The 72,089-nt window shown below is 47.4% G+C and overlaps 1 protein-coding gene across 1 annotated transcript; it reads left to right on the top strand.

The window, feature by feature from the left end:
• The first annotated feature begins 38,438 nt into the window (after positions 1-38,438).
• Positions 38,439-42,638, top strand: LOC123397635 (transmembrane protein 230-like). Its single transcript, XM_045092169.1, has 3 exons — positions 38,439-38,712; positions 41,527-41,786; positions 42,234-42,638. Exons 1-3 carry the CDS (start codon positions 38,459-38,461, stop codon positions 42,311-42,313), a joined length of 594 nt encoding a protein of 197 aa, XP_044948104.1. The 5' UTR covers positions 38,439-38,458; the 3' UTR covers positions 42,314-42,638.
• The last annotated feature ends 29,451 nt before the right edge of the window (positions 42,639-72,089 follow it).

The raw sequence follows: 72,089 nt of genomic DNA, 5'->3' as shown, positions 1-72,089 counted from the left end.
AAAGAAAGGTAAAAAACCCTCAAGGCTATGCCATTAAATAAAAGCAGCAATTTCGTCGGCTCATAAGGTCGTGACAGGATGAGGCGAGTCAGAAAACTCAAGCATGCACCCTAAATGCAGGTTTCGTCGGCTCATAAGGTCGTGACAGGATGAGGCGAGTCAGAAAACTCAAGCACGCACCCTAAATGCAGGTTTCGTCGGCTCATAAGGTCGCGACAGGATGAGGCGAGTCAGAAAGCTCGTACACACACTCTAAATGCAGGTTTCGTCGGCTCATAAGGTCGCGACAGGATGAGGCGAGCCAGAAAGCTCGTGCACACACCCTAAATGCAGGTTTCGTCGGCTCATAAGGTTGCGACAGGATGAGGCGAGTCAGAAAGCTCGAGCACACACCCTAAATGCAAGTTTCGTCGGCTCATAAGGTCGCGACAAGATGAGGCGAGTCAGAAAGCTCGAGCGCACACCCTAAATCCAGGTTTTGTCGGCTCATAAGGTCGCGACAGGATGAGGCGAGTCAGAAAGCTCGTGCACACACCCTAAATGCAGGTTTCGTCGGCTCATAAGGTCACGACAGGATGAGGCGAGTCAGAAAGCTCGAGCACACACCCTAAATGCAGGTTTCGTCGGCTCATAAGGTCGTGACAGGATGAGGCGAGTCAGAAAGCTCGAGCACACACCCTAAATGCAGGTTTCGTCGGCTCATAAGGTCGCGACGGGATGAGGCGAGTCAGAAAGCTCGAGCACACACCCTAAATGCATGATTCTGTCGGCTCATAAGGTCGCAACAGGATGACACAATTGCTTTTTAATGAAGAAGCCCCCAAGCTAGGGAGTATTTGTAACTTTATTACTTCATAATGAAACTGAAAAACTTACAAAATGTAGAGCTTAAGAGCTCAAGTGTAATAAGGCCGCAGATGGGCAATATTCCAGGGGCGAGTTGACTCAGCCTCCATGGTTGGCCGATTAGGCCGGAGAACCACCAAATAATAAGAGCCATTGCGGAGATTCTTGCTGACGACGAACGGCCCTTCCCAAGGTGTGACAACTTGTGCATGCCTGCACAATCTTGTATCAACCGAAGACCCAAGTCGCCTTCTTGAAAGGTTCGACTTTTAACCCGGCGGCTGTGATAACGCCGCAGATCCTGTTGGTAGATAGCTGAACGGGCTGCAGCCAGGTCACGCGCCTCCTCTAAGGCGTCCAAAAAGTCTTGATGCGCCAGCTCGTTGTCTTGTTCCACATATGCGGCGACTCTAAGCGAGTCATGCCTTATGTCAGTAGGAAGAACAACCTCTGCTCCGTAGACCAGAAAGAAAGGGGTGAAACCCGTGGATCGGTTCGGGGTGGTCCGAATACTCCACAGCACTGAAGGTAGTTCTTCAACCCAACATCCTGGGGTTTTTTCCAGGGGAACCATAAGTCGGGGCTTAATCCCTCGCAAAACTTCCTGATTCGCCCGCTCTGCCTGCCCATTAGATTGTGGGTGAGCGACTGCAGAAACGTCAAGTCGGATATGCTCTCGATGACAAAACTCCTGCATCGCCCCTTGGGACAAGTTAGTACCATTATCAGTAATGATACTGTGCGGATATCCAAACCGGAAAATCAACTTCTTCAAGAATTTGACCGCTGTTTCCGCATCGCAAGCTCCAATAGGTTCCGCCTCAACCCACTTGGTGAATTTATCAACCGCCACCAGCAGGTGGGTCTTCTTATTAGAGGACATTTTAAAAGGGCCGACCATGTCCAGCCCCCAGACTACAAAAGGCCAAGTGATGGGGATCATTCTTAATTCTTGAGCCGGCACATGAGCCTGCCGCCCATAACGCCGGCACCCTTCGCATCGACGAACTATGTCTTCTGCATCTGCATGGGCCGTCAGCCAAAAGAAACCATGACGGAAAGCCTTTGATACCAAAGAACATGACCCGGTGTGATGCCCACAATCTCCGTAATGGATGTCATTTAAGATTATGCATCCTTCTTCAGAGGAAACACATCGCTGAAAAACTCCAGAGGCGCTCCGTTTATATAACTCGCCATTGATGATGACCATGTATTTGCTGCGCCGAACGATTTGACGAGCCAAGACTTCGTCTGCCGGTAACTCGCCCCGAGCGAGATAAGCCAGATAAGGAAGAACCCAATCCGGAGTGACATGAAGAGCCACCACGAGCTGAGACTCGGGATCTGGTATTGCCAATTCCTCCTCCGATGGTAGAATCACGGATGGTTTATGTAAGATATCCAGAAAAACATTAGGAGGAACCGGCTTTCTCTGGGAGCCAAGTCGTGAGAGGGTGTCAGCTGCCTCGTTGAGCCGCCGATCAATATGGTCCACCTGGTAACCATGAAAATGACCCGCCACATCAGACACGGCTCGCCTGTAAGCCGCCATCATGGGGTCCTGAGAATTCCAGGTACCCGAAACTTGTTGTGCCACCAAATCGGAGTCACCAAAACATCTAACTCGTGTTAGGTTCATCTCCTTGGCGAGTCGCAAACCGTGAAGCAAAGCTTCGTATTCCGCCGCATTGTTAGTGCACGGAAACATGAGTCAGAGAACGTAACAGAACTTATCTCCTTGAGGGGATACCAACACCACACCAGCCCCCGAGCCTTCCAGCAGCCTAGATCCATCAAAGTAAATAGTCCAGTAAGTGAGATCAGGCCGGTCTTCCGGAGCCTGTAGCTCTGTCCAGTCGTTGACGAAATCAACTAATGCCTGGGACTTGATGGCTGTGCGGGAATTATATTGTATGTGATGAGGCCCAAGTTCTATTGCCCACTTAGCGATCCGCCCTGTTGCCTCCCGATTCTGGATGATGTCCCCAAGGGGGCAGAGCTAACCACTGTGATAGGGTGTTCTTGGAAATAATGCTTAAGTTTTCAACTCGCCATAAACACCCCATATACCAACTTCTGCCAATGTGGGTACCACTGCTTGGAAAGAGTTAGCACCTCGCTGATAAAATATACTGGCGTTGCACTGGGTATTCCTTCCCTTCTTCCTTTCTCTCAACGACCACTGCCACACTTACTGCTTTGGAATTTGCCGCGATATACAGAAGCATGGGCTCCTTTTTAGTTGGGGCTGCCAGGACCGGCGGGTTAACCAATTGGCGTTTCAGGGCCTCGAGCACCTCGTCTGCCTCATTTGTCCAAACAAATCGATCAGATTTCCTCAATAATTGATAAAGAGGGATCGCCTTCTCCCCCAGGCGACTCACAAAATGACTTAAGGCCGCAATGCGACCCGCCAGTCGTTGAACTTGATTAACGTTCTCCGGCTTTCCGAGGGACGTAACCGCTTCGATCTTGTCCGGGTTAGCTTCGATGCCGCGCTCCGATACCAGGAAACCCAGCAATTTCCCTGCAGGCACACCAAAAACACACTTGGTAGGATTTAGTTTCATTTGATATACCCGTAGATTATCGAACGTTTCCTTGAGATCCTCCAGTAACGTCTCCCCCTGGCGGGTCTTGATCACAATATCGTCGACATAGGCATGGACGTTGCGACCAATTTGGTTACGGAGGCAATTCTGGATGCAACGTTGATAAGTCGCCCCCGCACTCTTGAGTCCAAAGGGCATGGACACATAACAAAAGGCCCCAAAGGGGGTTATGAAGGCCGTCTTCTCCTGATCTTCCATGGCCATCTTGATTTGGTGATATCCTGAATAGGCGTCCAGAAAGCACAATCGTTCGCATCCCGCCACCGAGTCAATGACTTGGTCGATGCGGGGAAGAGCGAAGGGGTATTTTGGACAAGCTCTGTTGAGGTCTGTGTAGTCAATACACATACGAAAAGTACCATTCTTCTTGAGTACCAAAACCGGGTTAGCCAGCCATTTGGGGTGAAAAACTTCCACGATGAACCCAGCGGCTAGCAGACGGGCGACTTCTTCCCCAATCGCTTTGCGCCGCTCCTCATTAAATATGCGAAGGTACTGCTGAATGAGTTTGCACTTTGGGTCAACATTAAGATGGTGCTCAGCGAATTCTCTCGGCACACCAGGCATGTCAGAAGGTTTCCATGCAAAGATGTCCCGATTCTCACGGATGAATTCGATGAGCGCGCTTTCCTATTTGGGGTCCAGACCCGTCCCAATGGTGAACTGCTTGGATGAATCGCCAGGCACGAAATCGACTGTCTTAGTGTCATCCGTCAGTTTGAACTTGAGGGGCGACTCAGAGTCTGTAGTTGGTTTCTTCAGGGGTGACATATCCGCCGGGTCAACATTGGCCCGATGGTGTTTGAGCTCTTTCACAGCGCAGGCGACTTCCGCATAAGCCGCGTCCCCTTCTTCACATTCCTTTGCGATCCTTCTATCTCCATCAACCGTGATGGGTCCTTTGGGACCAGGCATTTTGAGGTTGAGGTAGACATAGCACGGGCGAGCCATGAAGCGGGCGTAAGCCGGCCGCCCAAACAGCGCATGGTAGGGGCTTTTCAATTTGACCACTCAAAGATTAGCGACTCCGACCTATAATTCTGCGCAGTTCCAAACGCCACAGTGAGCCTGACCTGGCCTATGGGATAAGCCGACTTGCCTGGGACAATTTCATGGAAAACCGTGGTTGAAGGCATCAGGTCTTTCTCTAATAGATTCATCCTTTGGAAAGTGTCAAAGTATAGGATATTGATGCTGCTGCCACCATCCATTAGTACTTTTGATAGGGTGTAACCCACAACTTGGGGAGCCACAACCAACGCCAGATCACCCGGGTTATCAACTCTCGGCGGGTGGTCCTCCCTGCTCCACGTTATGGTCTGTTCAGACCAATGGAGGTATCTGGGAACCGCCGGTTCAGATATACTGTACGCCCGGTGACTCACCTTCTTATCACGCCTGCAAGCATTAGTGGTGAAAACATGATACTACCCATTACTTAGCTGTTTGGGGTTGCTGCGGAAGCCCCCATTATCGTCCTGACCCTGCGGAGCCCCCTGTGGGGCTGGCTGATGGAAAGCTCCTGGCGGGTTATACCGCCGCTGGTGGTGCATCGGGTATTGGCCGCCGCCTTGCTGCGGGCCTCCCTGAGCCCCCTTTTCGGGAAAGCCGCCGAAGGGGTTCTGTCTTTGGTTGGGTGCGGCGAATTGCTCCTGGCGCTGGTCCGGGTCATCGCTTTGACTCTTCTTGATCGCCTCCGCCCGAAACTCTCGCATCACGAAGCAATTTTCCCAAGAGCGAGTCGTCAGGCCGTCTGTCGTGGCGTGGTGCGGGCAAGGGCCTTTGAGTAGCTCTTCGTAGTTACGCGGCCTCTTCCCGCTGAACCCCCGATTCTTCTTCTTGTCGTTGTTGGCGTTGGTATTGGCAACTAAGTCCGAGGGCTCCTCCCGTGGTCTCCGCTTGCCATTGGTCCCTTGATTGTGACGGTTACGCCCCTGGAACCGGGTATGATTTTTGGATGACTCGCCCTTCTTAGGCGAATTAGCCTTACCATCCTCGCCAGGATCTTTGGTATCATCGGCCTCAGCATATCTAGTGAGGGTGTCCATCAGCTCGCCCATGTCTTGGACCTTTCGTTTGAGTCGCCCCAATTTTTGCACCAAGGGTTCGTAATGGCAATTGTGCTCCAGGATGAGCACAGCTTGAGCCACCGTAATACCATCTGACGAATGAATAATTTCTGCAACCCGCCGTGACCAATGGTGGGCCGACTCATCCGGGTGCTGAACACAGTGCTGTAGATCGACGATCGTCATCGGACGTTTGCAAGTTCCTCGGAAGTTTTTGATGAAACGCTCTTTTAACTCGGCCCAGGACTGGATGGAATTGGGAGGCAAGTTTTTCAACCAAGTGCGTGCTGACCCCTCGAGCATCATCATGAAGTATCTCGCGCAAACCGCCTCGTTTACGTCGAGCATGTCCATGGCGATTTCATAACTCGCGATCCACGACGCCGGCTCGAGGTCCGGTGTATAATTAGGCACTTTCCTTGGTCCCTTGAAGTCTTTGGGCATCTTTTTGTTCCGAAGGGCCGGGGACAAGCATGGTACCCCAACTCGCCCTCCGCCCCCGACGAGGGGGGGCGGGGCGTCTTGGATGTTCGGGAGATCCCGGCCCGGTGGGTTCCGTTCAGGCGGGTTGTCCTGTGGGACGTCTCGCGGCCCGCTGTTTACGGCGGGCTGGTCCTCTGGCCTGCTCCTGGTATAACTTTCCTGAGGGGTGGAATGCAACCTCTCGAGGCTATGTGAGAACTGGGCGTTTTGAACCACCGCCGTCTTCAACATCTCGATGGCGTTCCTAGCTTCTATCTCGGCTGGGGTGTTGCCGTGAATCGGAAGAGACTCCAGATGGCGAGTTGCGGCAAGCACGTTATCTACCGGGTTGGAAAAGTGGCCTTGAGGTGTCCGGAACCGGGGAATGTGATCCTCAACCGGCTGAGCCGGCGGGTTAGGTGGGCGGCCCGGTCCTCCTGCCGGGGCGGCTCCCGTCCCAGGGGTTCGTGGAGTATCGAACAGGCGGGTCGGATTGAGGTCATGGGGCAGGCGACCCTGGTGTCTCCGCTGATGGACGGCGTCGGACGCGCGCTGCTGTCTCTCGAGCCGCCAGTTGTCAGTGTTTAAACGCATCCTTTCGGCCGTAATTTGAGCTTGCCGAGTCTCGATCCTGGCGGACTCCATCTCGGCATCCCGATGAGCCTTTGCCACCGCCTCTCTGAGTTTCGCCAGCTCCGTGTTTATCTCCTCTTGGTTCTCTGGTGTGAGGGGAGTCACCATTAGCCTTGTGATCTCCACCGCTAAATCCACCAGGACTGCGGCCGGGCTCCTGGACGTCTCGTCGGTTCCATCGCCTCCATTGGGTTTTGTGTGGGTTGAGTCGCCCCAGCCATGTAGATGGCGATCTGGCGGCGGGTTCGGTCAAGGATTTCTGGGTCCATGGCCAGCGATAAGCCCCCGAGACAATCCACATGAAGAGACCGGATTGAATCTGAGTCGCCCATGGATGATTCGTCATCAGAGTTGACCGGTGTAGTTTCCTGAGTCGCCGAGCGCTCTGGCTCCTCCGATCCCTGTGTGAACCCCACAAAGATCGGGCGAGTCAGGTTTTGCGTTATGACTTGGCGGACGTACCTGGCCGGCTCGACAATGTCGGTGGAGGTGTCCGGCTCAGGCATGGATGATCCGATCATGCCGATGAAGATGTTGATCTTGCCGAAGGGGACCCTGTACCCAGATTCAATCGAATCCGCTTCAGGTCCCCATTGCCGGTTGACGATGTAGGTTATCCCGCGGCGGCTCCGAGTCATGAGCGTCGTCGTGTAACTCCCAAACCCTGGTAGGGCTCCCTTTGAGAACTCAACTCCATCGTGCGGCAACCCCACGGTGGGCGCCAACTGTCGTGGTTTTGTCACGGCAGATGTCCTCGTGAAAGGACTAAGTACTGGAGCCATCGCACCTTGGTGGTGACTTAAAGGGGTTAAGCGGGAGAGACACGGCGATTTACCCAGGTTCGGCCCCTCGTGAGGAGGTAAAAGCCTACGTCCTGCTTTGGTGTGTATTGATATGGTTTCGATTACAAGGAGGGCGTAACTCGCCGAACCTAGCACTCGATGATTTCTAACCCGCCCTTTCGTCCCCTGAGACTCGCCTTTATATACAGGTCGAACCCCTAGGGTTTACAAGGATACTTTCCTTCCTACAAATCGTGACCCCTGTGGTCTCTAAGTCGCCATCTTCCGAAGCTTGGAGACCTTCCAGGAGTTATAAACCGTCATACGACCTTGATTCGGCCAAGACAAGGCCCAAATAATTGTTTGGGTGAATCGCCTAATGAATAACCCGGCCCAATTAGGGCAGGTCATTCACACGTAATATCCCCAACATATACGCCCGAGGGTTTTGATCTCCGTATCGCGCAGTTTTCCTCTGTTTTCGTTTCGAGCCTGTTGTGTGCCGCAGATTTAGAGCAATGATGTCTCAGGAATCTGTTGGGGAGAATAATCTCCCTCAAGTTCATGAAGAAGTAGATGCTGATCTGAAAATAGTAGAAGTCACGTAAGCCAGGGACAAAGCTAAGGAGAAAACCCAAGCTAGGGAGGAAGTTCAACCAATGTTCAACATTGAAGGCGTTGAAGGAGTGGATTTTCTCCAACCCTTCCTCCACATGTTGTCTCCATCCTTGATTGTACTCTTGAGGTTTTGTGAAACAACTCGTTCTCGCAATATTTCCCTTTCTCGTGAAGTTATTTTGCTGGAGAATCATGTCGTAGATCTCCAAGGTATAAATCAAAGATTGATAGCTCTCTTGGAATCAAAGGCAAAGACTCCACCACCATCACCACCAAAGGAAGACAACTGAGCATTGGTATGGGCAATCCCCTTGGCTTTTGCCAAGCTTGGGGGAGTTGTCCTGGTATCGTATCACCTTTATATCTTTTGCTTTTACCTTTGTTTTAGTTCTTTCCTTTTCAGTTTTCATTTCTTCTGTTAGTGGGATAAGTCTTTAGTGTTTAGTTTGAGTCTTTTGCCTTGTGTCTCCCCCGATGTATTCGAGCTTGCGAGCTATATAACAAAGAGTATCTTAGTCAAGGGCTTTGTTTCGTGCCATGATCAAAAGTATGAAAAGAACGATAGCATGAAAAATCATCACATGATCTTATGGACTGTGATAGCTTCACATATAACAAGTATGATGATTGAAACTTGTTGAGAATAGACCAACATAGACCCGAGTGATTGTTGCAATTAATAAGAAGTAATAAGGAAAGAGAGGTTCACATATAAATATATCATCTTAGACACTTTTTACAATTGTGAGCACTCACCAAACTATTACATGCTTAGAAGTAGATGTTGGACAAGGAAGACAACATAATGAATTGTGTTTGCTTGATTCCAAACAAGGTTATATGTCTAGAGATCCCTTAGCATGTGACGATTGCTTCCACCTCATATTAGCCAAAACTTCCGTACTAAGTAGAAATACTACTTGTGCATCCATAAACCTTCAACCCAGTTTTGCCATGAGAGTCCACCATACCTACCTATGGATTGCGTAAGATCCTTCAAGTAAGTTGTCATCGGTGCAAGCCATAAAAAGTTGCTACCTAAAGTATGTATGATTTATTAGTGTGTGGAAAATAAGCTTTGTACGAACCTGTGATGAGGAAGACATAAAAGCGACAGACTGTATAATAAAGTTCTTTATCACAGGGGGCAATATAAAGTGACGTTCCTTTATACTAAGAGGTCGTATATCCAAACCTTAAAAGCGCATGACAACCTCTGCTTCCCTCTGCGAAGGGCCTATCTTGTACCTTTACTTTTGTCCTTGTGAAAGTCAAGGTGATCAACACCAATTCCCTATTCTGTCTTCATCTTGGTGAATGTCATATGCTAGGGAAAGATCTATATTCATATATCAACATGGAGATGAGTATTTATGCTTTATTATTGTTGACTTTACCCTTGAGGTAAATGGTTGGGAGGCAAAATTATAAGCCCCTATCTTTCTCTGTGTCCAACTGAAACTTTGATACCATGAGTACCACGTGAGTTGTAACAATTGTGGAAAACAAAAGAGATGATTGAGTATGTGGATTTGCTTTACAAGCTCTTATTTGACTCTTTCTGATGTTATGATAAATTGCAATTGCTTCAATGACTATGGACTGTTGTTGGCTACTTCTCGGTAAGGTTTTTGATTCATACTTTGCTTTGTGAAGGAATTGTTACTTTCCCATAAGAATCTTTATGATGTATTGTTGTTCTATGTGTGATCATGATGCCCTCATGTCAGTATTATGTTTTATCGACACCTTCATCCCTAAACATGTGGACATGTTTATGGATCTTGGTTTTCGCTTGAGGACAAGCGAGGTCTAAGCTTGGGGGAGTTGATACGTCCATTTTGCATCATGCTTTCATGTTGATATTTATCGCTTTATGGACTGTTATTATACTTTGTGGTACCTTACTTATGCCTTTTCTCTCTTATTTTGCAAGGTTTATTTGAAGAGGGAGAATACCGGCAGCTGGAATTCTGGACTGGAAAAGGAGCAAGTCTGAGTCCTCTATTCTGCGCAGCTCCAAATGCCCTGAAAATCAACGTGGAATTTTTTGGGAATATATAAAAAATACTCGGCGAAAGAAGTGCCAGAGGGGAGCTGCCAGGGGCCCACAAGCCTGGTAGCCGCGGCCTGCCCCCCTGGTCGCGGCTACAGGGCTTGTGGGCACCCTGGTGGCCCACTGGCCCCCCTCTTCTGCTATATGAAGGGTTTCATACGGAAAAAAAATCAGGGCGGAGCTTTTTCGAGGAGGCGCGGCCGCCGCGAAGCGGAACTTGAGCAGAACCAATCTAGAGCTCCGACAGGACGATCCTGCCGGAGAAACTTCCCTCCCGGAGGGGGAAATCGTCGCCATCGTCATCACGAACACTCCTCTCGTCGGAGGGGAATCATCTCCATCAACATCTTCATGAGCACCATCTCCTATCCAAACCCTAGTCTATCTCTTGTAACCAATCGCCGTCTCGCGACGTCGATTGGTACCCGTAAGGTTGCTAGTAGTGTTGATTACTCTTTGTAGTTGATGCTAATTGGTTTACTTGGTGGAATATTATATGTTCAGATCCATTATGATATTCATTACTTCTCTGGTCATGAATATATCCATGCTTTGTGAGTAGTTACTTTTGTTCCTGAGGACATGGGATAAGTCTTGCTATTAATAGTCATGTGAATTTGGTATTCGTTTGGTATTTTGATATGTTGTATGTTGTCTTTTCCTCTAGTGGTGTTATGTGAACGTCGACTACATAACACTTCACCATATTTGGGCCTAGAGGAAGGCATTGGGGAGTAGTAAGTAGATTATGGGTTACTAGAGTGACAGAAGCTTAAACCCCAGTCTATGCGTTGCTTCATAAGGGGCTGATTTGGATCCACTAGTTTAATGCTATGGTTAGACGTTGTCTTAATTCTTCTTTTGTAGTTGTGGATGCTTGCGAGAGGGGTTAATCATAAGAGGGATTCTTGTCCAAGTAAGGGCATTACCCATGTGCCGGTCCACCCACATATCAAACTATCAAAGTAACGAACGCGAACCATGTGAACATGATGACAATTAGCTTGACAGATTTCCCATGTGTCCTCGGGAGCGCTTTACTTCCTATAAGACTTTGTTCAGGCTTGTCCCTTGCGATAAAAGGGATTGGGCCACTTTGCTGCACCGTTGCTATTACTTGTTACTTGTTACTTTTCACCTGCTACGTTTCACCTCACTACACCATCACTTGTTACCGCTACTTTCAGTGCTTGCAGTTATTACCTTGCTGAAAACCGTTTATCAGAGCCTTTTGCTCCTCGTTGGGTTCGACACTCTTACTTATCAAAAGGACTATGATTGATCCCCTATACTTGTGGGTCATCAGGGTACGTGTGTGTTCGTCTCAGAACGGTTGATCCATTTCCCCCAACTCCGAGCACCACCGCCGTCTCTATCGCCGGCGACAGTCGCCGCGGCTCTGCCCAACCTTGGTCTCTTCTCTCTCCCTTTGTCTTAAACTGAGCCGGCCCCACCTAACAGCGGCTCAGCCCCACGCGCTCGAATCGGTAAGTGGAGATGCCCCTCCACTTTACACCTTCGACGTGGCCTGCTGTGGATTTTCCTGTATTTAGTTAAATTCAATTTCAAAACATGTTTGACGAGTAACTTTTACCACTCCTAACTTTTTATTTATAGGTCTAATTCAGTTGATTATTTTTGCATTGAGTTCGTACTGAGCCCCTTTATTTTCTAAAAAACTTTGGTATTTTTCCAATATTCACAGAATTTATGGTTAACAAAAACGCATTATGTGAAATTTCCTCTTTGCAATTCAAAAATATTTTCAAAAGGGAACTTGGGTGATTCTGAAGACGAGGAGTGTTTGAACAACCCAACAGAGCAAGGCAAGCCATGATACCCATGTTATGTAGTATTTTCATAGAATTGCATACTTTCATATATTATACCTATTTATTTGCTATAGGATAATTCATAGTAAATTATTTAAAATACTTAGTTGCTCATTGTTATGAACCACTATATTTGAAATAACTTAGTGGTTGATCTAGAGTCACCTATGTGGGCTTAACCGTGCAACCACATTTGCCGGTATGGGACGACCGTGACTTGGTCTGATCGCGTGCTCTTTCACTGGTACCTCCAAAGAGGGAGGGTTATGCACGCGCGCTACCCTGATCAGGTTGGCTGTGATAACCGTGTGAGCCTAGTGAGTTGTTTTGTGCGCACATCCCCGTTTGGGACGGTTTAGTTTGGCCACGACGGTGGCATGTGTCATGAGGACACAGGGCCACCCAGGGCAGGACTCCAGGGGAGGATGAATGTCGGTGGTACGATGGGAGAGTCATGGGTCACGCGGGTTTCGTTGGAGCAATGCTGGTCCACCCGAATGGGATCACGAGGCCAAGTACTCCATGGTGTGGGTAAAGTGCGCAACCTCTGCAGAGTGAAAAATCTATTCGAATAGCCGCGTCCATGATATTGGACACCCCGTCCAGACCTTAGTAGATGGTCAACCATATCAACGTTAGTAATGATGGAACAACTCTTCGCATGATCGGAGATGCTCGATGAGTATTCTGGGTGTTGTGGGACAACCCAGATGAGAGTAAGTTGGTAACTGGTACAGTTAGTAAGTTGCTTTAGTAATTAACATATTGATTGCCGTGCTGTTGTTTACTACACTACTTGGTTGTCGTGAGCTTGTGAGTACATTCAAAGTACTCACCTCGCGTGTCATGGCCGATGCAGGACAAGCCGAGGACGGAGTTCCTGATGGTTCATACTAGGATGTGTCCACAGAAGTGTCCCTGTGGATGGAGTTGCCGCTATGTTCCGCTACGCCGTAGAAGTACTTAGTAGTTTCGAGGCCCCACTATGTTTCATAAATAATGTAGATACTGTCGCAACACCAAGGGTGCCTTTGGCCTCGCTATCATTGTAAAATATGAGCTTGTACCCGAAAGCTATCAATAAAGGCAGTTCAGTTCTTTTCCAAGTTGTTGTGTGTTTCCTGATGACATGATCTCTAGGCTGGACACACTGGTAATCCGGTTCTCTGAGCCGAGGTGCCACAACGCTTGGTATTAGAGCCACGCTGACTGTAGGACACCCTAGTTAACCCGTGTTAGCAGCACGAGTAGTATAGGGCCTTGAGTGTGCATTTGGTTGCTACATTTTGTTGCTGCATTTGATTACTGCATGGTATGCATCATGATTCATTGTTTTACTAACCCTTGGCATTGTGAGTGTAGATGGCACCAGTTCCATACCACTTCCATTTCGAGCGTGCACCATCCACCTTTCCAGTACTGCTCCGGAACGTCTGGCTTCGACTGTACCCTCACGACCAAGATCTAGTGTACCAAGTGTTTCGGGAGCAGTTTGCTGAGTCCGTGTACGAGTACCATGTAGAGGCTTACCTAGCTGCAAGCTCGAACCTTGGTAGCTATTCTCGCTCTGCTAAAGGCGGAACGGCTTCTATGGCAATCCAGTTTGCCGCGATAGAGGCTCTCGCTGACTTGCGCTTCCACGAGGTCGAGATGCAGACTCATCCAGGTTTCTTCCACTATCCCATCGTGTCGCCTACGACAGGGCGAGTCATTTTTGCTCCTGTCAACCCGACATGTGATCGTGTGACTGCTGTGCTGTCTCGCTATCTGAACGCCAGCTATTGTACGATTGTATCCCTAGCTGAGGAGTTGTATCGTGTCCAGGCGGCACTTGCTGCCGTGACTTCAGTGCCACCTTCACCTTGGCCTATCTTTCCACCTATATATCCACCACCAGTTCCACCTCCACCCAGGTTTGATGTTCCTTCTAGTTATACGGTGCCACGAGGCTCTTCGTCTGGCAGCCGCTGTGAGACTCCCACAGAGTGGGCCTCACTCCTAGACACTCCAGCTGCTCCGATGCTGAGGCATCATGCTCCTTCTTCCCTGGAAGGAGAACCGCCCCAGCAGCATCATCGTGTTTCCTTTGATCCGGAGGATGAGATCCATATCATCAGTTCCGACTCTGACTCAGGATCAGGTGACGAGGAGACTTCAGTCTACCAGTGTTCGTGCCATCCGCGCCACTAGAGTAAAGGCTGGAGTTGTTGAGCATGCATCTTTGCATATGTCAACTGCCGTATGAGCAGTCTAGTCATGATATTCCCCCCTACTAGCTTGCCATGAGTAATGTTGGGTTATCTTCTATAATTATGTTGTTTGCTTATCCGCTTTTCTCGCGTACTCTCTTTTGGTGTTTTATTAATATGCTTCCCTTATGGATTTTGCTCATAGATTCGGTATTTTGCAATGGGAACAAATTTAGGATGAAGAGAAGTTGTAGCCAAGGTGGCGATGGAACCCCCCGTCCGTCGATCCGCCAGACAGGCAGGACAACAACCAGAACATTTACCACCTCCACCACCCCAAGTACCGACCACTGATCAGATTATGAGGATGTTTGAGGAAAAGAGGAACCAGGATCTTATGGAATTCCTAAAAAGCATGCAGGCTATGGTGGATCAGAATCACAGCCATGATGGGACACATTCCAAGTTGTCTGACTTCCAGCACACTAAGCCACCCAACTTTGGTCAAGTTGTGGATCCTATAGAAGCTAACGACTGGCTGAGGACCATTGAAATGAAGCTAGACATAGCCTGTTGCGAAGAATCAGATAAGGTTCCTTTTGCCACTCACTACTTATAAGGGCCAGCAGCCATATGGTGGGATAACAGAAAGGAAACATGGCCCTCTGGAGAAGATATTTCCTGGGAAAAGTTCAAGGAGGCATTCCGCAAATATCATATCCCTACAGGTATAATGAAGGTGAAACAAAGGGAGTTCCTTGCTCTTACACAAGGAAATATATCTGTGGCAGAATATCTGAACAAATTCAACAATCTGGCACGGTACTCTACCCACGACGTATCCACTGAGGAAAGGAAGATAGATCGGTTCCTAGGAGGACTGAGTCACACTCTTCGTCGTCAGCTCTGTATGCTGGATTTTCCGGACTTGCAGACTCTAGTGGACAAGGCTTTCATAGCCGAAGGGGAGCATAAGACCGGATACGATGACTGCAAGCGGAAGTTTGAACCCAAGAAGGACAACAGGGAACAAATTGCGTAGAAGCCACATACATGGCAGTTAGGCCCATCTTAATACAAGCCTACCTGGAGCAATGGCAACAACAACAACAAGACAGTGAATCAGAACAAGACCTTCGACAAACAGCCATTGCTAGAGGATTGTCGTCGCAACAACACTTGCTTCACTTGCGGCCAAAGTGGACACTACTCCAAGCAGTGCCCTGCCAACAACGGGAAGCCATCCTCTGACGTCAAGTCGCAGGTCAACACCATTGGACGACACCCTAACCATAACTTCAGCCATGGACGCGTCCATCATATGTCCGCCGAGGAAGCCTGCGAAGCTCCAAAAGTTGTCCTCGGTATGTTCTCTTTTAGCGACATACCCACAGTAATTTTATTTGATTCTAGGGCTTCCCACTCATTTATTTCGCAGAGTTTTGCCACCTTGCACAAGTTTTCTCCTTCGATTTTGGACAAGATCATGGTGGTACAATCCCATGGCTCCCTGCTTAGAACAAATCTCATATACAGAGATTTGGAAATTTTGATACATGGAGTTAAGTTTCCAGCTGCACTCATTGTTATTGACTCTTCAGGATTGGATGTAATACTGGGGATGGACTGGTTGACACCCCATTAGGTGTGCATCAACTGTGCCACCAGAATAGTGACGCTGGTTAACCCGATAGGATAAACAGTCCAATTTCTAGCCAGTAAGATGATGTCAAGGAAAGGAATGGCATACCAGGCTAATGGCACGAACATGAACTTGATTCCGGTAGTATGCGAATTTCCGGATGTATTTCCCAAGGAATTACCAGGAATGCCACCCGACCGGGAATTAGAGTTTGCAATCGAAGTAGTCCCCTGTACCGCTCCAATTTACAAGAAATACTACCGTATGCCAGGTCCAGAGTTGGCCGAACTAAAGAAGCAGTTGGACAAATTCTTGCAAAAAGGGTATATTCGCCCAAGCATATCGCCATGGGGATCACCCGTACTATTTGTCAAGAAGAAGGATGGAAGTCTGCGAATGTGCATAGACTATCGCCAGCTCAATGAGGTCACTATCAAAAATAAGTACCCGCTCCCTCGCATTGACGACTTGTTCGACTAGTTAAATGGAGAACGGGTATTCTCCAATATTGACCTCAGAACTAGGTATCATCAGCTGAAAATCAGAAAGGAAGATATACCCAAGACAACTTTCACCACCCGACATGGCCTGTATGAGTTTATGGTCATGTCATTCGGACTGACAAATGCTCCATCCTATTTCATGAGCATGATGAACAAGGTTTTCATGGATTTCCTGGACAAATTTGTGGTGGTGTTCATTGATGATATCCTGATATATTCCAAGAATGAAGAAGAGGACAAGCAACACCTTTGTGCTGTCTAAGAACCCATCGGTTGTACGCCAAGTTCAGTAAGTGTGAATTTTGGCTAAAAGAGGTGGGATTTCTGGGGCACATCCTGTCCGAACAAGGTGTAGCAATCGACCCGAGCAAGGTAACAATAGTATTTAAACTGGAAGACATCAGTCTCGGTGACCGAAGTTCGTAGCTTCCTAGGATTGGCAGGCTACTACCATTGTTTCATAGAAGGCTTATCCAAAATAGCTAAGCCGCTGACGAAATTGCTCAAGAAAAATCAAAGATTTGTCTGGACGACAGAGTGTGACAACAGTTTTCTGGAACTGAAGACAAGGCTAACGACAACACATCTCCTAGTCCTTCCAGACATCCACAAGAACTTTGATATTTACTGTGATGCCTCTAGACGAGCTAATGTAGGAAGGAAGGGTTGTAGTGTATGCATCCCGATAGCTACGACCTCATGAAGAGAACTACCTCATGCATGACATGGAATTAGCAGTTGTAGTTCATGCCTTGAAGATTTGCAGGCATTACCTTATCGGACAACGTTGCGAAATATACACGGACCATAAAAGTCTCAAGTATATTTTTACCCAACCTGACCTGAATCTCATGCAACGAAGATGGCTTGAACTAGTCAAGTACTATGCCATTGGGATTAACTATCATCTGGGTAAAGCTAATGTGGTCGTGGATGCTCTCAACAGAAAGCTAGGCACTGTGAATGCACTGATGGGAAGCATGCATCTAAGGCTACAAGAGGAATTCGCTGACCTCAACATGGTGCTATGCGGCCCAACTACCCCGAATACGTTGGAAATTACCCCCACCCCTATGGAAGAAATCAAGAAGGCCCAAGAGCCACATGAAGGGATCAAAAAGATCAAGGAGTTGATTCCTAAAGGGAAGGCTAAGGCCTTCCGCGTAGATGACCAAGGCATCTTATGGTTTGAGAAACGGATATGTGTGCCCGACCAGAATAACCTGAGGCAGCAAATACTCAGGGAAGCCCATGATTCTGCATACTCGATCCACCCGGGAGGCACAAAGATGTACCAGGATCTGAGAGAGACATTTTGGTGGTCAGGAATGCGAAGGGATATAGCATACTATGTCGCGTTCTATGACATCTGCAACAAGGTCAAAGTGGAACACCAGAAACCCACTGGGCTATTACAACCTTTACCGGTTCCCCAGTGGAAGTGGGATGACATATGCATGGACTTCATTGTTGGACTACCCAAGTCAACAAGAGGCAATGATACTATCCGGGTCGTTGTGGATACACTCATGAAAGTAGCCCACTTTATCTCGGTAAAGACCACTTTCAACGCAAATCAGCTGGCACAGCTTTACATGTCCCGGATAGTCAGCCTTCATGGAGTACCCAAGTCCATCACCTCAGATAGAGGATCCCTATTCACCTCAACATTCTGGCTATGACTACATCAAGCTTTGGGAACCATGCTAAAGCATAGCACAGCATACCATCCACAGACCGATGGACAGACAGAGAGAGTGAACCAGATACTGGAGGATATGTTTCGGTCATGTGCTCTCATCAATGGACCCAAATGGGAAGATAGCCTACCCTATGCAGAATTCTCCTACAACAACAGCTATGAGACGAGTTTGAAGATGTCACCGTTTGAGGCATTATACGGGCAAAATTGCCGCACCCCATTGAACTGGTCTCAGACAGGAGATAGTCGTATCTTTGGCATGGACTTGATGCTGGAGGCTGAGAGACAGGTCAAGGACATTCAGGAGTGCCTTCGGGCAGCCAAGTCCCGTCAGAAGAGCTACTATGACCCAAAGCACCGGGAAGTGACTTTTGAGTCCGGAGAATATGCGTATCTCTGAGTAACCCCCATGAAAGGAGTAAAGAGGTTTCATACGTAGGGAAAGCTTGCACCAAGATATATCGGTCCCTTTCCAGTGATCGCTAGAAGAGGCATAGTGGCATATCAGTTAGAATTACCATCAAAGTTATCAGATGTGCACGATGTCTTCCACATCTCTCAGTTAAGGAAGTGCATTGCACCACCAATTAAGCAGGCAAATATGAATGACCTAGAACTAGCTAAGGATCTGACCTATGAAGAGAAACGTGTCAGGATCTTGGATGAGATGGAAAGGACTACTAGGATTAAGTTACTCAAGTTTTATAAGGTACTATGGGAGCACCATACCTAGGAAGAGGCTACCTGGGAAAGAAAAGATTTCTTGAGATCCGCATATCCATACATGTTCCCTGAGCAACCAAATCTCGAGGACGAGATTCATCCTAAGGGGGGCAGGTTTGTGACACCCTGATTTTTTGCAACTTTTTCTTTCCAAAACCTTTTGGGTTTTACCTGCAAACCTCGTTGATTTTCAAATCTTTTCAACTGATTCGGATTTGTGAATCTTTGAATCTTTTCCCAAGTAACCCAAAACCCTCATCATCTTCCCAAAACCTTTCCACACCTCTCTTGGATCAATTTCCAATATTTAATCCTTTCCAATAATTCTTTTCTTTATTTGGGGAATTATGGCATCACTATGGGTTGTGAAGCAACCTATAGTCTGGATGATCAATAAACTCCCAAAAAAATTCCACATCTTCTTATCATCATATGATTCCAAAATCTCCAAAAATATTCCATTGCCCAATGCAAAATTTTGGCCAGAATAATTATTTCTTCTCTGGCCAAAATTGCCCCATTGTGAAGCAACCCCCATTTTCCTATCTCAGAAAATTCCCAAAAAATTCCCGAAGCTCCTAGGGATCCTATCTAGCCACAATAACCGAAAAACATCATCTGGTCCAGTACAAATTTTGAGCAGTAGGACCGTGTCAAGTTTCTGCTGATTTTGAACCTTTGTGAAGGAAGTACCAGCTAGGGGTGCACAATTGATCTACAATTTTTATGGCATGTGTGCACTACCAAATAACTTCCCTCCACCAAGTTTCATCCTTAGCAGAGCATTCATGTGAGTACCTCAAGCTCATTTCGATTCTGGACCAGAATGGTGGTTTCCAAAGGAGCTATGTTCAAATCTCCTTCAAATCTCTCCAAACTTTGACAGTTTGTAGTCCTTCAAAGATAGATAACCCTAGGCATCTCCACCAGCTCCATCTCTATCTCGTTTCCACTCCAGAACCTCCTCAAGATTGCTGGCAGAAGCTGTAGCTGAGGCTACACTTCACAGAAGGGTGAATCTAGTCGAGCCATTGGACTAGGGTGGCTAAGTGGACGAGAGTCGACGCTATGGACAAGGTGTGTCAGGCGTGCGCGGCCTCCTAGTGGCCGCACCCATGGTGAGCACGGGGCTGGCATGCCAGAGCGCGCGCTCTACGTGGCGCCCGCATCACATCTGCTCGCCTAATCCGTCTTTCGCTCCCCCTTGTACCTTGGTGCCGACATCGCTCCAGCCAGCCACGTGGCGTCTCTCGAACCCTCCTGGTCGCCGGAAAGGCCGCCGTCGCTCCCAGCCAAGCTCCGCCATGAGTAGAATAGTCGGCTTCGGCCACTGTGGTCGTCCGCAAGCTCTTAATGGGTCCGGACCAGTCCCATCGCTTCCCCTGCCCTCCTCCATCACCTCAGTTCGCACCGCGATGGCCAACTCATCGTCCTAGCTCCAGTGGCTGGACCGAGCCTTGCCACTTCGTGAGGGATCGACAGAGCTCGCCGCTGGCCTATAAAATGGCCTACACAGCCTCTCCGAGCTCATCACCTCTGCCCCTCCACCTCCAATCAGCCTCCCGAGGAGCGAGCCACGGCCGAGAGGCCCTCTGGCCTCGAGTCTCACCGGAGCTCCGCCACGTGTAGCCACTCCATCGCCAGCATCCCTACTCCACCCCGAGCCCAACCGACCTCATCCTCGAGCTCAAGGCATTCCCCTGGTGCTCCTCGACCCCTCGCCCAAGCCAAGCATCGTCGGAATCATCTTCTCCGACGACCACCCGAACGCCGCCGCCGCCGGAGAGGAAGGGGACGACGTCGTCCGACCATCTCCCATCACGCTACGGGTATGTGTGTGCTCGTCTCAGAATGGCCGATCTATTTCCCCCAACTCCGAGCACCGCCGTTGTCTCTATCGCCGGCGACCGTCGTCGGAGCTCCGCCTAGCCTCGGTCTCCTCTCTCTCCCTCTGTTTTAAACCGAGCCGCCCCCACCTAACAGCAGCTCAGCCACGCGCACTCGAAGCGGTAAGTGGAGACACCCCTCCACTTTACGCCTTCGATGTGGCCCGCTGTGGATTTTTCTGTATTTAGTTAAATTCAATTTCAAAAAAGGTTTGACCAGTAACTTTTACCACTCCTAACTTTTTATATATATGTCCTATTAAGTTGATTCTTTTTGCATTTAGTTGGTACTGAGCCCCTTTATTTTCTGACAAACTTTGGTATTTTTTCAATATTCAAAGAATTTATGGTTAACAAAAATGCATTATGTGACATTTTCTCTTTGCAATTCAAAAATATTTTCACAAGGGAACTTGGGTGATTTTGAAGACCAGGAGTGTTTGAACAACCCAACAGAGCAAGGCAAGCCATGATACCCATGTTATGTAGTATTTTCGTAGCATTTCATATTTTCATACATTATACCTATTTATTTGCTATAGGATAATTCATAGTAATTTTAAAAAAATACTTAGTTGCTCATTGTTATGAACCACTATATTTGAAATAACTTAGTGGTTGATCTAGATTCAAATGTCCGAGCTTAACCGTGCAACCACATTTGCCGGTATGAGACGACCGTGACTTGGTTTGATTGCGTGCTCTTTCACCGGTACCTCCAAAGAGGGAGGGTTATGCACGCACGCTACCCTGATCAGGTAGGCGGTGATAACCCTGTGAGCCCGGTGAGTTGTTTTGTGCGCACGTCCCCGTTTCGGATAGTTTAGTTTGGCCATGACGGTGGCAGGTGTCATGAGGACACAGGGCCACCCAGGGCAGGACTCCGGGGGAGGATGAATGCCGGTGGTATGATGGGAGAGTCACGGGTCAGGCAGGTTTCGTTGGAGCAACGTTGGTCCACCCGAATGGGATCACGAGGCCAAGTACTTCATGGTGTGGGTAAAGTGCGCAACCTTTGTAGAGTGAAAAATACATTCGAATAGCTACGTCCACAGTATTGGACAACCCGTCTAGACCTGAGTAGATGGTCAACCATATCAATGTTAGTAATGATGGAAGAACTCTTCGCATGATCGGAGATGTTCGACGTGTATTTCGGGTGTTGTGGGACAACCCTAATGAGAGTAAGTTGGTAACTGGTACAATTAGTAAGTTGCTTTAGTAATTGTCGTGGGTATAAGTATGACAGTAGATGTGTAGGGTATCAAAGGATAGGCAGAGCCTTAGCTACGGCAAGGTTGTATGAGTTCAGGCCCCTCTGCGGTGGAGGTAATAGCCCTACGTCTCAGTGCTCTAGGAGCTTGTTGTCGAGTGGAATATAGAATATAGTGAATTCCTAACCCCTGCACCAATGGGGGAGGGTGGCTTATATAGAGTACGTTGCCCTCCACAACGGTACGGTGTACAGGGGTGGAGTAGTGGCGATTAAATGCCTACGTTACAGGTAACATACGTCTTAAATTCTAATAAAGGCACATGGAAATGTATGACCGTTTCCCTCCAGGGGGGTTACGATGCACAGAGTGGAATCCAGTCGGTTAGTTTGATATACTCCGAATGCTAGTCTCCGACTGGATGATCGAGGATTGGTACCGACTGGATGATGGGAACTCCTTAGTTCAGTCGGAACTGACTAAGGGCCTTGTCCCTTATGAGGGGTAGTCCTTGGGTAGGACCTTCGGGGCAGGCCTATGACCCTACCCTAGGACTATAACCCCATCATTAGTCCCCAAATGGATTGGGGTTGGAACGACGAAGCGATGCTTGAAGTTCGGATCCGACTGGTACGGATGTGACTTCGGCGTTGCTTGCCCGGATCCATTTTACCTTTTCTGACCAACGATCCGAGTGGAAGTATTCGTGAAACAAACTGTCGGAAACTGAGTGCTTCCGTGGTATCTTCTGACGTGACCAGTCAACTGACAGCGGCGGATTTTCCGGGATCCTCAAATTTCGGTTACCGCGCGCTCAGAGGGGATGACGACATCGCGCTCGAGTAGCGCCTGACGCCTCGATTCCCGCGCCTTCATCTTCTCCACTGATATCGCCGCGGTCGGTCGATGGATAAGATTTCGGGGCCACTTGCCAGTGACCCAGTCGGAACCTTACTTAAATCCCAATGGCGAGGGTTTTTCGTTACGCTCGCCAGACATCTTGCCTTTGCTCCGCTTCCTTCGCCGTCCTCTACGCGCCCCAAGCTTCTTCCTTCTCCATCTCCCTCGCGAATCCGCAGCTCCCGCCATGACAAAGGGGCAGACCAGCAAGCTAGAGGCGAGGAAGAAGGGGGGGAAGGCGGCGGTTCCTGCGCGGAAGAAACGAACGCTACCGACGGGGTGGATCCAGGGGGACTTCCTCCCCTCAACGGTGACATAGGAGGATCTACTGGAGCTGGTGGAGCACGGGATGATCGCGCACAAGTCATGGAGGTTGCCCGCGGAGGGCGAGACTGAGCCGGCGCCCCGGGAGGGGGAGCGCGTCCTGCTGCTCAGCCACGTGCATCGAGGTTTCTCCCTGCCCCCGCACCCTTTCTTCAAAGGCATAATGAACCACTTTGGGGCGCAGCTCCACCACTTTCCCCCGAATGCCATTGCCCATCTCTCTGCTTTCGTAGTCTTGTGCGAGTGCTTCATCGGTTGTCCTCCCCATTGGGGGCTTTTCAAACATATCTTCTCTGCTAGGTCCCAAACTATGAAACGACTTAATCAGTCGGATGATAAGACTCACCTTCTCCAGCTCTGTGGGGGTCTAGGCTTCCAAAAGAAGAGCAAGAGTAGTTATCCCGCTCTTCAGCTGAGTGAATCGGTTAGGAACTGGCAGTCGACATGGTTCTACTGCCAGGACGTCGCTTGCCCGAATGCCACGACAGGGCTACCTCCTTTTAGCTTAGATCGACCAGCTCCGCCTAAGCAGCTCGCGCTCACGAAGGCGGAGAAGATCCATATCCAGCCCCTGGTCGACGCACTCGTAGATGTCGTCAGAAAGGGAGTCACTGGCATAGATTTGCTGGAGGTTTTCCTCGATCGGCGCATCCAACCACTACAGGCCCGAGACCACGCCATGTGGTTTTACACGGGACCCGAAGACTCCACTCGGACCAACGTCGAGTGCGTGACCGGGGAGATGGTGGCGTCGTGGGTGCTCCAGATCACAGGCGCCCGCGAGAACCCCAGAGGGTCCCGGCGAGTGAAGGCTTTCCGCGCGGACAACCCTCCTCCGAACGAGGTGAGTACAACTTGTCGAGTGCACATAACTGTCTTAGATTTATCGCTGTCTTGAATCACCGTCTGACGTCTGATGTCACCGACTGTATTTTATGCAGAAGTGGAGCAACTGGTTCTCTCCCGTCTCGAACGGGGACCCGGCCGAGGAGGAGGAGGAGGGTAGCCAGGAGGGCAGTGTGGAAAGCGTCAAGTACGTCTCCGACGGTGGAGAGACGGAGGAGGAGTCCGGTGAAGAGAAGGAGGAAGACGAAGAGCAGAACTCGCCACCCCTGTCGCCGGAGCATCGAACCAAGCGCCGACATGAACCTGCAGCTCCTTCGGCCCCTCCGGCATGCTCGAGCGCCCCGCCGACTGTTCCCGTGGTCCCGAGTGCTCGGAGCACCAAAAGGACCAGGGACGCTGCTGCTGAGCCTGCGGGTCAGCCTTCCAAGGTGGCCAAACCAAGCGGATCTAAACCTCGGAAGGCTTTGCCGCGGATGAGGGTCATCGTTCCCGTCACCTCAACGTAAGTGCATTGTTCTTCTAACTTCTTCTGATATTCGATTGAACTCCTGTTTGATGGTCAAAAGAATTTCATTTGACAGGGTTGCCACCTCTGCCACCTCTCCGGCGCGCCAGGGGGATGATCCCATGGACACGGACAATGTTGTCTCGTCCCAACCAGGTGCGTCATAGCGATTCCGAGAGTTTACATTATTGCATCACGAATTCTGTCTTCGGCCTTGCCTTTTTTCTGTGATCTCACGTCGTTCGGTCGGGTTTCTCTCAGGGGCGATTTATGTGGATGAGGGTGACCAGGGAAGGTCTGAGCAAGCTGCGGTGCCTGTCCTTGAGGCTGTTCCGCCAGTTACTGCTCTTGCCGCGGACGTGCCGCTGACTGAGGCGATGCCGTCGACTGAAACGGCGCTGGTTGCTGCTGAATCGACTGGAGCGGGCCTTGGGATGCCTAAGGAGCCTCCAACGATGCCAGGCCCGTCGAACGTCGAGTACAACGTCCAGCGCCTCCCGGAAGACCAGGTGGGAGCGGCTAAGGGGGCCATGGTGCAGGTGGAGCTAATGGCGGGAGAAGCCAAGAAGGCGTACGACTCCATCGCGTCCCTGTACCAGCGAAGCTTGGAACTGTGGGACGATATCCGAGTAAGTGGGCTAGTAAGTATTTACTTTTCTCTTGTAACCCACTGGGTGTGCTCGGATATCGTATGATTTTTGCAATGGGTTCACTCTTAGTGAACCCAGTGGGTGTAGTCCCCGAGACTTCTGTCGAGTGCTTGCACCGGCTGTTGTCTTTATACACATTGACTTTGACTTGATCAGATCACAAATTAATCTGTTCGAATGCTAACAGTTGGGGCACTCGGAGTGTACCTACTGGATGAGTCCCCGAGAGTAATTTTACTCAGGTCGGGTAGTAGTAGCCTCATAGGCTTAGGTGTTGTCATGTAGCTCAATAGGGCGGACCTGTTTGAGTTGCATGCCAGTGGGGTCACTCTCAGTGAACCCACTGGGTGTAGTCCTCGAGACCGCTGTCGACTGCTTGCATCGGCAGGGGTCTGAAGAACTTAGACTTGTTATTGTTAGATTTGTCTGATCTTCTCTTGGCGCTGGCTGGTAGAAAACTTGCGAGATGGGGACGGCGTACGAGACTCTCAGGGCATAAAAGATTCAGTTTGCTGGTGAGTTGGATGCGGCACTGGTTGCAATGGCTGGTATGAAGGATGTTCTGGCGGAACAAGAGAGGTCCTTGGAGCAGGCCCGTGAAGCGAACAAGGCGTTGACTGCTGAATTGGAGAGAATGAAGGCGCATAGGTCCGAGCTGATGGGACAAATGAATGTGCTGAACAAGCGGTGTATAGCACAGGAAAAATATGTCAGTGACTGGGCCCGGCAGATGATAACGCTTCTGGGTGGTAAGTCCTGTTTTTCTGAGTTCCTGTGGTATGAGCATTTCACTCGGCGCTTATTGTTTGCTCGTCCTGTGTCTGCAGATTTTTGCATGGACGCTGAGGCTGAAGCAGCTGACGTGGAGCGGTCGATTCGTGAGAACATTCCGCTCGGTGAGGACGCCAATCGAGATCTGCTCCGAGCGCACATTCGCCTGTGCAAGGTTGGGCCTTTCATCGGTCGACTGAGAGAAGTCGTCGGCCGGATTGACAAGGAGCTTTGGCCTGAGGACGAGTCTCGACATGAGATGGAAGGCTTGATGACTCGGCTGGAGGAGGTCCCAAACCGAGTGCAGTCATGGAAGAAGTCTGCGGCTCGCTGTGGCGCGGACGTTGCTCTGTCTCTTGTCCGAGTGCATTGCAAGGAGGTGCGGGAAGAGAAGCTGAAAGCGTTGCAGGTCGCCAACACGAAGAAACTTCGGTTCAAAGACTTCACGGAAACCTTCCTTGAGAGCGCCACTCGCATCGCCGACGGGATCGACCTGGACACATTCGTAGAGCCTCCCAGTCCCGGCGCCAGTCCTGACGTTGTTTGAGAAAACTTTATCCTCGGTATGCCGAGTGTTGATTTGTAAGAAACTTTGGCCACTGCTGTTGGTCGTCACATTCTTGGTTCGGTGTGGGTAAGCTTGATCCACACCGAGCCAACTATCTTTATGTGAACTTTGAATTTGAATCGAATCTTTTGCTCTTCTTTTGCCAAAGAGTTGTTGAGACGATTTTGGCTCGTGTTTTTGTTTGGCGTTTCTTGGTGAAGCCAAAGTCAAACATGCGGAGCATGTCAGTTGTCTTGACATCTGCATGAGCCTCACCGAGGGTCTGTAGAATCTCCGAGTGGATCTGTAGGATCACCGAGTGGATTTGTAGGACACACTCAAAGGTCATAGATTACTTGTGCGATACGGGATCGCAACTAAGTTGTCGAGTGCGACTATCAGGTCGCACTCGGGGCGAGTTATTACTCATGTAGTTGTCAGTTGTTTTGACATCCACATGAGCCTCAATGAGGTTCTTCTACTCATGTAATTGTCAGTTGTTTTGACATCCACATGAGTCTCAATGAGGTTCTGTTGAGTCCCTGAGTGTATCTGTAGGATACAGACGAAGGCATCTGAGTACTTAGGCAATTCGTTATCGCGGCTAAGTCTTCGAGTACGACTGTGAAGCCATACTCGGAGCGAGTTGTTACTCATGTAGTTGTCAGTTGTTTTGACATCCACATGAGCCTCAGTGAGGTTCTGCTACTCATGTAATTGTCAGTGGTCTTGACATCCACATGAGTCTCAATGAGGTTCTGTTGAGTCCCCGAGTGTATCTGTAGGATACAGTCGAAGGCATCTGAGTACTTAGGCGATTCGCTATCGCGGCTAAGTCTCCGAGTGTGACGTTAAGTGCACACTCGGAGAAAGTTAATACTTAGGCAATTCTGGATCGCAACTAAGTCCCCGAGTGTGACGTTAAGTGCACACTCGGAGAAAGTTAATACTTAGGCGATTCTGGATCGCAGCTAAGTCGCCGTGTGTGACGTTAAGTGCACACTCGGAGAAAGTTAATACTTAGGCGATTCTCGATCGTAGCTAAGTCCCCGAGTGTGACGTTAAGTGCACACTCAAAGAAAGTTAATACTTAGGCGATTCTGGATCGCAGCTAAGTCCCCGAGTGTGACGTTAAGTGCACACTCGGAGAAAGTTAATACTTAGGCGATTCTGGATCGCAGCTAAGTCCCCGAGTGTGACGTTAAGTGCACACTCGAAGAAAGTTAATACTTAGGCGATTCTGGATCGCAGCTAAGTCCCCGAGTGTGACGTTAAGTGCACACTCAAAGAAAGTTAATACTTAGGCGATTCTGGATCGCAGCTAAGTCCCCGAGTGTGACGTTAAGTGCACACTCGGAGAAAGTTAATGCTTAGGCGATTCTGGATCACAGCTAAGTTTTTTTTTGAGACCGGAGTCTGCGACCGCGGAAGAACTTTGAATCTGCAAAAACTCAATCTGCTTTATATTATTTCACCAATACTTGTTCTTTACATTGCTTCAGTCGACGGTCACGTGTAGAAGTGCTTCAGGAGATCTCCGTTCCATGCTCGCGGCTCGTCTGTCTCCCTGTCGACATTGTAGAGTTTGTATGCTCCGTTGTTCAGCACCTTGGAGATGATGAAGGGTCCTTCCCAGGCAGGAGCCAACTTGTGAGGTCTTTGCTGATCCACTCGGAGCACCAGGTCGCCTGCTTGGAACGTACGACTCCTAACGTGTCGTGCGTGAAAACGCCGCAGATCTTGTTGATAAATGGTTGAGCGAGTCAGTGCCATCTCGCGCTCCTCCTCTAGAAGGTCCACTCCGTCTTTCCTTGCTTGTTCTGCTTCAGCTTCGGAGAAGAGTTCGACTCGTGGAGCATTGTGGAGCAAGTCACTCGGAAGGACTGCTTCTGCTCCGTAAACGAGGAAGAACGGTGATCGCCCTGTAGATCTATTTGGGGTTGTGCGGAGACCCCAAAGCACCGAAGGTAGCTCGGTGACCCATGCACCAGCAGCATGTCCCACCTCTCGTAGGAGTTGAGGCTTCAAACCTTGCAGAATAAGTCCATTCGCCTGCTCTGCTTGCCCGTTTGTTTGGGGATGTGCCACAGATGCAAAATCCACTCGGATACCCTGGCCTGTACAGAAACCTTTGAATCTGTCCGAGTCTAAGTTTGTTCCGTTGTCAGTGATTATGCTGTGAGGCACTCCGAATCTGGAGATGATGTCCCTGACAAACTTGATAGCCGTTAGAGCGTCGAGCTTCTTGATGGGCTTGGATTCGATCCACTTTGTGAACTTGTCGACTGCCACCAACAGATGTGTGTATCCCCCTTGGCCTGTCCTGAATGGACCGACTGTATCTAATCCCCATAGTGCGAACGACCAAACAAGAGGGATTGTCTTCAACACAGATGTTGACTTGTGAGACTTGTTGGAGTAGAACTGACAGCCTTCACATCGATCAACCATATCTTTAGCCATTTCGTTCGCCTGTAGCCAGAAGAAGCCAGCTCTGAATGCTTTGGCGACAATTGCTCTTGAAGAGGCATGATGACCACAGGTTCCCGAGTGAATTTCTTCCCGGATCAACTGTCCCTCCTCAGGGGAGATGCATCGTTGAAGGACGCCTGAAATGCTTTCCTTGTACAACTGGCCATCAATGACAGTGAAGGACTTTGACCTGCGGACGATCTATCTGGCTTGGACTTCGTCTTCTGATAGTTCCTGCCTCAGGATGTATGCAATGAATGGCACAGTCCACTCGGGGATGATAGCAAAAACTTCCATGATCAATTCAACCACAGCAGGGACTTCGACTTCAGTCGGATCTCTAGAGCTCTTTGGTTGTACTGGTTCCTCTGTGAAGGGATCTTCTTTAACTGAGGGAAGGTGGAGGTGCTCGAGGCAGACGTCACTCGGGACTGGTCTCCGAGTGGATCCGAGTTTTGCCAACTCATCAGCTGCTTGGTTTTTCAGTCGCGGAACATGATGGAGTTCCAAACCTTCAAACTTTTTCTCGAGCTTCCTCACCGCATTGCAGTATGTAGTCATGGTGGGGTTCCTGACGTCCCACTCCTTCATCACTTGATTGACCACCAAATCCGAATCGCCGTAGACCATCAGGCGACGGACGTCGAGTGAGATGGCCATGTGCAATCCGTAGAGGAGAGCTTCATACTCTGCCTCGTTGTTGGAGGAATCAAAGTGTATCTGCAGCACATACTTGAGTTTGTCGCCCTTTGGCGATATGATCACAACGCCAGCGCCGGAGCCATTCAACATCTTGGACCCATCGAAGAACATTGTCCAATGAGCCGAGTAGATGTGGGTCGGTTGCTGTTGTTCTACCCATTCTGCTATGAAGTCAGCCAGAGCTTGAGACTTAATAGCTTTCTTGGCCTCGAACTTGATATCGCAGTACAACATCTCCATTGCCCACTTCGCCACTCGGCCTAATGCGTCCCGATTGTGGAGGATTTCCGACAACAAGGCATCAGAAACGACAGACACCGAGTGGTCTTGGAAATAATGGGCCACCTTCTTCGCAATCATGTAAATCCCGTATATAAGTTTTTGATAGTGGGGATACCTCTGCTTGGAAGGAGTCGGGACTTCGGAGACGTAATACACTGGCCGCTGAACTTTGTATGCTTTGCTTTCTTCTTCTCGTTCGACTGTAAGAACAGTGCTGACGACTTGATTTGTAGCCGCGATATACAGAAGAGGGGGCTCTTTACTGAGCGGAGCAGTAAGAACCGGCTGGGTGGAAAGTAGGACTTTGAGGTCGTCGAATGCGACTTGGCTTCATTTGTCCACTCGAAAGTATCTGATTTCTTCATGAGTCGGTACAGAGGAAGTGCTTTCTCGCCGAGTCGACTGATAAACCTGCTCAAAGCCGCTAGGCAACCTGTGAGCCGTTGAACATCGTGTATTCTGACCGGCCTCTCCATTCGGACGATGGTCCCAATCTTTTCGGGGTTGACATCGATCCCTCGTTCGGAAACGAAGAAACCGAGTAACTTTCCGCTGGGAACGCCGAATGAACACTTGGCGGGGTTGAGCTTGATATCGTACCTACGAAGGTTGGCGAATGTTTCTGCCAAGTCAGTCAGCAGGTCGGAACCTTTGCGTGACTTGACTACGATATCATCCATATACGCCTCCACATTCTAACCGATCTGGTCGAGGAGGCATTTTTGGATCATGCGCATGAAGGTAGCTCCTGCATTCTTCAAACCGAATGGCATAGTGATGTAGGAGAAGCACCCGAATGGGGTGATGAAGGCTGTTTTTAATTCATCGGGGCCATACAGACGGATCTGATGATAGCCCGAGTAGGCATCAAGAAATGACAAACGCTCACAACCCGCAGTCGAATCGACAATTTGATTGATGCAGGGGAGCGGAAAATGGTCTTTCGGGCAGACCTTATTGAGATGCTTGAAGTCGATGCACATCCGGAGCGACTTGTCTTTCTTGGGCACCATGACAACATTGGCGAGCCACTCAGAGTGTTGTACCTCGCGAATGAAGTTGGCTGCCAAAAGCTTGGCCACTTCCTCTCCGATTGCCTTCCTTTTGTGCGCGGCGGACCAACGCAGGCGTTCTCGGACGGGCCGAGCGGTGGGATCCACATGCAGTCGGTGCTCAGCCAACTCCCTGGGTACACCTGGCATGTTAGAGCGCTTCCATGCGAAGATGTCCCAGTTCTCACGGAGGAATTGGGTGAGCTCGGCTTCCTATTTAGGATCGAGGGTGGTGGAGATGTTCGTCGGGGCAGCAGTGTCGTTCGTCGGGTGGATGCTGACCTTCTTTGTCTCACCCGCCGACTGGAATGCAGACTCCGAAGCTGGCTTCTTCGCACACATCAAATCAGCGGGGTCGACTGTTTTCTTGTACTCGTCAAGCTCGAGGACGGCCATCTGCTGGTCGGCGATTCTTGATCCCTGCTGCAAACACTCTTCGGCCCGCTGTCGATTGCCTGTGATGGTGATCACACCTTTCGGGCCTGGCATCTTCAGCTTCAGGTATACGTAACATGGTCGGGCCATGAAACGCGCATACGCCGGGCGGCCCAGAATTGCGTGGTAAGCGCTCTGGAAGTCCACCACTTCGAACGTCAGCTTTTCCTTGCGGAAGTTCTTGTCGGAGCCGAAAATGACGTCCAACGCGATCTGGCTGAGTGACTTGGCCTTCCGTCCAGGGACGACTCCATGGAACTGCATGCTGCTCTCGCTGAGTTTGGACATCGGAATGCCCATCCCCTTGAGAGTGTCGGCGTACATGATGTTCAAGCCACTGCCACCGTCCATGAGGACTTTGCGCAGTCGGACTCCTTCCACCACCGGGTCGACGACCAGAGCCTGTCTCCCTGGGGTAGGTACGTGTGCCGGATGATCTGACTGGTCAAAGGTGATCGCAGTCTGAGACCATTTGAGGAACTTGGGGTTGGTAGGGGTGGCCATGTTCACCTCCCTGTTCACCAGCTTCAGTCGACTCTTGCTCTCAACGTCAGCAAAAATCATCAGTGTTGCATGGACTTGGGGGGAACGGATCCTCCTTATCCTCCTTATCCTGTTCATTGTCCTTTTCACTCGGTTGCCCTTTGCCGAACCCCTGGATCAGGAGGCGACACTGTCGAGTGGTATGCTTCGGATATATGGGGTTGCCCTCTTCATCCATCTTCGTATGAATCGGACATGGCTGGTCCAGGATGGGGTTATTGAACTGCTTCTTCTTGGGGGTGAACTGAGCCTTCCCTTTGCCCTTGAACTTGGCATTGGTTACAGCTGCAACTTCTACCTGCGGAGTGGTCGGAGCTTTCTGCTTCTGCTTCCGAGTGTTACTCCCATCTCCATCGGCGACTGTTTTGTGCTTGCCGCTTCGGATGCGGTCCTCTTCTTCGCCATTTGCATAGCGTGCCGCTATCTCCATCATCTTGCTCATGGAGATGTCGCCTGTTCGGCCGAACTTCAGGTACAGATCCCTGTACCGCACGCCTGCCTTGAAAGCGCAGACTGCTTGATGCTCTGTGACGTTCTCCACCGTGTGGTAGAGGGTTGTCCAACGCTGAATGAAATCACGTAGGGACTCATTCTGCTTCTGGACGCAATGCTGGAGCTCCACGAGGCCAACAGGGCGCTTGCACGTCCCTTCGAAGGTCCTGATGAACACTTGGGCAAGGTCTGCCCAGCTGTAGATGCTTGAGGGGGCCAACTGGTTCAGCCATGCTCGCGCCGAACCGTCGAGCATCAGAGGGAGGTGCTTCATGGCGACATGGTCGTCTCCTCCTCCGATCTGGACTGCCACTCGGTAATCATCCATCCACGTTTCCGGCTTGGACTCTCCTGTAAATTTGCTGATTCCCGTCGCCAATCGGAAGTTGGGAGGGATGTCAGCTAAACGGATGGCTCGACTTAAACACTCGAGACCAGAGACGATGGTCCTGCTTCCACTAGGACGGTCAATATCGTAACCATCACGGTGGGCTCGGCCCCTGTCGACCCTTCGCTGGGCGATATGCCCTCTCGCGTCGGGCCTTGGGTCGTAAGTGTCACCGGCTGAACGCCGATCATCATGATGTCGGGGCCCGTAGGGCCCACCCCGCGGAGGGGTGCATGAACGGCGACGATCTTCTTGATTCATGGAACGGCTGCCTCCCCTGTGTCGCTGATGAGAACCAGGGCTATGAACTGACCGATGTGTGTTCGCATGAACATAACTATCGTGGATCCTGTTGTGCGACTGGGAGACCGCTGAATTTTTCTGCTGTGCGTGTGCAACAAGGCGCGGATTTGCTCGATCCCCCTGCCAGCCTCTGAATCAGTCGGCTGAAGGGAATCGGCTATCTTGGCAGCCGCAGCTAAGTTGAGGATGGGTGTGCGGAACAACTCCACGTTGCTCCGCCGAGTGTGCCGACTGGCGGAACGGCGAGGCGGACGACGCGCGCCGGACGCTTCGCCGATCTCGTGCTCGCTCCGGCCAGCTTGACGGGGATCTTCATGGGAGTTGGCCATGTGTACTTCTGCTGCAGGCCCGCGACCCGCGTACTCGGAAGGAAACTCAGTCGGAACTGAGTCCGAGTGCTGGGACGGCGGGGCAACCACAACCGACTCTAGGACCGCCACTTGCGAAGATGCGTTCTCGCGCGCCTGGGCGTGTTGCACCCAACGCTGGAGCCGCGGACGGCGGGACCGCTTGTTGCGGCGCGTAACGGCGGTGTAGGTCTGCACCGGAGCCGACTGTTGGAGAAGAAGAATGCCGCGGGCGCCGGCACAGAAGTGCGTAGCCCCGCGGCGGGGAAGCGCCTCGATGTCGAGAGGAGCGTCCCGAAGCCATGCCGAATCGTCGACGATGAAGGAGAGAGCGCCGAAGAGGATCTCGTGATCCGTGCTCGAATCTCCATCGAAAGACATGACGAAACGATGTAGTCGCAAACTCGCCGGAAGTCGCTTAGACGCCTGCCCCACGGTGGGCGCCAACTGTCGTGGGTATAAGTCTGACAGTAGATGTGTAGGGTACGAAAGGATGGGCAGAGCCTTAGCTACGGCGAGGTTGTATGAGTTCAGGCCCCTCTGCGGTGGAGGTAATAGCCCTACGTCTCAGTGCTCTGGGAGCTTGTTGTCGAGTGGAATATAGAATACAGTGAATTGCTAACCCCTGCACCAGTGGGGTAGGGTGGCTTATATAGAGTGCGCTACCCTCCACAACGGTCCGGTGTACAGGGGTGGAGTAGTGGCGATTAAATGCCTACGTTACAAGTAACGTACGTCTTAAATGCTAATAAAGGCACATGGAAACGTATGACCGTTTCCCTCCAGGGGGGTTACGATGCACAGAGTGGAATCCAGTCGGTTAGTTTGATATACTCCGAATGCTAGTCTCTGACTGGATGATCGAGGATCGGTACCGACTGGATGATGGGAACTCCTTAGTTCAGTCGGAACTGACTAAGGGCCTTGTCCCTTATGAGGGGTAGTCCTTGGGTAGGACCTTCGGGGCAGGCCTATGACCCTACCCTAGGACTATGTAGGAGCCAATATGGGCATCCAGGTCCAGCTATTGGTTATTGACCGGAGAATGTCTCGGTCATGTCTGCATAGTTCTCGAACCCGTAGGGTCTGCACACTTAAGGTTCGATGACGTTTCAGTATTATTGAGTTATGTATGTTGGTGACCGAAAGTTTTTCGGAGTCCCGGATGAGATATCGGATGTCACGAGAAGCTTCGGAGTGGTCCGGAGGTAAAGATTGATATATAGGGAAGTTGTATTTGGCTTCCGGGAAGATTTTGGGCATTACCGGTAAAGTACCGGGAGTGACAAATGGGTTCCGGGGTTTTAACGGGAGGGGCCACCCACCCAGAGGGGGACCAAATAGGCCTAAAGGTGGCGCATCAGCCCCTGGTGGGCTGGGCGGCCAACCCAATAGGCCTATTCGGCCAAGTACAAGGAGGGACAGGGAATCCCACTGAGGAAGGGGAATCCCACTAGGAAGGGGAGTCCTCCTCCACCAAACCGAATTGGAGGAGGACTCCTCCCCCTGGGTTCAACCGAACCTCTTCTCCTTGGAGGAGAGGGCAAGGCAGCCCACCTCCCTCTTCCTCCTATATATACTAGAGGGGAGAGAGGGAAGCCAACACAATACTCTAAGGCACACCCCTCTCCCTTCCTCTAGATCTTTCTTCCTCTAGATTGGTTCGACAGTGCATGGCGTAGCCCTGCCGGATCAGCTCCACCACCATCACCGCCACACTGTTAGGTTGTCAGAGAACTCAGCTACCACTCCGCTCCCTCTTGCTGGATCAAGAAGGCGGAGATTGTCATCGAGATGTACGTGTACTGAACGCGGAGGTGCTGTTCGTTTGGCACTAGATCGGGATGGATCGTGATGAGATCGCGGGACGGATCGTGATGAGATCGCGGGATGGATCGTGATGGGATCGCGGGACGAATTGCGATTTGAATCACGAAGATGTTCGACTACATCAACCGCGTTATTTACGCTTCCGCTTAGCGATCTATAAGGGTATGTAGATGCACTCTCCCCTCTCGTAAATGGTCGTCACCATGGATAGATCTTGTGTGCGCTTAGGAATTTTTTTGTTTTCCATGCGACGTTCCCCAACACTATGTTCATATTTGACTTTGCCATGTGACCAAATAACTACAATATCAACAATGTTGAGTGAACCCATTGAATTAACTGTTGATCAGAAAGAACCATGTGAATCAGAGAATAAATCAAATTTGCATCAAATATTTTAAAAAAATTGTACCAATGTTTAATCATTTTGATATGACCTCTAATCTTGGTGATGATTCTATGTCAAATGACTTGTTGCATGTTTGTTTATTTAAGCATGTTGTAGCATGTAAATTTGAAACAATGAAAGTGTATTCACCAATGTTAGGATGGTTTAATGATGAACATTGTCAATCTTTCGATATGAATAAGGACTTCACTTATATGTGCAAACTAAGTTGCAATATTTTCATGCTTTCTACTTCTTGTGATAATATTTTGGCTTTATATTTCATAACATATGAAAGTTACTCATGTATACCTATGTCATATGTGCAAAAAATAAGGGAAGTAAAAATGGATGACATATACATATACAACATGTATGCTTTGTCTCTTTTGTTGGCCATATTTCAAATTAAGCAACGCCGAGGACGACTTTGTTTTCAAGAAGGGGAGGATGATTAGAACATGGGTACCTTGGGTATGACCAAAAATATTTCATATTTGCATATTTTTGAGGTGATTTCTTATAATTTATGCAATAATTTATTTATGTTATCCGGAACAAAAATACTTCACCTATTTTTACTCCATGCCTAAATACAGAATTGTCGAATGCTTGCACGAACCACGTGTGAAGATAAAGGAAAAGGAAATGATTAGGTGTTATTCAATAAGTCCTATCACATCAAAGGAAATGATTATGTGTTGTCAAAGAAGTTTTCTCACGTCACTTTTAGCCCAAGAGAAGATAAAGTCCAAGTCTCTCACGTTTTGGACTCAGATTCAGACTGCATAGACATACTTGTCTCAAAACATCAACAACTTTTTCATACGTACTCCTAATTGGGTGATTCTTTTTTTGGCTGAAAAGTAGATTTTATGTAAGTTTCAGCCCAATTGGAATCACCTTAAAATTCGTTCAGAGCGTGGAGATATCGACGAAACAATCTGACATTGCACCAGAATCTGAGTCAAACTACAAGTCCAAAGGTGTTGCATCACCTTCACTTGGGCCCATAGGCCTTGTAAGATCTAGGGTTAGTTTTAGGTTGTCTTGGTACGTCCTCCCACCTCCTTGGTCGCTACCCCTTCCTCCTATATAAGTAGATCAACCTAGTAGCTTTTTGCTTGGGATTTGTTTAGTTAAAAGTTAGCCATTGCAACTTCGCGTACTTTGTTTGTGTCCAACGACCAGACCAAAATCTCTTTCAGATCCTCCCCTTATCAATACTTCAAATATATTCTCAATATTCAGATTGCTTTTATCATATTCTTGCTTGTTCTTCGATTGTTTGCAGGAAGAGACCTTCACGGTCAGGTTGATCGTGCTCCGGCGTGGTCAATAACCTCTTGGAGTTGGTTTAGTGATTGCTAAGGCGCGACGTCGTGCACATTTGTAGTCAGATCGTCAAAGTCGTATCCACCCAATCGATAGTTATCATCTCATCGAAAGATCGGGACCCTCGCCTCTATCACCAACTCTCTCCTCCTCTATGCAGCGGTGTACCACCTCTCTTCCCCGCTGTAATCTCTACTTAAACATGATGCTTAATGCTTTATATTATTATCCAATGATGTATGGCTATCCTATGAGGTTTGAGTAGATATCTTTTGTCCTACGGGTTAATTGTAGCGATGTTTTTTATATGAGTTGTATGTTGATATCGTGTTGTTCTAAGATGCCCTCCGTAAGGTGCACACGTGAAGGATTCACGCTGGAGGGTTTACAATATGTTCATGATTCATTTATAGTGGGCGGCTATAGTGAGAGAAGCTTGCACCCGAGTAAGAGAGTTGTTTGCGTATGGGAGTAAATATGACTTAATGTTTAATGCTATGTTTGGGTTTACCTTAATGATTTCTAGTAATTGCGGATGTTTGCTAGAGGTCCAATCATAAGTTCATATCATCCAAGTATGGAAAGTGTGTTAGAGTATGCCTCTTCCGGTCTTCCTCATTGCATATGATAAGTATCTATCATGTTATATTCAATTACCTATGGACAATCTTCTCTTGCGTTACAAAAGGTTTTCTACTAAACAACTAACTAAATTGATATTTGTCTAAAACAATAACTAACTTTTATTTTCGTGTTCTTTATTATCCTGCAAAACTACCTATTACACCTACTAAATAGTTCTAGTTTCCTTCCCGCAAAGTAGTTTCATACTTGTTCTAGGTAAAGTAAACGTTAGCGTGCGTAGAGTGGAATCGGTGGTCGACAGAACTTGAAAGAATATTAATTCTATCTTTAGCTCCTCGTTGGGTTCGACACTCTTACTTATCAAAAAAGGCTACAAACGTCCCCCTACACTTTTGGGTTATCACTCGTCACGGCCATGGCAGCGACTGAGAGAATTGCTGCCGGTGGTCGTGCCAACCCTAGCCCGAGGAGGGCGTGCGTCTTGAAGACGAGGGATTCCTTTTCCTTGACGCCGGTAAGATGCTGCGGTTGACGTCGCACGACGACCTCGACGACGTAGGTCGCAGACGCCTTCATCTCCTTCGCCTTTGTCCGTCAGGCCCTCCTCTTTGCCGCTTTGGCGTCGAGTCTGGCGAACTCCTCCGGCGTGCACTCGGATCGAGGCTTCCTGTGACCATGTGACCCTTCTTCTTCACCGCGGGTTGCGCGGCCGCGGCCGCATCGTCGGGGTTCCTCGGGGTCGCCGTCCATGGAGGAGGGAGGGAAGGGGGCATGCGGGGAGGTTTGGATGAAATGGAGTGAAAAATGGGATGAAGGGAGAGAAGGACAAGTGCGCGCGTCCCGGTTGTCCGCGCGCTGTCGGTTTGACCGCAAACGCGACCAAACTTAAGACGGAAATGGATCGAAAGCGGACTGAAAACGGACATTTGTTCGTTTGATTCCGTACATTGTGCTGGGGTTTGTGTCAGTTTGCCCTCGAACGAAAGCTGATGGACGATAGTTGGTCTTATTTCATGATTTGTATGCAAGCATACTTCCTCGAAAACAAGAAAAGAAAGGGAAGAAGAAAAGAAAGGAAAGAATGCCCAGCTACTCTTCTGCTCCTCATCTCTGATCGTTCCCCTCACCTCGCTGGCTCTCTCGTACCAGACCTCCTTAACCACGCACCAGCCGGCAAGGGCGCGCCCTCCGGCGGCCGGCGACCGGCGACCGGCGACCTACTTCAAAGGAGCACGGATATCAGGTAAGCCCCCATCTCGCCTCTCCTTCCCGTCTCCTCTTCTTCTCCTATACCCCAGAACAGTAATGGCCGTCTCTCTCAATTCCGGCCGAGCCTCGTCCATGTCCCTCCACCGCCCAACTGCAGGGATTGATTCCCCCATATGTTTCGCTCTATGGTGACCCTTGCGCGGCCACCTCTCTTCTATTTCCCGTGCCGCCACCGCACGTTCGTCCCCGCGTGGAGTTCCCGCCGCCGCCGCCTGACCTTCATCAGCTAGCGCCCCCTCGCCGCAACCCCATCTCCGTCTCCGTGTACTGGATCTCCGCCTCTGCGTGGCAAGCAGCAGGTCCTACGCGTGGGGCCATCTGCTCGAGCTTCTCATACTACCTCCCTGGCACCTCGTCACCGCCAGATCCTCCTCTCCCGAGTACTCCCTCACGACCGCATCACCTCTCGGAAGCAGGTGGCAGGCAGGACCGTTGAAGGAGTCCGCATCCTCCATCCCATGGATTCAACTTGTGTATTTGCTTGTGAATTTAAAGTTAAACCACTTGCTTTGTATTTCCCATAGATTAAACATATTTGCCATTGATAGAAATCCTGTGTATCTCCATACTAAGTTTCGTATCAGAGGTTCAACAAAATCTCTCACAAAAAAAATCAATGCCATGGGATCCTTGTCTAAGGCTAGAGTTGACACATATATTGACGTGACCAACTTGTTAAACATGTTCCCTATTATATGAGCAGTGTTGTTTTTGTCGATGAGTTTGCTTGCTTGGTAGTAGTAGTACATAATACATTAATATTGATGAAATGGGTTATACTAGCAATTAGTGAAAGTGCAATGCTGCAATGGTTTAATTTTTTATTTTATTTTGGAACCAAAGACTGGGGGAAATCCCCCATATGAAATGGTTCTATTGGGCATTGCACATGGCCTCATCGATAATAAGATGCTATTAGTGTTCTTTTTGTAGTAGTTTCCTGCTTTCTCAGTCTTGCAATCAGAAGTCAGATTTACAGCAGAACAGGCTTGAACTAAGTTGTTGAATGGTATGTGTGAACACAGATCGATATATGTAGTAGGAAATATAGATGATGCTGGGGTTTTGAAACCTTAGATGCACACTTAGGGTTGTTTCAAGTTATCGCCACTGTGAGAATAGTGCTATTTCCTTGCAAAAGTAAAATTTGTGCGTTGCTGTGATACACTTAGTGGGAAAAACCTATATCTAATATGTTGTACCACTCCCACTGCTTGCTTTAAAATATTAAGTTTTTACTTGTGTTCCAGCATATAAGGTTTGCATGTGGTTATGATGTTAATTTCTCTCCTATCTTTCTCTTATTTCATTCGTCTTTCATTACTTTCCTGAACATTTATGCATCACCACCTAAGAAAACATCCATCTTTCCAAGACACTTAAGTAAGAACACATGCAGTTATAGCTTTCATCTTTCCAAAACACTTAACAATGGTTCATATAGCATTCCCTTTAGCAATTCCATGGTTTCCTGGAGATCAGAACATTCTTACACACCATGCCTGTTAAAGTATCCCATCTAAAAGGACCACACAAAATTCTATGGAACTGGAGGTCTAAGTGAACATAACTCAGCATAGAAATGCAGGTTTTAAGCATTTTCTTTCATACTATATATGATGCCTATTGCTTTCATACAACAATGAGTTATTTTAATGCAAACCATGGTACTTCGTCCACTCATGAAAGAACTACATCCTAGCATCGACGAAGTCAAGTCTATCCAGCTTTGACCAAATGTACCATCATCAGATTTTGGATTACATATATGAAAAGGAAATGTCATGCATATATTTGCGATTTAAGTTCTTCAAGTCACAAGTTAATTATTTTACAACTTATGTAGAAGTATTGCATAACTTTATTGATTGAAGCTGTGTCTTCTTGACTTTGAAATGTAAGAAGTACTATTCTTTTGTTTTCTACAAGTTGTGTACAAGAGATTTTGAACTAAAATAATAAGCAAAATAATTGAATTGAATGTTCAAAGTTGTTATGAGAATCCCAAATCTTTTAACTGGACGTACTTTGGGTTATAAGTATTATGTCATTGATTTATCTGTTCTACATGTTCATTCAATTGGTTCCAAACTACATGTAGGAAGGAACTCCTGATGAGCTTCACTGAAAAATCTTGTTAAACGCTGTTCTGGTCACATAATGGAGAAATATCTTGATAAATGTTTGCTTGGTCATATAATGAAATTTGAACTCTTCCCCGAGGCTGATAGCATATGCAATGTCTAATGTACACTATGAAGCATTACCATAGCATATTTTAGATAGCCTCCTATCTGGATAACTCCAATTTTGTGACCCATGGCATTGTCTTAACTGTTTAAGTGCTTTATGCAGCCAATATATTGGCAAAAGGCTGCCTCTCAGTTTCTTTCTGAGTACTAGTAAATGCTGCAATGCACGTTAATATTAAGCAGTATATTAATTGCATGTGGATATTAGGTATGATATTATTTTTGTGTTAATTATGTGTTAGTGCTATATTTGATATGATATTAATTGCGCGCTACACACATTGAGTGCTCGCCATTGGAGCAGTCTAGGTGTTGGATTGACCTGGTTTGATGGCCGAGATCAGTTGAATCTGCGCCCTTGGGTCTTTTTATATTGGTATAGATATGGAATTGCTCTGCTTCCTTCATCCGTTGGTGGTGATTTCATTTTGTGATTTCATATTAGCGTTCCTCAACTCTTATGTCTTATCTTGTATTACTTTGGCCATTTTTTGTACTTCTACTCATAGTATGTGTTTCCAATGCTGTTACTGCAGTATGGCGGCCAGACGGAACATTCCTTATTCTGTTCTACCTACGGAGGACAGGGATGAAGACAATGTTGACCGCCGGTTCACATACACTCCAAAATCCTTGAGGAGAATCCCGTGGAAGTCAATTGCCCTAGCATTGTTCCTCCTCCTCCTGGGAAGCTCTCTTCTGTTCCTTTCATATTTTATATCCACAGGTCACATGGAGGGTGATAGCTCTCAGGTGTATGGTCTATTGTTCCTGGGTATCCTTGCCTTTCTTCCTGGTACGTCAATGTTTATTACTTCAGTTTCTATATTAAGATTGATAGGCAACTGTTTCATCTTCTGGTATGAATATTGTCTTCCTCAAATTGTTCCATGAGTATTCCTGTAACAACAGTGGGTGCTTGCATATACTTCCTGTACATACAGTGGCCATTTACATCACTGGAGTAATTGATCATGGTGTAGTTTTTTTCTTCTTCTTTTCATACATATGTATATACTTCTTGTAAGAAGAATGCCCAGTTGTATGACTGGAGTATGCGAGACAAGGTACACTGTCGTTATACTGAAAAAAGAACTTTTCCTACTCTTTTGCATCTTAACTATTACGCTGAAAACAAATATTGTCTTGGTCTTTAGCATCTCATATATAGAACTGTTCCACTTTTCAAACGAGTACTATATAGTTTTAACGTGTACATACATATTTTACACGGTCTATGCAGGATTTTACGAGACGCGTGTTGCATACTATTCATGGAGAGGAGCACCGGGGTTCACCTTTGCGGCCATTCCAGATTATTAGGCCTCGATTTTAACTCATCTACTGGCTGTAAAGATATTGAACCGCAAGAGCAAAAATGCGAAACTTCATCGAGAATGAAATGAACACTTATTGTTATGTTTGTACTACAAATAACTAACATGTAGGCGAAGTCACACTTTCTGTTGATTCTATGTCAAGCAACAGCTTTGTTTCGTCAGGCAAGCTACATGTGCTGCAGAGCTAAAGCTGCTCTTGCGCTTTGCTTGCTTGTGCATTGCTATGTAGATTGATGTTCTGGAGTCACCTGAGATATTAGGTTTATGCCTCAAGTATGTTATAATCTACAAATATATTTTCAGGGCTTTGTTCTGGAGTCACCTGAGATATTAGTCTCAGGGGTTTGTTTATCTAGCATGCTAAGGTTTGCCATTCTGGATCCTAAATGCCAGAGCGATTATGTCACACATCAGTTTCAGGGTTTGTTTGCACTCCCATGAGAAAGTACTACCTGGCAAAAGTATAAGTTTCACCTTATGGTTTACAGGCATTTTTACATGCAAGTCTCATGTACTATTACATGAGATTTGAAACTTGGGGTTACAGCTGTATATAATCGTTCAATCGGATTCTGTTCCGGTAGTTGATGTTATGACGAATGATGGGTCCTCGGCGACTTTAGTGGCCGAGGCCAATTCCAGCGCATGATCCTAAACTTTAGTGGCCGAGGCCAATTCCAGCGCATGATCCTAAACGGACGTCCGTTTTTGCATGCTTTTGTCCGTTTGAGACGGTAATGGAGTAGCCCATGTCCGGATCGGGCTCCGGGTCGGTGTGACTAACGCACGGCCGTAGTACATGTCTTGGACAGATGACATGTGGAGCCGACCGTGCGTGTATAGTTAATTTGAACGGTGGAAGGTAGGTGACCATCTGTCATGAGGTCTTGATGCGAACGAGAGACGCGTTCGTTCGCTTTTGGTTTCTGCTTTTCGCTTGAAACCAAACCGTAAGCAATGTTGCGCTGGAAATGAAACGGATTGGATACAAAACAATCAAGATGGGTTCTGGCCATCGCGCGTTGAGTCGTGGAATTTGTTTGTTTTGCTCCAAACAAATAGGGCACAGGATGGAGCCGTGCGTTCGAGTTGGCCTTATATTTGATGATTGTGTAGTCATGACGCTGGAATTTGCACAAGTTTAGTACGACTATTGCCCAAGAGAAGCTGACCAAATTGTTCACGGAGTTTGCAAAATTGGTGTTCACGGATAATGTTTCATGTGATTGGGGCGTTAGGGGGTGATGACCCTTGTATGAGACCTTACGGTCCCTTGTAGTCGATGTAACATTTTTTTGAGGATGATTAAGCTAGCCAAGTGGTTTTACCTTAAAAAAAGTTCAATTCGAGATGACGAGTTAACGGAAGGAAGAACCACAAGCGCAAGAACGTCCATTGTTTTTTGATTGGGAAATGTGTAACATCAACTGTGAGAAAACAATGTCGTGTAACAAGGAGCAACATGCTGCTCGCCATGGGCACACCGGCCACCGGCGCAGCGCTGCCGCCAGTGATGCACGCAGCAAGAATATCGAAGGCGGGCGCCACTCGTCACCTGTGCTCCAACAAAGCATACATGAGGGAGGTTCGGCTCCTCGCCGCCGTTGTTGCAAGGCAGCATGAAAGCCGGAGGCGAGCGCCGGTCGCCACCGGTACTGCAACGTTGCATGTACGCAGGAGGTGCTGCGTTGGAGCTTTTTTCGCGCCGTCGAGGTTGCATTGGAGCCTCGTCGAGGTCCGGTCGTTGGAGCTGTGATGGGGTTGGAACGGACTCCGTCGGGCTGCAGTGAAACTTTGTCGGAGCTGTAATGAAGCTTTTGTCGGAGCTGCTAAGGCTGCAATGAAGCTTTGCCGGAGACGTCGCGCTAGGTGTTTCCATGGAGCAGCCCTCCGGTGGCTCCCGGTGCTGCGTTGCAGCGGCCGCGGGCGGCTCTGAGAGCTGCCATGCAGTGCTCGCCAGCGGCTCCAGTGCTGAGATGTCGCAGGCGCACGTATCACAGTGAGGTGTTGTGTTGCTTTGCAATGTCGCCTTCTTCACAGAAGACGTGGGTGCTGAACTGCATCGTGTGGTGAATGGGTTCAGAGGAAGGAAGACTTCAGGCTGCCTTGTCGAGACCGACGGTCACCAGTGCCATATCGGATGGCTAATTAGGCGGATGATTTTCTAATTTGTAGCATCCGCCTTTCTGATTCGAGTACGCAGCGGAATACAACTTCGAATACTTTTACACGCATAGATCCAGATGCTGCTGAAAGGTTGTGATATCAGGTTCATCTGTGCCTGGGCTTCGATTATAATTTTCGCTAGAAAAAATACAACTCTAAATAAAAACACCCTATGGACGGCTGAATCTTGCTATCGGTTGGTTCCTCCCTTAATAAGGACTCTAAAAACTAACTCCAATGTTTATTTTGAATACATGGGCCCCTCACAAAAGTGAGGTGGCACATCACTTATAGGAGAGTAAATAGCATACAACCATCACAATTCGGGTTAGGGTTCCAAAAAATTAGAAGAATTATTTATCCCCGATAACTACCAACTCATGGGTCGACTGTTTAAAAGAATACTAACACCCATTGTTTAAAAATTAAACATGATATGACAAGAAGGGCCCGCACCTAAATGATCCGTCTATTTGACCGTTAACTCACATGTACGGCCCACATGTCACCATCTAAAAAAGCAATCAGATCCGAGGAAGTTTTCTAAAAAAGCAATCAAGTCCCTATGAGTTTTCATTCAGGACCCTACAATATTTTTGCAAAAAGCAATTAGGTCCCTCCTCCAGATCCCGAGAAGTCGTGCTCGCGACACTGTGCCCGGAACTGCGACGCCGCCTCCTCCGGGCGGCAAGTCGCGCCTGCAGTGGCTTGGTCGACGCCGTGCGTCGCCTGTGGACGGCGAGCCGCAGCCGAATCCACGTTGTTCCTCGCTTGCGGCTGCCGCCATGCCTGCCTCGCGTGCGTCGGCCACCATGCCCTGCCTCTCATGCTGCCACTGACATGCCCTGCCTCCCCCGCCTCTCCTGCGTCGGCCACCATGCCCTGCCTTCCTTGCCTCTCCTATGGACGAAGATTTGCGGTCAGATCCACGCGTTCCTCACGTGCGGCCGTTGCCATGCCCAACCTCCCCAGCGACCGTTGCCATGCCCTGCCCTTCCCTGCCTATCATGCGGCCAAAAATGTCATGCGACCCGTGCCTCGAGTTCCTCAAGCTCGACGCAGACGGCGTGCTCTGCTGCTGGAGTACGCACCTCCCGTCGCCGTGGTCGAGGCCGGCCTCTGGAATGCCTCCTTGTCGCCAACTCCACCACCATGAGTTCCGGCGAGAACCTCCTACGACCATGGGGAGGCTGGGAAGGGGAGGAAGGGACATCGACGACTCAGGAGGGGAGGCGTGTTGGAAATATGCCCTAGAGGCAATAATAAATTGGTTATTATCATATTTCCTTGTTCATGATAATCGTCTATTGTTCATGCTATAATTGTATTAACAGGAAACAATAATACATGTGTGAATAAATAGATCACAATGTGTCCCTAGCAAGCCTCTAGTTGGCTAGCTCGTTGATCAATAGATGATCATGGTTTCCTGATCATGGACATTAGATGTTATTGATTACGGGATCACATCATTGGGAGAATGATGTGATGGACAAGACCCAATCCTAAGCATAGCACTAGATCGTGTTGTTCGTATGCTAAAGCTTTTCTAATGTCAAGTGTCTTTTCCTTCGACCGTGAGATTGTGCAACTCCCGGATACCGTAGGAGTGCTTTGGGTGTATCAAACGTCACAACGTAACTGGGTGACTATAAAGGTGCACTACGGGTACCTCCGAAAGTGTCTGTTGGGTTGGTACGAATCGAGATCGGGATTTGTCACTCCGTGTGACGGATAGATATCTCTGGGCCCACTCGGTAGAACATCATCATGAGGTCAATGTGACTAAGGAGTTAGTCACAGGATGACATGCTATGGAACGAGTAAAGAGACTTACCGGTAAGGAGATTGAACAAGGTATAGGTATACCGACGATCGAATCTCGGGCAAGTTCTATACCGACAGACAAAGGGAATTGTATACGAGATTGATTGAATCCTTGACATCGTGGTTCATCCGATGAGATCACCCTGGAACAAGTGGGAGCCACCATGGGTATACAGATCCCGCTGATGGTTATTGGCCGGAGAGTGTCTCGGTCATGTCTGCATGATTCCCGAACCCGTAGGGTCTACACGCTTAAGGTTTGATGACGCTAGGGTTATAGGGAATTGTTATACGAGGTTACCGAAGGATGTTCGGAGTCCCGGATGAGATCTCGGACGTCACGAGGAGCTCCGGAACGGTCTGGAGGTAAATATTGATATATAGGCTGGATGGGTTTGGACGCCGGAAATGTTTCGGGCACCACCGGCAAAGTGTCGGGACCACCGGAAGGGTTCCGGAGGCCCATCGGGAGGGGCCACAAGCCCTGGAAGGCTACATGGGCCAAGTGCGGGAGGGAACCAGCCCCTAGGTGGGCTGGTGCGCCCCCCCACACTCAGCCCAGGCGCACCAGAGAGGGAGGGAGGGGAAACCCTAGGCGCTGGTGGGCCTAAGGCCCACCTAAGGGTGTGTCACCCCTTCTCCTCCCTGACCGCCGCCCCCTCCCATCTAGGGCTGCCCCCCCGAAGGGGGAAACCCTAAAGGGGGCGCTACCCCTCCCTTCCCCCTATATATAGTGGGGGTTTTGGCCTTTAGAGATACGGTTCTCCATCTCTCTCTCAGCGCAACCCTGCTCTTCTTCTTCCTCATCTCCCACGGTGCTTGGCGAATCCCTGCCGGAAGACCTCGTCTCTCCATCGACACCACGCCGTCGTGCTGCCGGAGATCTTCCCGACCTCTCCCTCCTCCTTGTTGGATCAAGGTGCAGGAGATGTCACCGGGCTGCACGTGTGTTGAACGCGGAGGTGTCGTGGTTCGACACTAGATCGGAATCACACCGTGATCTGAATCGCCGCGAGTACGACTCCATCAACCTCGTTCTAGCAACGCTTCCGCTTAGCGATCTTCAAAGGTATGAAGATGCACTCACCCCTATCTCGTTGCTGGTCTTTCCATAGGAAGATCTGAATATGGCGTAGGAAAATTTTGAATTTATGCTACGTTACCCAACAGTGGTATCAGAGCTAGGTTTTCTATGCGTAGATTCTATGCACGAGTAGAACACAAAAGGTTGTGGGCGCTGATTTGTCAATTGCTTGCCGCTACTAGTCTTATTATTTTCCGGCGGTATTGTGGGATGAAGCGGCCCGGGCCGACCTTACACGTACGCTTACGTGAGACATGTTCCACCGACAGACATGCACACCGTGCATAAAGGTGGCTAGCGGGTGTCTGTCTCTCCCACTCTAGTCGGATTGGATTTGATGAAAAGGGTCCTAACGAAGGGTAAATAGCTTTGGCATATCATCGTTGTGGTTGTCACGTAGGTAAGAAGGTGTTCTTGCTAGAAACCCAAATCAGTCACGTAAAACTTGCAACAACAATTAGAGGACGTCTAACTTGTTTTTGCAGGGTTTGACATGTGATGTGATATGGCCTAAGTTGTGATGTTACATGTGTGATGTATGAGATGATCATGTTATTGTAATAGGATTCACGACTTGCATGTCGATGAGTATGACAACCGACAGGAGCCATAGGAGTTGTCTAATTTATTGTATGAGATGCAACTCCATGTGTTTACTACTTTTACTTCACTGCTAACGGTTAGCTATAGTAGTAGTAGTAGTAGTAGTAGTAGTAGTAGTTGGCGTGACGACTTCACGGAGACACGATGATGGAGATCATGGTGTCACGCCGGTGACAATGATGATCATGCGATGCCCGAAGATGGAGATCGAAAGAGCAAAGATGATAATGGCCATATCATGTCACTATATGATTGCATGTGATGTTTATCATGTTTTTCATCTTATTGCTTAGAACGACAGTAGCATAATGAGATGATCCCTCTTAAAAAAATCGAGAATGTATTCCCCTAAGTGTGCACCGTTGCGAAGGATCGTTGTCTCGAAGCACCACGTGATGATCGGGTGTGATAGATTCTAACGTTCGCATACAACGGGTGTAAGCTAGATTTACACATGCGAACCACTTAGGTTGACTCGACGAGCTTAGCATGTACAGACATGACATCGAATACAAGAGACCGAAAGGTCGAACATGAGTCGTATGGTTGAATACGATCAGCATGAAGTTGCTCACCATGATGACTAGTCCGTCTCACGTGATGATCAGACACGGGTTAGTCGACATGGATCATGTATCACTTAGATGACTAGAGGGATGTCGATTTAAGTGGGAGTTCATACTTAATTTGATTAAATGAACTTAATTGTCATGAACTTAGTCTAAAGGTTGTCTTTATAAATATTGTAGATGGCCAACGTCAACCTCAATTTCAACGCATTCCCAGAGAAAAACAAGCTGAAAGATGATGGTAGCAACTATGCGGACTGGGTCCGCAACTTGAAGCTCATCCTCAAAGCAACTAAAAAGGCTTATGTCCTTGATGTGCCGCTAGGTGACCCTCCTGCTCCCGCAGCAGCCCAGGACATTCTGAACGTCTGGCAAACGTGGGGTGATGACTACTCTTTGGTTAGGTGTGGCATGTTATACAGTTTGGAAACGGGGCTCCAAAGGCGTTTTGAGCAACACGGTGCATATGAGATGTTCCAAGAGCTAAAACTAGTTTTTCAAGCTCATGCCCGTGTCGAGAGATATGAAGTCTCCAACAATTTTTAGCTGTAAGATGGAGGAGAACAGTTCTGTCAGTGAGTATATACTCAAAATGTTTGGGTTACACGGCCGTCTGACTTCACTTTGAGTCGAACTTCCGGATGACGCTATAATTGACAGAATCCTCCAGTCTCTCCCACCAAGCTACAAGGTTTTTGTGCTGAACTACAACATGCAAGGCATGGAAAAGCCCATTCCTGAGTTGTACTCGATGCTGAAATCTGCAGAAGTAGAAATCAAGAAAGAGCATCAAGTGTTGATGGTCAATAAGACCACCAGTTTTAAGAAGGGCAAGGGTAAGAAGAACTTCAAGAAAGACGGCAAAGACATTGCCGCGCCCGGTAAGCCAGATACCGGGAAGAAGAAAAAGAATGGACCCAAGCCTGAGACTGAGTGCTTCTATTGCAAGGGAAAAGGTCACTGGAAGCGGAACTGCCCCAAGTACTCAGCGGACAAGAAGGCTGGCAACGTTAAAGGTATATAATATATACATGTTATTGATGTGTACCTTACCATCGCTCGTAGTAGATCCTCGGTATTTGATACCGGTGTTGTTGCTCACATTTGCAACTCAAAGCAGGAACTTCGGAATAAGCGGAGACTGGCCAAGGTCGAGGTGACGATGCGCGTCGGGAATGGCTCCAAGGTCGATGTAATCGCCGTCGGCACGCTGCCTCTACATCTATCGTCGGGATTAGTTTTAAACCTTAATAATTGTTATTTAGTACCAACTTTGAGCATGAATATTGTATCATGGTCTTGCTTAATGCGAGACAACTACTCATTTAAGTCAGAGAATAATGGTTGTTCTATTTATATGAGTGATATGTTTTATGGTCATGCTTCGCTAGTGAATGGTTTATTCTTGATGAATCTCGATCGTGATGTTACACATATTCATAGTGTGAGTACCAAAAGATGTAAAGTTGATAATGATAGTCCCACATACTTGTGGCACTGCCGCCTTGGTCATATCAGTGTTAAGCGCATGAAGAAGCTCCATACTGATGGACTATTAGAGTCTCTTGACTTAGAATCATTTGACACATGCGAACCGTGCCTCATGGGCAAGATGACTAAGACTCCATTCTCAGGAATAATGGAGAGAGCGACCGACTTATTGGAAATAATACATACTGATGTGTGTGGTCTAATGAACGTTGAAGCTCGCGGTGGCTACCGTTATGTTCTCACTCTCACCGATGATTTGAGTAGATATGGGTATATCTACTTGATGAAGCACAAATCTGAGACGTTTGAAAAGTTCAAGGAATTTCAGAGTGAGGTTGAGAATCAACGTGACAGAAAAATTAAGTGTCCACGATCTGATCATGGAGGAGAATATTTGAGTCACGAGTTTGGCACACACCTAAGGAAGTGTGGAATTGTTTCACAACTGACGCCGCCTCGCACACCGCAACGCAATTGAGTGTCTGAACGTCGTAATCGCACTATATTAGATATGGTACGATCTATGATGTCTCTGCTATCATTTTGGGGATACACATTAGAAACTGCAGCATTCACTTTAAATAAGGCACCGTCTAAATCCGTTGAGACGACACCGTATGAACTATGGTTTGGCAAGAAACCTAAGCCGTCGTTTCTAAAAGTTTGGCGTTGCGATGCTTATGTGAAGAAACTTCAACCAGAAAAGCTCGAACCCAAAGCGGAGAAATGCGTATTCATAGGATACCATAAGGAAACTATTGGGTATACCTTCTATCTTAGATCCGAAGGTAAAACCTTTGTTGCCAAGAACGGATCCTTTCTAGAGAAAGAGTTTCTCTCGAAAGAAGTAAGTGGGAGGAAAGTAAAACTTGATGAGGTAATTACACCCCTCTCGAACCAGAGAGTAGCGCAGCGCGGGAAATTGTTCCTGTGGCGCCTACGCCAACTGAAGAGGAAGTTAATGATGATGATCATGAAGCTTCGGATCAAGTTGCTACTGAACCGCGAAGGTCCACAAGGGTACGCTCCGCACCGGAGTGGTTCGGCAACCCTGTGATGGAAATCATGTTGTTAGACAACGGTGAACCTTCGAACTATGAAGAAGCAATGGCGGGCCCGGATTCCAACAAATGGCTTGAGGCTATGAGATCCGAGATAGGATCCATGTATCAGAACAAAGTATGGGCTTTGGTGGACTTGCCCGATGATCGGCGAGCCATAGAAAATAAATGGATCTTCAAGAAGAAGACTGACGTAATCGGTAATGTGACCGTTTACAAAGCTCGACTTGTTGCAAAGGGTTTTCGACAAATTCAAGGAGTTGACTACGACGATACTTTCTCTCCCGTAGCAAAGCTGAAGTCAGTCTGAATCATGTTAGCAATTGCCGCTTTTCATGATTATGAAATTTGGCAAATGGACGTCAAAACAACATTCCTTAACGGGTATCTTAAGGAAGAGTTGTATATGATGCAACCAGAAGCTTTTGTTGATCCTATGAGTGCTAACAAGGTATGCAAGCTCCAGCGCTCCATCTATGGGCTGGTGCAAGCATCTCGAAGTTGGAACATTCGCTTTAATGAGGTGATTAATGCGTTTGGGTTCATACAGGTTTATGGAGAAGCCTGTGTGTACAAGAAAGTGAGTGGGAGCTCTGTAGCTTTCCTCATACTATATGTGGATGACATATTATTGATGGGGAATAATATAGAGTTGTTGGAGAGCATAAAGGCCTATTTGAACAAGAGTTTTTCAATGAAGGACCTTGGAGAAGCTGCATACATATTAGGCATCAAGATCTATAGAGATAGATCGAGACGCCTCATAGGTCTTTCGCAAAGTACATACCTTGACAAGATATTGAAGAAGTTCAATATGGAAAACTCAAATAAGGGGTTCTTGATAGTTTTGCAAGGTATGAGATTGAGTAAGACTCAGTCACCGACCACGGCAGCAGATAGAGAGAAGATGAGTACTGTCCCCTACGCTTCAGCCGTAGGCTCTCTAATGTATGCCATGATGTGTACCAGACCTGATACAAACCTTGCCATAAGTTTGGTAGGGAGGTACCAAAGTGATCCCGGTGTGGAACACTGGACATCGGTCAAGAATATCCCTAAGTACCTGAAGAGGACTAAGGAGATGTTTCTCGTTTATGGAGGTGACGAAGAGCTCGTCGTAAAGGGTTACGTCGATGCTAGCTTCGACACAGATCCGGATGACTCTAAGTCACAGACCGGATACGTGTATGTTTTGAATGGCGGGGTAGTGAGCTGGTGCAGCAGCAAGCAAGAAGTCGTGGCAACATCTACATGTGAAGCGGAGTACATAGCTGCTTCAAAAGCGGCTCATGAAGGAATTTGGATGAAGGAGCTCATCACTGACCATGGAGTGGTCCCAAGCGCGTCGTGTCCGATGACACTCTTCTATGATAACACTGGGGCCATTGCCATAGATAAGGAGCCCAGGTTTCACCGGAAGACCAAGCACATCAAACGCCGCTACAACTCCATCCAGGACCATGTCCAGAGTGGAGTAATAGATATTTGTAAAGTGCACATGGATCTGAATATTGCACACCTGTTGACTAAACCTCTTCCTCGAGCAAAACATGATCAACACCACAATGCTATGGGTATTCGATACATCACAATGTAACTATATTATTGACTCTAGTGCAAGTGGGGGACTGTTGGAAATATGCCCTAGAGGAAATAATAAAATGATTATTATCATATTTCCTTGTTCATGATAATCGTCTATTGTTCATGCTATAATTGTATTAACAAGAAACAGTAATACATGTGTGAATAAATAGATCACAATGTGTCCCTAGCAAGCCTCTAGTTGGCTAGCTCGTTGATCAATAGATGATCATGGTTTCCTGATCATGGACATTAGATGTTATTGATAACGGGATCACATTATTGGGAGAATGATGTGATGGACAAGACACAATCCTAAGCATAGCACTAGATCGTGTTGTTCGTATGCTAAAGCTTTTCTAATGTCAAGTGTCTTTTCCTTCGACCGTGAGATTGTGCAACTCCCGGATACCGTAGGAGTTCTTTGGGTGTATCAAACGTCACAACGTAACTGGGTGACTATAAAGGTGCACTATGGGTACCTCCGAAAGTGTCTGTTGGGTTGGTACAAATCGAGATCGGGATTTTTCACTCTGTGTGACGGAGAGGTATCTCTGGGCCCACTTGGTAGAACATCATCATGAGCTCAATGTGACTAAGGAGTTATTCATAGGATGACGTGCTATGAAACAAGTGAACAGAGTTACCGGTAACGAGATTGAACAAGGTGTAGGTGTACCGACGATCGAATCTCGGGCAAGTTCTATACCGACAGACAAAGGGAATTGTATACGGGATTGATTGAATCCTTGACACAGTGGTTCATCTGATGATATCATCGTGGAACATGTGGGAGCCACCATGGGTATCCAGATCCCGCTGATGCTTATTGGCCAGAGAGTGCCTCGGTCATGTGTGCATGATTCCCGAACCCGCAGGGTCTACACACTTAAGGTTCGATGACGCTAGGGTTATAGGGAATTGTTATACGAGGTTACTGAAGGATGTTCGGAGTCCCGGATGAGATCCTGGACGTCACGAGGAGCTCAGGAATGGTCCATAGGTAAAAATTGATATATAGGATGGATGAGTTTGGACGTCGGAAATGTTTCGGGCACCACCGGCAAAGTGCTGGGACCACCGGAAAGGTTACGGAGGCCCACCGGGAGGGGCCACACCCCCGAAAGGCTACATGGGCCAAGTGCGGGAGGGAACCAGCCCCTAGGTGGGCTGGTGCGCCCCTCACACTCAGCCCAGGCGCACCAGAGAGGGAGGGAGGGGAAACCCTAGGCGCTGGTGGGCCTAAGGCCCACCTAGGGGTGCGCCACCCCCTCTCCTCCCTGGCCGTTGCCCCCCTCTCCCATCTAGGGCTGCCGCCCCCAAGGGGGAAACCCTAAAGGGGCACCACCCCTCCTTTCCCCTATATATAGTGGGTTTTTTGGCCTTTGGAGATACGGTTTTCCATCTCTCTCTCGGCGCAGCCCTGCTCTTCTTCTTCCTCCTCTCCCACGGTGCTTGGCGAAGCCGTGCCGGGAGACCTCGTCTCTCCATCGACACCACGCTGTCGTGCTGCTGGATATCTTCCCCAACCTCTCCCTCCTCCTTGCTTGATCAAGGTGCGGGAGACGTCATCGGGATGCACGTGTGTTGAACGTGGAGGTGCTGTGGTTCGGCACTAGATCGGAATCACACCGCAATCTGAATCGTCGCGAGTACGACTCCATCAACCGCGTTCTAGCAACGCTTCCGCTTAGCGATCTTCGAATGTATGAAGATGCACTCATCCCTCTCTCGTTGCTAGTCTTTCCATAGGAATATCTGAATATGGCATAGGAAAACTTTGAATTTATGCTACGTTACCCAACAAGGCGAGGAACACCGGCTCGGGAGACAGGGGAGAGTGCTGGAGAACGTTGCATGGAAAACAAATTTTCTCCTACGCTCACCAAGATCAATCTATGGAGATCAACATCTACTAGAGGGGGAGTGCATATACATACACTTGTAGATCGCTAAGCGGAAGCGTATATAATGCGGCTCATGTAGTCGTACGTCTTCACGATCCAATCGCGATCCGTCCCGATCTAGCACCGAACGGACGACACCTCCGCGTTCAGCACACATGTGGTTTGATGACGTCTACACCTCCTTGATCCAGCAAGCGAAGGTGGAGAATTATATGGGATGTCGACCAACACAATGACATGGTGGTGATGGTGGTGGAGCAGCGCCAGCAGGGCTTCGCCAAGCACCTCCGGAACTGCAAACGAGGAAGAACGGGAGAAACGGGAGGGAGAGGGATGCCTCAAGGGAGAGGACTTGTTGAGTTCAGACCTCTCCCCCTCCACTATTTATAGGAGGCAAAGGGCTGCAGGGGGTGCAACCCTAACCCCTCCTCCACGGGAGGGGCGGGGGCCAAGAGGGAGGACTCCTCCCTCCCCAAGGCACCTCCTAGGCGCCTTCCCCTTTAGGTTTTCCTACCCCTAGCTGCATGGGCCCTCGGGGGCTGGCCCAACAATTCCTGGACGCCCCCTTACAGCCCATGCACGTCCTAGGTGCTGGAGGGACCCTTCGGGACTCCTCGAGAACCCTATGAAACCTTCCAGAAGCTTACTCGTACAATACCGATAAAACCGAAACCTTTCCGGTAGCCAAAATATGACTTCCCATATATAAATCTTTACCTTCGGAAGATTCCAGAGCTCCTCCTGACGTCCTGGATCTCATTCGGGACTCTAAACAACATTTGTTCACTAATTTACATAAGCCAATACAACTCCAACGTCACCGAACGTTAAGCGTGCGGTCCATACGAGTTCGAGAATCATGTAGACATGACCGAGATACCTCTCCGGTCAATAACCAATAGCGGGATCTGGATGCCCATATTGGTTCCAACATATTCCACGAAGATCTTTATTAGTCGAACCACGATGCCAAGCATTCAATCAATCCCGTATATAGTTCCCTTTGTCTAGCGGTATGTTACTTGCCCAAGATTCGATCGTCAGTATCTTCATACCTAGTTCAATCTCGTTACTGGCAAGTCTCTTTGCTCGTTCCGTAATACAAGATCCCATGACTAACTCCTTAGTCACATGGCTTGCAAGCTTCTTGTGATGCTGTATTATTGAGTGGGCCCACCGATACCTCTCCGTCATATGGAGTGACAAATCCCAGTCTCGATCCATACCAATCCAACAGACACCCTCGGAGATACCCGTAGAGCAACTTTATAGTCACCTAGTTATGTTGTGACATTTGATACACACAATGCATTCCTTCGGTGTCAAGGAGTTGCATGATCTCATGGTTATAGGAACAGATACATTGACATGGCTAAAGCAGTAGCAATAAACTAATACGATGAGATGCTATGCTTACGGTTGATTCTTGTCCATCACATCATTCTCCTAATGATGTGACCCCGTTATCAAATGACAACTCATGCCTATGGTTAGGAAACCTTATCCATCTTTGATCAACGAGCTAGTCTAGTAGGGGCTCACTAGGGACACTGTGTTGTCTATGTGTCCACACATGTATTTGAGTTTCCAATCAATACAATTATAGCATGGATAATAAACGATTTTCATGAACAAGGAAATATGACAATAACTAATTTATTATTGCCTCTAGGGCATATTTCAAACAGTCTCCCACTTTCACTAGAGTCAATAATCTATTTCACATCACCATGTGACTAACACCCAATAAGTTATGGGGTTTGATCATGTTTTCCTTGTGAGAGAGGTTTTAGTCAACGGGTCTGCAACATTCAGATCCGTGTGTACTTTACAAATATCTATGTCATACTGTAGATGGTGCTACCTCGCTTGACTTGGAACTATTCCAAATGACTACTCCACTATACTAATCCGGTTTGCTACTCAGAGTCATCCGGATTGGTGTCAAAGCTTGCATCGACGTAACCCTTTATGACGAACTATTTTATCACCTCCATAATTGCTAAACATTTCCTTAGTCCTCTAGTTACTAAGGATAATTTTGACCGCTATCTTGTGATCCACTCCTGGATCACTTTGGTACCCCTTGACTAACTCATGGCAAGGCACACATGAGGTGAGGTACACACCATGGCATACTATAGAGCCTACAACTAAGGCACACGGGACAACCTTCGTCCTTTCTCTTTCTTTTGCTGTGGTTGGGCTTTGAGTCTTACTCAAACTCACACCTTACAATACAGTCAAGAATTCCTTCTTTGACTGATCCATTTTGAACTCCTTCAAAATCTTGTCAAGGTATTTCTTTACTCAAAGTTTTATCAAGCATCCTGATCTATCTCTGTAGATATTGATGACCAATATTTTAAGTAGCTTTATCCAGGTTTTCCTTTGAAAAACTCCTTTCAAACAACCTTTTATGCTTTCCAGAAATTCTACATCATTTCATATCAACAATATGTCAACCACATATACTTATCAGAAATTCTATAGCGCTCCCACCCACTTTCTTGTAAATACAAGTTTCTTCATAAACTATGTATAAACCAAAAGCTTTGATCACTCATCAAAGTGCTTATTCCAACTTCGAGATGCTTGCACTAGTCTATAAATGGATCATTGGAGCTCGCATTCCTTTTAGCATCCTTAGGATCAACAAAACCTTATGGTTGTATCACATACAACCTTTCCTTAAGGAAACCGCTAAGGAAACAATGTTTTGACATCCATCTGCGAGATTTCATAATTGAAAAATGCAACAACTGCTAACATAACTCCAACGGACTTTAGCATCGCTACGGGTGAGAAAGTCTCATCATAGTCAACTCCTTGAACTTGTCGTAAACTTACTTGCGACAAGTCGAGCTTTCTAAATGGGACATTGATCATCAGCGTTTGTCTTCCTTCTAAAGATCCATTTGTACTTAATAGCCTTACGACCATCAAGTAGTTCTTCCAAAGTCCACACTTTGTTTTTTATACATGGATCCTATCTCGGATTTCATGGCCTCCAGCCATTTGTCAGAATCCGGGCCCACCATCGCTTATCCATAGCTCGTAGGTTAATTGTTGTCCAACAACATGATCTCCAAGACCGGATTACCGTACCACTCTCGAGTGGTACGTGTCCTTGTTGACCTATGAAGTTTGGTAGTATCTTGATCTGAAGCTTCATGATCACCATCATTATCTTCCTCTTCAACTGGTGTAGGCGCCACAGGAACATCTTCTTGCGCCCCGCTACTCTCTAGTTGAAGTGACGGTTCAAAAACCTCATCAGTTTCCACCATCCTCCCACTCAATTCTTTTGAGAGAAACTTTTTCTCAAGAAATGATCCGTTCTTAGCAACAAACACTTTGCCTTCGGATCTGAGATAGGAGGTATACCCAACTGTTTCCTTTGGGTATCCTGTGAAGATGCATTTATCCTCTTTGGGTTCGAGCTTATCAGCCTGGAGCCTTTTGACATAAGCATCACATCCCCAAACTTTAAGAAACGACAACTTAGGTTTCTTACCGGAGCATAGTTCATACGGTGTCATCTTAACGGAATTATATGGTGCCCTATTTAAAGTAAATGTGGTTGTCTCTAATGCATAACCCCAAAACAATAGTGGCAATTCGGTAAGAGACTTCACAGTATGCACCATATCCAATAGGTCACGGCTACGACATACGGACACACCGTCACACTATGGTGTTCTAGGTGGCATGAGTTGTGAAACAATTTCCACATTGTCTTTAATGTATACCAACTCGTACCTCAGATATTCACCTCTATGATCACATCGTAGACAACTCATCCTCTTGTGACGACGATCTTCAACTTCACTCTGAAATTTCTTGAACTTTTCATCATTTCACACTTGTGATTCATCAAGTAAATATACCCGTATCTACTGAAATCATCTGTGAAGTTAGAACATAACGATATCCACTGCATGCTTCAGCACTCATTGGACTGCATACATCAAAATGTATTATTTCCAATAAGTCACCTGCCCGTTCCATTTCACGGAAAATGAGGCCTTCAGTCATCTTACCATGTGGCATGGTTTGCATGTCTCAAGCGATTCAAAATCAAGTGAGTCCAAAAGATCCATCAGCATGGAGTTTCTTCATGTGTTTTACACCAATAGGCATGGCATGTTGTAATTATGCCCTAGAGGCAATGATAAATAAGTTATTATTATAATTCCTGTATCAAGATAATCGTTTATTATCCATGCTATAATTGTATTGAATGAAGTCTTAGATACATGTGTGGATACATAGACAAAACACTGTCCCTAGCAAGCCTCTAGTTGGCTAGCCAGTTGATCAAGGATAGTCAAGGTCTTCTGACTATGTACAAGGTGTTGTTGCTTGATAACTGGATCACATCATTAGGTGAATCATGTGATGGACTAGACCCAAACTAATAAACGGAGCATGTTGATCGTGTCATTTTGTTGCTACTGTTTTCCGCGTGTCAAGTATTTATTCCTATGACCATGAGATCATATAAATCACTGGCACCGGAGGAATGCCTTGTGTGTATCAAACGTCACAACGTAACTGGGTGACTATAAAGATGCTCTACAGGTATCTCCGAAGGTGTCCGTTGAGTTAGTATGGATCAAGAATGGGATTTGTCACTCCGTGTGACAGAGACGTATCTCGGGGCCCACTCGGTAATACAACATCACACACAAGCCTTGCAAGAAATGTGACTTAGTGTAAGTCGCGGTATCTTGTATTATGGAATTAGTAAAGAGACTTGCCGTTAAACGAAATTGAAATAGGTATACGGATACTGACGATCGAATCTCGGGCAAGTAACATACCGAAGGACAAAGGGAATGACATACGTGATTATATGAATCCTTGGCACTGAGGTTCAACCGATAAGATCTTCGGAGAATATGTAGGATCCAATATGGGCATCCAGGTCCCGCTATTGGATATTGACCGAGGAGTCTCTCGGGTCATGTCTACATAGTTCTCGAACCCGCAGGGTCTGCACGCTTAAGGTTCGACGATGTTTTATGTGTATTTGATTTATATGGTTGGTTACAGAATGTTGTTCGGAGTCCCGGATGAGATCACAGATGTCACAAGGGTTTCCGGAATGGTCCGGAGATGAAGATTGATATATAGGATGACCTCATTTGATTACCGGAAAGTTTTCGGCGTTATCGGGAATGTACCGGGAGTGAGGAATGTGTTCCGGATGTTCACCCGGGGGGGGGGGGGGGGGGAGCCCACCCGGGGGGAAGCCCATAGGCCTTAGGGGTGCCGCACCAGCCCTTAGTAGGCTGATGGGCAAGACCAAGAGGGCCCTTGCGCAGGAGATAAAGAAAATTAAAGAGAAAAAAGGGGAAGTGGGAAGGAAGAGAAGGACTGCACCTTCCAATCCTAGTTGTACTAGGATTGGAGGAGGATTCCTCCTCCCCCCCTTCGGCCGACCCCTTGGGGATCCATTGAGCCTCAAGGCAAGGTCCTCCCCCTCCCTCCTATATATACTAAGGTATTAGGGCTGATTTGAGACAACTTTGCCACGGCAGCCCGACCACATACCTCCACGGTTTTTCCTCTAGATCCTATTTCTGCGGAGCTCGGGCGGAGCCTTGCTGAGATAGATCGCCACCAACCTCCGGAGCACCGTCACGTTGCCACAGAACTCATCTAACTCTCCGTCTCTCTTGCTGGATCAAGAAGCCCGAGATCATCGTCGAGCTGTACGTGTGCTGAACGCGGAGGTGCCGTCCGTTCGACACTAGATCAGAGCGGATCGTGGGACGGATCGCGGGACGGTTCGAGGGCGGATCGAGGGACGTGAGGACGTTCCACTACATCAACCGCGTTTCTTAACGTTTCTTGCTGTGCGATCTACAAGGGTACGTAGATCTAAATCCCCTCTCGTAGATGGACATCACCATGATAGGTGTTCGTGCGCGTAGGAAATTTTTTGTTTCCCATGTGATGTTCCCCAACAGTGGTATCAGAGCTAGGTTCATGCGTAGATGTCATCTCGAGTAGAACACAAAAGTTTTTGTGGGCGGTGATGTGCGATTTGCTGCCCTCCTTAGTCATTTCTTGATTCCGCGGTATTGTTCGATCGAAGCGGCTTGGACCGACATTACTCGTACGCTTACGAGAGACTGGTTTCATCGCTACGAGCAACCCCGTTGCTCAAAGATGACTGACGAGTGTGGGTTTCTCCAACTTCAGTTGAATCGGATTTGACCTAGGAGGTCCTTGGAGAGAGGTTAAATAGAAATTCATACATCTCCGATGTGGTGTTTGCCTAAGTAAGATGCGATCCTACTAGATACCCATGGTCACCACGTAAAACATGCAACAACAATTAGAGGACGTCTAACTTGTTTTTGCAGGGTATGCTTGTGATGTGATATGGTCGACGATGTGATGTGATATATTGGATGTATGAGATGATCATGTTGTAATAGTTAATATCGACTTGCACGTCGATGGTACGACAACCGGCAGGAGCCATAGGGTTGTCTTTAAACTACTGTTTGTGCTTGCAGATGCGTTTACTATATTGCTAGGACGTAACTTTAGTAGCAATAGCATGAGTAGCACGACAACCCCGATGGCGACACGTTGATGGAGATCATGGTGTGGCGCCGGTGACAAGAAGATCGTGCCGGTGCTTTGGTGATGGAGATCAAGAAGCACATGATGATGGCCATATCATGTCACTTATGAATTGCATGTGATGTTAATCCTTTTATGCACCTTATTTTTCTTAGAACGACGGTAGCATTATGAGGTGATCTCTCACTAAAATTTCAAGACGAAATTGTGTTCTCCCCGACTGTGCACCGTTTCTACAATTTGTCGTTTCGAGACACCACGTGATGATCGAGTGTGATAGACTCAACGTTCACATACAACGGGTGCAAAACAGTTGCACACGCGGAACACTCGGGTTAAGCTTGACGAGCCTAGCATGTGCAGACATGGCCTCGGAACACATGAGACCGAAAGGTCGATCATGAATCATATAGTTGATATGATTAGCATAGGGATTCTTACCACTAAAATTATCCTCAACTCACGTGATGATCGGACTTGAGCTAGTGGAATTGGATCATGAACCACTCAAATGACTAGAGAGATGTACTTTTTGAGTGGGAGTTTAGCAAGTAATTTGATTAGTGAAACTCTAATTATCTTGAACATAGTCTAAGTCCACTTTGAAAATATTTGTGTTGTAGATCAATGGCTCACGCGACAGTCACCCTAAATTTTAATACGTTCCTAGAGAAAGCTAAGTTGAAAGATGATGGAAGCAACTTTGCAGACTCGGTTCCTAAACTTAAGTTGCTCATGCAAGCTGGGAAGAAGGATTATGTCCTTAATGCTGCGCTAGGAGATGAACCACCCGCCGCGGCTGACCAAGATGCTAAGAACGCTTGGTTAGCACGCAAGGAGGACTACTCAGTAATTCAATGTGCAGTCTTGTATGGCTTAGAACCGGGACTTCAACGTTGCTTTGAGCATCATGGAGCATATGAGATGTTCCAGGAGTTGAAGTTTATCTTTCAGAAGAACGCCCGGATCGAGAGGTATGAGACCTCCGATAAATTCTATGCTTGCAAGATGGAGGAGAATTCATCTGTCACTGAACATGTGCTCAAAATGTCTGGGTACTCAAACCGTCTAGCTGAGCTGGGGATTGAACTCCCGCAAGAGGCTATCACTGACAGAATTCTTCAATCACTCCCACCAAGCTATAAGGGCTTTGTGTTGAACTATAACATGCAAGGGATGAACAAGTCACCCGACGAGTTATTCGCGATGCTGAAAGTCGCAGAGTCAGAACTCCGTAAAGAGCATCAAGTGTTGAAGGTGAATAAGGCCACTAGTTTCAAGAGAAACGACAAAGGAAAGAAGGGTAATTCAAAGAAGAGCGGCAAGCCGTATGCCAATCCGACGAAGAAACCCAAAGCTGGACCTAAGCCTGAAACAGAGTGCTATTATTGCAAGGGTATGGGTCACTGGAAGCGCAACTACCCCAATTATGTGGCTGATAAGAAGGCGGCCAAGGAAAAATCAGGTATATTCGATATACATGTTATTGATGTGTACTTCCCCAGCTCTCGTAGTAGTGCCTGGGTATTGGATACCGGTTTTGTTGCTCATATTTGCAACTCGAAGCAGGAACTGCGGAATAAGCGAAGGCTAGCGAAGGATGAAGTGATGATGCGCGTGGGAAATGGTTCCAAGGTTGATGCAATCGCCGTCGGCACAGTTTCACTTCAGTTACCATCAGGATTAGTTATGAACTTGAATAAATGTTATTTAGTGCCTGCGTTAAGCATGAACATTATATCTAGATCTTGTTTATTGCGAGACGGTTACTCGTTTAAGTCTGAGAATAATGGTTGTTCTATTTCTGTGAGTAATAACTTTTATGGTCATGCACCCAATGTGAGAGGATTGTTCATATTGAATCTTGATAGTGATAATACACATATACATAACATGGAGACCAAAAGAGTTAGAGTTAACAATGATAGCGCCATGTTTTTATGTCACTTTCGCTTAGGTCATATTGATGTAAAGCGCATGAAGAAACTCCATACCGATGGACTTTTGGAGTCACTTGAATTTGATTCACTTGACACATGCGAACCATGCCTCATGGGCAAGATGACTAAAACTCCGTTCTCCGGAACAATGGAGCATGCAAGTGACTAGTTGGAAATCATACATACCGATGTGTGTGGTCCGATGAGTGTGGAGGCACGTGGCGGATATCGTTATTTTCTCACCTTCACTAACGATTTGAGTAGATATAGTTATGTCTACTTGATGAAGCAAAAGTGTGAGAGACATTTGAAAAGTTCAAGCAATTTCAGAGTGAAGTTGAAAATCATCGTAACAAGATGATCAAGTTCCTATGGTCTGATCGTGGGGGTGAATATCTGAGTTTCGAGTTTGGTGCTCACTTAAGACAATGTGGAATTGTTTCACAGTTGACACCGCCTGGAACACCACAGCGTAATGGTGTGTCCGAACATCGTAATCGTACTTTATTAGAGATGGTGTGATCTATGATGTCTCTTACCGATTTTCCGTTACCGTTTTGGGGTTATGCATTAGAAACAGCTGCATTCACTTTAAATAGGGCACCATTGAAATCCGTTGAGACGACACCATATCGGCTCTGGTATGGCAAAAGACCAAAGTTCTCGTTTCTTAAAGTTTGGGGATGTGATGCTTATGTCAAAAAGCTTCAGCGTGAAAAGCTGGAACCCAAAGCGGAAAAGTGCGTCTTCATAGGTTACCCAAAAGAGATAGTTGGGTATACCTTCTATCTCAAATGCGAGGGAAAAGTGTTTGTTGCTAAGAACGAAGCTTTTCTCGAGAAGGAGTTTCTCTCGAGAGAATTGAGTGGGAGGAAGATAGAACTTGATGAGATTGTCGAACCTCTCATCCCTCTGGATGGTGGCGCACGGCAAGGGGAAGCCCCTATCGTTGCGACGCCGGTTGAGGAGGAAGTTAATGATGATGATCATGAAACTCCGGATCAAGTTCATGTCGAACCTCGTAGGTTGACGAGACCACGTACTACTCCAGAGTTGTACGGTAATCCCGTCTTATCAACCATGTTGCTGGACAACAATGAGCCTGCAAATTATGAAGAAGCAATGGTGGGCCCAGATTCCAACAAATGGCTGGAGGCCATGAAGTCCGAGATAGGATCTATGTATGAAAACAAGGTGTGGACTTTGGAAGTACTACCTGAAGGCCGCAAGGCTATTAAGAACAAATGGATATTTAAGAAGAAGACGGACGCTGACGGTAATGTGACCGTTTATAAAGCTCGACTTGTGGCAAAGGGTTTTTCACAAATTCAAGGAATTGACTACGATGAGACATTCTCACCCTTAGCGATGCTTAAGTCTGTCAGAATTATGTTAGCAATAGCTACATTTGTCGATTATGAAATCTGGCAGATGGACATCAAAACGGCGTTCCTTAACGGTTTCCTTAAGGAAGAGTTGTATATGATGCAACCCGAAGGTTTTGTCGATCCTAAAAATGCTAACAAAGTGTGCAAGCTCCAGCGATCCATTTATGGACTGGTGCAAGCATCTCGGAGTTGGAATAAACGCTTTGATGAGGTGATCAAAGCATTTGGGTTTATACAGGTGGTTGGAGAATCCTGTATTTACAAGAAAGTGAGTGGGAGCTCTGTGGCGTTCCTAATACTATATGTGGATGACATATTATTGATTGGAAACGGTGTGGAGTTTTTGGAGAGCATAAAGGATTACTTGAATAAAAGTTTATCTATGAAGGACCTAGGAGAAGCTGCTTACATTCTAGGCATAAATATCTATAGGGATAGATCAAAACGCCTGATAGGACTTTCGCAAAGCACGTACCTTGATAAAGTTTTGAGAGGTTCAAAATGGGACAATCCAAGAAGGGGTTCTTGCCAGTTTTACAAGGTACGAGATTGAGTAAAGCTCAGTGCCCAGCAACTGATAAAGATAGAGAGCATATGAGCACCGTCCCCTATGCTTCAGCCATAGGTTCTATCATGTATGCGATGCTGTGCACTAGACCGAATGTTAGCCTGGCCATAAGTATGGCAGGCAGGTTCCAGAGTAATCCAGGAGTGGATCACTGGACGGCGGTCAAGAATATCCTGAAGTACCTGTAAAGGACTAAGGAGATGTTTCTCGTATATGGAGGTGACGAAAGCTCATCGTATAAGGTTACGTCGATGCAAGCTTTGACACAGATCCAGACGACTCTAAGTCGCAGACCGGATACGTATTTATTCTTAATGGGGGTGCGGTAAGCTGGTGCAGTTCCAAGCAAAGCGTCGTAGCTGATTCTACATGTGAAGCAGAGTACATGGCTGCCTCGGAGGCAGCTAAGGAGGGTGTCTGGATGAAGCAGTTCATGACGGATCTTGGAGTGGTGTCGAGCGCACTGAATCCAATAACCCTGTTTTGTGACAACGCGGGTGCCATTTACTTAGCAAAGGAACCACGGTTTCACAAGAAGACCAGACACATCAAATGACGCTTCAACCTCATCCGCGACTACGTCGAGGAGGAGGACGTGAATATCTGCAAAGTGCACACGGATCTGAATGTGGCAGACCCGCTGACTAAACCTCTTCCACGGGCAAAGCATGATCAACACCAGAACAGTATGGGTGTTAGATTTATTACAATGTAATTCGCATGACGATGTGAGGACTAGATTATTGACTCTAGTGCAAGTGGGAGACTGTTGGAATTATGCTCTAGAGGCAACGATAAATGAGTTATTATTATAATTCCTGTATCAAGATAAATAGTTTATTATCCATGCTATAATTGTATTGAATGAAGTCTTAGATCCATGTGTGGATACATAGACAAAACACTCTCCCTAGCAAGCCTCTAGTTGGCTAGCCAGTTGATCAAGGATAGTCAAGGTCTTCTGACTATGTACAAGGTGTTATTGCTTGATAACGGGATCACATCATTGAGTGAATCATGTGATGGACTAGACCCAAACTAATGAACGTAGCATGTTGATCGTGTCATTTTATTGCTACTGTTTTCTGCGTGTCAAGTATTTATTCCTATGACCATGAGATCATATAACTCACTGGCACCGGAGGAATGCCTTGTGTGTGTCAAACGTCACAACGTAATTGGGTGACTATAAAGATGCTCTACAGGTATCTTCGAAGGTGTCCGTTGAGTTAGTATGGTTCAAGACTGGGATTTGTCACCCCGTGTGACGGAGAGGTATCTCGGGCCCACTCGGTAATACAACATCACACACAAGCCTTGCAAGCAATGTGACTTAGTGTAAGTCATGGGATCTTGTATTACGGAACGAGTAAAGTTACTTTCCGGTAAACGAGATTGAAATAGGTATGCAGATACTGACGATCGAATATCGGGCAAGTAACATACCGAAGGACAAAGGGAATGACATACGGGATTATATGAATCCTTGGCACTGAGGTTCAATCGATAAGATCTTCATAGAATATGTAGGATCCAATATGGACATCCAGGTCCCGCTATTGGATATTAACCAAGGAGTCCCTCGGGTCATGTATACATAGTTCTCGAACCCGCACGGTCTGCACACTTAAGGTTCGGCAATGTTTTATGCGTATTTGAGTTATATGGTTGGTTACCGAATGTTGTTCGGAGTCCCGGATGAGATCACAGACATCACGAGGGTTTCCGGAATGGTCCGGAGATGAAGATTGATATATAGGATGACCTCATTTGATTACCGGAAAGTTTTCGGGCATTACCGGGAATGTACCGGGAGTGACGAAGGGGTTCCGGATGTTCATCGGGGGGGGGGGGGCAGCCCACCCGGGGAAGCCCATAGGCCTTAGGGGTGCCGAACCAGCCCTTACTAGGCTAGTGGGCAAGCCCAAGTGGGCCCTTGCGCAGGAGATAAAGAAAATCAAAGAGAAAAAAGGGGAAGTGGGAAGGAAGAGAAGGACTCCACCTTCCAATCCTAGTTGGACTAGGATTGGAGGAGGATTCCTCCTCCCCCCCTTCGGCCGACCCCTTGGGGCTCCCTTGAGCCTCAAGACAAGGTCCTTCCCCTCCCTCCTATATATACTGAGGTATTAGGGCTGATTTGAGACAACTTTGCCACGGCAGCCCGACCACATACCTCCACGGTTTTTCCTCTAGATCCTATTTCTGCGGAGCTCGGGCGGAGCCCTGCTGAGATAGATCGCCACCAACCTTCGGAGAGCCGTCACGCTGCCGGAAAACTCATCTACCTCTTCGTCTCCCTTGCTGGATCACGAAGGCCGAGATCATCATGGAGATGTACGTGTGCTGAACGCAGAGGTGCCGTCCGTTCGGCACTAGATCGGAGCGGATCGTGGGACCGATCGCGGGACGGTTCGTGGGACGGTTCGCGGGGCGGATCGAGGGACGTGAGGACATTCCACTACATCAACCGCGTTTCTTAACGCTTCCTGCTGTGCGATCTACAAGGATACGTAGATCTAAATCCCCTCTCGTAGATGGACATCACCATGATAGGTCTTCGTGCCCGTAGGAATTTTTTTGTTTCCTATGCGATGTTCCCCAACATGGCACACATGTCTCAAGCCATTCAGAATCAAGTGAGTCCAAAGATCCATCAACATGGAGTTTCTTCATGCGTTTTACACCAATATGACCTAAGCGACAGTGCCACAAGTAAGTGGTACTATCATTACTAACTTTACATCTTTTGGCATCAATACTATGAACATGTGTATCACTACGACCGAGAGTCAATAAACCATTCATCTTGGGTGCATGATCATATAATATATTGTTCATGTAAACAAAATAACCTATTATTCTCTTACTTACGTAAATAATCGTATCACACTAAAAAATCAATATAACGTTCATGCTTAATGCAAACACCAAATAACATTTATTTAGATTTATCACTAATCCCGAAGGTAGATGGAGCGTGTGATGGTGATCACATCAACCTTGGAAACACTTCCAACACACATCAACACCTCACCCTTAGCTAGTCTCCATTTCATTCCGCAACTCCTATTTTGAGTTACTAATATTAGCAACTGAACCGGTATCAAATACCCACGGGCTACAACGAGCACTAGTAAGGCACACGTCAATAACATGTATATCAAATATACCTTTGTTGACATTGCTAACCTTCTAATCTACCAAGTATCTGGGGCAGTTCTGCTTCCAGTGACCACTCCCCTCATAACAGAAGCACCCAGTCTCGGGTTTGGGTTCAACTTTGGGTTTGTTCACTGGAGCGACAACTAGCTTGTCATCCTCGAAGTTTCCCTTCTTGCCCTTACCCTTCTTGAAACTAGTGGTTTTACTAACCATCAACACTTGATGCTCCTTCTTGATTTCTACCTTTCGAGTGTCAAACATCGCGAATAGCTTAGAGATCATATTCTCCCTCCCTAATATGCTATAGTTCATCATGAAGCTCCAGTAGCTTGGTGGAAATGACTTTGGAGAACTATGTCAATCACTATCTTACTTGAAAGATCAACTCCCAGTTAATTCAAGAAATTATAGTACCCACACAATCTGAGCACATGCTCACCAATTGAGCTATTCTCATTCATCTTGTAGGCAAAGAAATTGTCAGAGGACTCATACCTCTCAACGCGGGCACAAGCCTGAAATCCAAATTTCTGCTCTTGGGACATCTCATATGCTCCACTATGTTCAAAACGTCTTTGGAGCCTCAATTCTAAGACGTAAAGCATGATGCACTGAACTATAAAGTAGTCATCAAAAGCGTGTCATGTTCACAACATCCACATATAACGCTTGAGGGGGGGGGGGCACACCAAGCTGTGCATCAAGGACGTAAGCCTTCTCTGTAGCAATGAGGACAATCCTTAGTTTACGGACCGAGTCCGCATAATTGCTACTATCGTATTTCAACTTAGTTTTATCTAGGAACGCATAAAAAATACAGGGGAACTACAGTGCGAGCTATTATTCTACAACATACTTTGTAAAGACAACTTAGACTATGTTCATGATAATGAGTTCAATTAATCATATTACTTCAGAACTCCCACTCAACTCAACACCCCTCAGGTTGTTCGAGTGTGACATGATCCAAAACCCAAGTTTGATCATCACATGAGATGAGGTGGTTTCAATGGTGAACATCTCCATGTTGATCATATCTACTACATGACTCATGTTCGACCTTTCGGTCTCCTGTGTTTCGAGGCCATGTCTGTACATGCTAGGTTCATCAAGTTTAACCCAAGTTTTTCGCATGTGCAAAACTCGCTTACACCCGTTGTATGCGAACGTAGAGTCTATCGCACCCGATCATCACGTGGAGCCTCGAAACGACGAACCTTCGCAATCGTGCACACTTGGGGAGAACACAATTTTATCTTGAAATTTTAGTGAGGGATCATCTTATAATGCTATTGTCGTCCTAAGAAAAATAAGATGCATAAAAGGATTAATAGCACATGCAAATCATAATAGTGACATGATATGTCCATCATCATCTTGTGCTTTTGATCTTGATCTCCAAAGCACCGACATGATCTCCATCATCATCGACATGACACCATGATCTCCATCATCATGATTTTCATCATCGTGTCGCTATTGGGGTTGTTGCACCAACTATGTTTCTACCACTATTGCTAACTCATAGCGATAAAGTAAAGCAAAAGGCACAAATTATTAAAGACAACCCTATGGCTCCTACCGATTGCCGTACCTATCTACATGCAAGTTGTGCTAATTCTATACAAAACATGATCATCTCATACATCACATATATATCATCATGTCATTGGCCATATCATATCACAACATACCCAGGAAAAACAAGTTAGACGTCCTCTACTTGTTGTTGCATATTTTACGTGGCTGCTATGGGTAACTAGCAAGAACTATTCTTACCTACGCAAAGCCACAACGGTGATATTCAAGTTGCTATTTGATGTCTACTACGCAACCTTCTCCTTGTAGACGTTGTTGGGCCTCCAAGTGCAGAGGGTTGTAGGACAGTAGCAATTTGCCCTCAAGTGGGTGACCTAAGGTTTATCAATCCGCGGGAGGCGTAGGATGAAGATGGTCTCTCTCAAGCAACCCTGCAACCAAATAACAAAGAGTCTCTTGTGTCCCCAACACACGCAATACAATGGTAAGTTGTATAGGTGCACTAGTTCGGTGAAGAGAAGGTGAAACAAGTGCAATATGGATGGTAGATATAGGTTTTTTTAATCTGAAATTACAAAAACAGCAAGGTAACTAGTAACAAAAGTGAGCACGAACGGTATTGCAATGCGTGGAAACAAGGCCTAGGGTTCATAGTGAAGTTATCTCAACAAAGATAACATAATTGGATCATATAACTAGCCCTCAACATGCAACAAAAATTCACTCCAAAGTCACTAATAACGGAGAACAAACGAAGAGATTATTGTCGGGTACGAAACCACCATAAAGTTATTCTTTCTAATCGATCTATTCAAGAGTTCGTACTAGAATAACACCTTAAGATACATATCAACCAAGACCCTAATGTCACCTAGATACTCCATTTTCACCTCAAGTATCTGTGGGCATGATTATACGATATGCATCACACAATCTCAGAATCATCTATTCAACCAACACATAGAACTTCAAAGAGTGCCCCAAAGTTTCTACCGGAGAGTCAAAACGTGTGCCAACCCCTATGCATAGGTTCCCAATGTCACGAACCCACAAGTTGATCACCAAAACATACATCGAGTACTCACATGAATCCACGTGTGCCAACCCATATGCATAGGTTCCCAATTGCCACAAACCCGCAAGTTGATCACAGCAGATAGACACGTGCAATACATACATCAAGTGTTCTCAAAGACTCAATCCGATAAGATAACTTCAAAGGGGAAACTCAATTCATTACAAGAAGGGAGAGGGGGAAGAACATCATAAGATCCAACTATAGTAGCAAAGCCCACGGTACATCGAGATCAAGACATCTCACGAACACAAGAGAGAGAGATCAAACACATAGCTACTGGTACATACCCTCAGCCCCGAGGGAGAACTACTCCCTCCTCGTCAAGGAGATCGCCGGGATGATGAAGATGGCCACCGGAGATGGATTCCCCCTCCGGTAGGGTGCCGGAACGGGCTCCAGATTGGTTTTTGGTTGCTACAGAGGCTTGTGGCAGCGGAACTCCCGATCTAGGTTTCTTTCTGGGGGTTTCTGAATTTATATGAATTTATGGCGGTGGAATTGCATCAGTTGGGCCCACGAGGAGGTCACAAGCCCGCACGGTGCGACCAGGGGGGTAGGCCGTGCCCCATGGGCTTGTGACTTCCTCGTGGCTCTTCTGGCCTTCTTCCAAAGCTTCGGGGGTCTCTTTTGGTCCAAAAAAATCATCATAAAGTTTCATTCCATTTGGACTCTGTCTGAAAAAGGGTCAAAAACACGGAAAAGACAGAAACCGCCACTTGGCACTGAGTTAATAGGTTAGTCCCAAAAAAGATATAAAATAGCATATTCATGCATATAAAACATCCAAAGTTGACAAGATAATAGCATGGAACCATAAAAATTTATAGATACGTTGGAGACGTATCAAGCATCCCCAAGCTTAGCTCCTGCTCGTCCTCGAGTAGGGAAGTGATAAAGACCGAATTTTTGATGTGGAATGCTACCTAGCATAGTTTTCCTTTGCAACTTCTTTCACGTGACATGAATGTTCAGATCCATAAGATTCGAAACAATAGTTTTCTATTGACATGAAAACAATAATACTTCAAGCAAACTAGCAAGGTAATCATGAACTTTCAAAATAACAAGGCCAATGAAAGTTATCCCTACAAAATCATATAGTCTGGCTATGCTCCACCATCCCCACACAACTAATTTAAATCATGCACAACCCCGGTATTGGCCAAGTAATTGTTTTCGCACTCTTACT

Source organism: Hordeum vulgare, chromosome 5H (assembly GCF_904849725.1).
Source record: "Hordeum vulgare subsp. vulgare chromosome 5H, MorexV3_pseudomolecules_assembly, whole genome shotgun sequence".
Taxonomy (NCBI): domain Eukaryota; kingdom Viridiplantae; phylum Streptophyta; class Magnoliopsida; order Poales; family Poaceae; genus Hordeum; species Hordeum vulgare.
This window is presented reverse-complemented; position numbering and strand designations above follow the sequence as displayed.

Bases quoted from the DNA above. Each gene is read 5' to 3' on its own strand.
- LOC123397635 (XM_045092169.1), top strand. From the start codon at position 38,459: ATGGACGATAGTTGGTCTTATTTCATGATTTGTATGCAAGCATACTTC. The intron at 38,713-41,526 runs GTAAGCCCCCAT...CTGTTACTGCAG, and splicing joins CAAAGGAGCACGGATATCAG to TATGGCGGCCAGACGGAACA. The intron at 41,787-42,233 runs GTACGTCAATGT...CGGTCTATGCAG, and splicing joins TATCCTTGCCTTTCTTCCTG to GATTTTACGAGACGCGTGTT.